The sequence below is a fragment of the Lactuca virosa genome, chromosome 2 (genome assembly GCF_052849685.1).
Source record: "Lactuca virosa cultivar CGN04683 chromosome 2, Lactuca_virosa_CGN04683_v6, whole genome shotgun sequence".
NCBI classification, from domain to species: domain Eukaryota; kingdom Viridiplantae; phylum Streptophyta; class Magnoliopsida; order Asterales; family Asteraceae; genus Lactuca; species Lactuca virosa.
Genome location: NC_136427.1, coordinates 25,545,998 through 25,618,086, shown reverse-complemented (window position 1 = coordinate 25,618,086; position 72,089 = coordinate 25,545,998). Strand labels below are relative to the sequence as shown.

At 37.7% G+C, this 72,089-nt stretch overlaps 2 protein-coding genes across 2 annotated transcripts; one reads left to right on the top strand and one right to left on the bottom strand.

Moving 5' to 3' along the window:
* Positions 1–14,565: 14,565 nt before the first annotated feature.
* On the bottom strand, positions 14,566–17,227 carry LOC145158978 (C2H2-like zinc finger protein). Its single transcript, XM_079077853.1, has 3 exons — positions 16,568–17,227; positions 16,224–16,324; positions 14,566–15,294 (listed from the first exon to the last, which is right to left on the bottom strand). Exons 1-3 carry the CDS (start codon positions 17,104–17,106, stop codon positions 14,651–14,653), a joined length of 1,284 nt encoding a protein of 427 aa, XP_078933979.1. The 5' UTR covers positions 17,107–17,227; the 3' UTR covers positions 14,566–14,650.
* A 1,208-nt stretch (positions 17,228–18,435) lies between these two features.
* LOC145157304 (uncharacterized) lies at positions 18,436–43,474 on the top strand. The gene is made up of 4 exons (XM_079076363.1): positions 18,436–18,535; positions 18,815–19,123; positions 42,813–42,931; positions 43,016–43,474. The coding sequence occupies exons 1-4, from the start codon at positions 18,436–18,438 to the stop codon at positions 43,472–43,474; spliced, it is 987 nt and encodes a 328-aa protein (XP_078932489.1).
* The last annotated feature ends 28,615 nt before the right edge of the window (positions 43,475–72,089 follow it).

Sequence of the window (72,089 nt, the reverse complement as noted above, 5' to 3'; positions counted from 1 at the left end):
GGAAATCACATACTTGAGGTATGTCCTTGATTTCTTTTGTCTTTCTCTTCTTATCTACAATGTGGGCTAAGAATGCGCTACATTTCTTATGTAGATATTTCTGGGTCTTGGTACAAGAGATGACTTTGAGGTTCTTCCCAGATTTATCACCATAGATAATCAGGGCTTCGCCGTTTGGTAAGGGTAGTCGTATAGCTTTCTCATAACATAAAATTTCGGCATGGTGTGAAGATAACCAATCCATGCCAATTATGACATCAAAACTACCGATAGGCATTGGCATGAGGTTGACATGAAAAAGGTAGTTATTAAGAGTTAACAGACAGTTTTCTAGGATTTCATGTGTTTTCTCGGTTTGACCGTTAGCGATTTCTACTTCATAGATTTCTTTTAATTTTCTAGACTCATGACTTAACAATTTTCTAAACGTCGGAGTTATAAAACTTCTATCTGCTCCAGAGTCGAAGAGTATGGTAGCATATAAATTATCTATGAGAAAAGTACCAGATACGACCGAAGGGTCCTGGATAGCCTCTCTGCTTCCGATCACGAATGCCCTGCCACGCCCTATACCTCCTTGATTCTTTAACTTTGGACATTCTCTCTTGATATGTCCAACCTCTCCACACTCATAACACTTTCATCATTCACCATGGCCTGCTCCAGTATTTGCTCCCTGATTCACTGTTGCAGGTGTTGGGCTCCTGCAGTGACTAGCAGTATGCCCCTTCTTCTTACACTTCGTGTAAACAAAACAATCACCTGGATGATGACGGTTGCATTGACTGCACCATGAAGATTTTGGTTGAGTGGTTACTGCCGCCGTGGCTGCATAATTGGTTGCCATTTATTGTCTTTTCTCAGATGATTGTCTGGGATTCTTTCCATTAAACTTCCGCTTGTTTGTTCCAGATTTGGGAGACTTAGCCTTTGAGACCACTATTGTTCATTGGATCTTTGTGAGGGATGTGGTCGAGATGATTGACCAGTCTCATACATCTTAGCAGCTCTTTCTTCTGCCACCCACCTATCAACGGTTTGCGCTATCCGTGCAGGTTCATCTTGAACTCTATGACTTCCTGAAGATGACGCCTTCTGATTCTTCTTAATCTTTTGCCATATCGGTATGGATTTACGAGCCGTGCGTTTCATCTTTGCTCCTCCTGGAACTTGACGGTAAAGAGTGTTCATTGGTGGTAAAGATGATGCCACCGATTCTGTCTTCTCCATTGATTCGCTCTCTTCCATTGGTTCACTTTCTTCCCATTCGTTGGAAGGTAAAGGTGCTCCATCGTCAGAAGGTATTGGATGAAAGGTGGTTGGATTTATAGGGTAGTAAGGATCGCCTACCATCATGGGGAATGAAACTTCCTCTTCTTCATCCGTATCCTCGATGATTATCCATTCTCGTGAATGTGTCATGTCGAATTCCTATACATTTCGGATCACCAAGAGTTTAGTCTATCAAATATTACTCCCAAATTAAATAGTTCATATGATCTGATCATAATAAAATGTAGTTGCGCACCTACACCTAGTTGTGATAGGATCTACGCACATATAAACTTTAGTTGGAATATTTGATCTAAATCCTTGAAATCAAAAACATTCCGGGTATTAAGGTGTACTCTCATCGCGGGCCTGAGTCTTTATATGACTCTATATTCTTATTTATTGTATTCACACTTTAACTATTGTTTGTTACTTCAAGTCTATCTGATAAGGCTCCGGCCAGTCAGGACAGTCGAAAGGGCAGGATCATTTTAGAATATAGTCGTTCTGGAATCCAACAACCCAAATCGACATGTCTATCCTGTCACCGCTCCCGTAATTAGTCCTTCAGTAGAATAATTAATAATATTTTTTATTCTAGGCTAAGGGATATACCTAAACCTAATAGAGTAAGCCCTAAACTATAGACGTGCTTTCCTAAGAAAGTACTATTTCACTATAGTTAATAGCTCTGATACCAATCTGTCACACCCCAGCCGTCGGCGAAAACACCGGGTGATGTAACATCATTCTTCGTATCACAGTTATATAACATTGAACAGTACTAAATAAAATACATACCTTTATTTGATAATTGAAAGTTACATTATTTTTTTCCTAGTACTTATTACATAATATCCGACTATGGCATACTTCTTAATGAACAGAAAGGTAATAGTAAAAATTCTCCTATTCGAATACATACCAGCTTTTCAAATTCCTAAAAACACATGCATTTTAAAATACATCAACATAAAGTTGGTGAGTCCACAGGTTTTGACTCCATATAAAAATAATACATTTTCCAAGTTCAAAAGTATAGTTTTGAAATTATCATTTTGACTCTCCAACATTTAGTAGATATATTAGGTATAATAGTTTACTTATCAATTAAGTGATATACCTAAACGTTCCATGTACCTAGGGTATAAGTATGGGGAAAATTATACTTAACATTTATACTTGTATGACGACAAAGTATAATGTTTCTAACAATATGCTACCATGAGCCTGTAACCGCTGCTATGACATAATACCTCTTATAAAACTCACTCATGATTTCCATGAGGACAACCCACTCATGATTTCCATAAGGACAACCCACTCATGATTTCCATGAGGAACACCGCATGCTTCATCGACGCCGGAACAAATAACAAATAAAATGATAGTTCGTCACTCGCTTATGGTTGACTGTAGCTAACAATCACAAGTGGGGTGATCAACCCGTATACTAATTATACACGACTTCCTCGCTCACACGGGATTAACGGTTACAGTTCAGAGGATTTCCGCTAAGATCCCCAATCTTAGTTGATGAATACAATTACTCATGTAGACTTCGACGGCCTCCTATAGCTCTAACAACAAAATCATTTTCATGTCTAAAACCCTAAGTTACTAGACTATGCTTTTAAACATTACTCCTAACTTCATAACATTTAGGCAGTATAACAGCTATAACTTGAAGTAAAACCAGGTTTTATCTTGACATAAAACCAATAACAACAACAACATATAATATACCAAGTTTTATCTTGTCCTAAAACTAACAATAACAACATATAGCATACAAAGTTTTATCTTGTGTGACAACCCGAAATTTTTATTTGTACGAACTCTACAGTCAAAAACTTCAATTAAAAGTCGAATTCATTTCTGCTAACTTTTAGCTCGGTTTAAAGTCCGTTTGGGTGTTTTTAATATTAATTCTTCGAGAGAACAAACGAAAGGAAGTATTTTCTAGGATTATTGGGGAACAAATAAAACAAATAACACCTTAATGAGGTGTTTACGGCCAAACATGAGGGGTTTGGGCCGAAAATCCCCTTTGACCGAGAACTCATGCTTAAGGCATGGGTTTACTCCTTCCTTCCTCATTTCTTACTTCCAAACTCAAGAACACCCACATTCTCTCTCAAGTATCATAAGAGCTTCTTCCAAATCTTCCAAAAATGTAAGTGTTTCTTCTCTTGATTTGTTGATACAACACTTCATCTAGTAGTTATACATGATTTCATCCATGAAATCTTCTCTTTTTCATAGATCTTCAAGTGTTCTTCATTTCACCAAGAACACACACTAGTGTTTTGGGCTGAAAACACCCTTCTTTGCTTCCATATTGTAAGTATCTATCTCCTATACTTGTTATCTAGTAAGGATACTTGATTTAGGGCCTTGAAAACATCCATTTCTCAAGAACAATAGGTGTTTTCGGTCAAGTGCCCTAAAGAAAGGTGCCTTTAAGACCTTAAACTCACGTAAGGCTTTGGATGAAACTTAGGACCCCTATACATACTTGAAAGCCCTTGAAATCACCTTATGCACCAAATATCATGAGTTTTCGGTCTTAAACTCATGGACCGAAAACCCTAAAAACCGAGAACCATTTGGACCGAGAACCATTTGGACCGAAAATACCATTAGGACCGAAAGCTCCTAGGAACATACCACTTGGACCGAAAGCTCCATTTGGTGACCATACACTCCTTTTATGCAATCATTTGTGATTGTAACACTTCCATATAAGTGTTTCCTAGACTATAAGGGTGTTATCCTTCTTAATTAGTTGAATATACACTAATTGTATACATATATATATGTCTTTATATGCTAAATAGGATCCGTGTGTGCTCAAGTCTTCACTTGACACTTAGCATCCTTTTTCCGATCTTACATTCGCATCACTCATTTCAGGTGAGTTCATACCCCTTAATCAACCTTTGAAATGATTTTAAATGCTTTTATGGGGGGGGGGAATACAAGTTGAATCATTCTAGTTATTGCTTTAATCTCATGTGATTAATGCCTAGAACAAACAAAAAGATTTTCTATTACTTTCAAATTACTATCAAACTTATGGATTTCAAGCACTTCAAAACCTTTCATTAAACTCTTTAAATGCTAAAACTGTTTCCAAACCCTTTTAAACTTACATTATTTTCAAACTCATATCTACACCAATATATTTATATAAGTTAGACTTGAAGGACTTAGGACTGATAGCTCACCTTATTTCTTGTTCCTTGTTTGGTTGTGGGCTTAGGGTATCCTGTTATTTGTCCAAATGTCGTTGAAATCTTAGTTATATATCATATATATGTGTGTTGGATATAAAGGCTTTCACTTCAGCTCAATACCTTTGTGTAACGAAGGCATACCAACAACATTACTATTTAACTATAATAGGTATAGTTAAGAGATTACTACTCACTATTACCATTACAACGATACATACAAGAGTCAGTACATTTACGAGTCATTACATAGGTACTACATTGAGAAACAATACTTACTATACACTATACAAGAGAACATACTATACACTATACAAGGGAATATACTATATACTACTATACAAGAAAACATCACTACATTATGACATACTATACAAAACTTTTGAATACTATAAACAGAATGTGACATACTACTTCTCGATACGACACTGCATTGTTGTATCACCTTGTAACCAGAGTCTCCTGGAGGGAGAGCGGGCATTGTGTGTATAGATCTATACGGGACAGACACTCCCACATCCCGACTGCTAGCTACAGTCCCAGCCGATAAGGCCAAGGGGTGACAAAATGTTACCTCACTACATATGACACCGGAGGGTCATCAGTTATTCAGCCGTCGATCAGCATGGTTACATACGAGTTCACATTCAAACCTTTAATTAACTAACTAAGAATTAAAGGCAAACGGATTCCCCGAGGTGTATTGTACCTTTAACACTACCTGGAGTCTGCATTTTCATCACATTTAGCCCGCGGTGATACTGCTGGGGTAAAACATTATTTTCCCCTATTACATCTATTTTGTATTCATCTCGCATCGGTGAGGTCCTAAAGTATATTTTTCATAATAATAGTTTTATTGGGAAAAACTCTTACATTTACAAAGGAACAAACATACAAACAGTCGGGTCTTGGTAGAAGACTACATTTCAGTAGAAAATATAGGATTTTCTAGAGAGTTCAACTATTTACAAACATTTACAAACAACTATGAACATTTACACTACGTTGTTACAAACATTTTCTTACAAGCAATGACACTAAATACTTATGAACTCACCAGCATTTTATGCTGATACTCTCTTTCAAAATAACTTGTATTCTCAGGGAACCAGTAAGACAGGTACACCCATGCAGCTTTTGATGGACGGAGTGGATCCAAGACTCGTCTTATTTTGATTATACATTTTTGGTGTCATTTGAACTTACAATAGAACACACATGTATGTAACTATTATATTAATGCAATGGATGTTGTTGCTTGTTTACTATTATGCATTGTTATGATACTATACATGACGTCCTCCGCCCCAGAACGTTTCCGCCGTTCCGGTTTTGGGGGGTGACATCTTGACATAAAACCAATAATAGCAACATACTTTATAAATTAACATATAGAACTTCCAAATATAACTTTGGAACTATATCGCGCACAACATATATATAGAATCCTAAGTATAAATCAAGATCTACATTAGTATAATAACATGCTAACAAGTTGATAATAGTTGTATATATTCAAAATATTATATTTAAAACAACTATATCCCGGTTAATATAATTATTTACATTGATACTACTATACCATCATATAGACATAATACTAACATATATACAATATTTAGCATGCGTTTTTCCCCAAAAATATTAGAAAGTGGGGCCGTGAAACTCACCCTATTAGCGTGATTTTATGTAATCTAAGCAGAAACGGTCAGCGGTACGAGGTCGTCGGGGCTCGGGATGCAAGAGGGCTTCAGCAAATGAGAGGTAGGAAAGAAGTTCAGGTGTAAGAATGGCTGAAGTCGGACCTGCTATTCATAGGAATATTTTTGGCCTCTCACGTCGTGAGCCATATAGTCTCACGTCGTGAGTCATGGCTGGTCACCCTGTAGACATGCCATTTGCGTCCCTAGCTTCGGAAGGTTGCCATGTGACTCATCACGTCGTGAGATATCCTTGCTCACGTCGTGATCTTAGAACTTATCCCTTCGTAGCCTCGTCACGCACCTTCTAGGTCCGAAATGTGGTAAAATGACTCCTCACGTCGTGAGTTTCTATGCTCACGTCGTGAGCTCAGTCGGATTAGGGTTTCTGACAGCTGTATCTTCAGAAGGTCGTAACTTTCACATACGAACTCCGTTTTTGATGTTCTTTATATGCACGCGTAGGTATTTACGAGTACTACAACTCTTTTTTAGACTCCATTAGCTAATTCTAAGTCTATTTTAAATTCCTCTTATTATAGAGATTTATAGTGTTCGGTTTATCATAACTTCTTCATGCGAAGTCAGAGTCAGACATTCTCTATATTTTTGGAATCGTATGGACGTATACTTTGAGTTGTATCATAAAGAAAGTTAATATTTGTATTAGAATTTATCATGAACCACATAGTAAGTTTATCACCTTACTAGTTTACAAAATCACATTAGATGATTGGTATAATCACATGTGATTGTTATTGACCTATTTTGACTAGTGTTACAGTTTTAAATATTGACATTATCATTCTTACCATGAATAGGCTCACCCATTATGATGCAGGGGTTTAAGGAGGTCTCTATGATTCCTAATGGGATCGGTTTTTAATATGCTTCGCGCTTACCACCCTCACCGCCCTAATGAATTTTGAGAATGGAGTTACCGAAAGGGTTTGAGAATGATAGTGATCAATCTAAAAGTATTCTAAATACATGTATAAAACAAAATCCCGTTTTATTAATAGAAGATGAGTCTCATATTATCCATGAAAATTGCACATTCTCATTATATTCTGTTGGTGGAGCTCGTGTGGTTAACCGGCACATCAATCTATAGTACAATTGAGAATGATATGGAACTCACGAATCTCAAGCTTAACTTGAGCCAGGGACCATGTGATTTTGCATGGCTAATTCACAATCTATTTAATGTGCATCTTATGTTATCCATAAAAGTTTCACATTCTCTTTATAACTTATTGATGGAGCTCGTGTGGTTAACCGACACATCAATTTGAGAGTATAGGTAGAGAATGATGTGGAACTCGCGAATCTCAAGCGTAACTTGAGTCGGGGACCATGTGATTTTGTATGGTCGATTCAACATTTGTTCAGTGATCTGCGGTGACCCTGTCATTGAATCTGAGATCAACATAATCTGTGACATCCCCAAATTTCACGACCAGAAAAGACCGATTTGTTTATGCTTTGTTTTAAAATCAGAGTAATCTTTTAAAGAAAACTGTTGCAGAATTTGTTCCCGGAAAACATGATAAATACTTTATCCAAGCATCTCCGAAGAGATGTATTTTATTCGTTTTAAAACATTTGGGATGTCCTGGTCAATACAGACACATAAACACAAACCGAACTTACATTCATCTACACTAATGATATACATCTCTTTAATCTCTCAATGTAATGTGTCTTTGTATCGATACTTGTGATACAAAAATATTGAGTGGGTCAGGTTTGGAAAACCTGGTGAGTACATAGGGATTTCAATCCCACAATGTTATAACATATATATAATTTAGAATTCACACAATATAAAATTTTCTATATATATATATATATATATATATATATATATATATATATATATATATATATATATATATATATAACCAACTCTTACCCCACCCCATCAATCCTCTCAACGAGACTATCCATACCCTTGGACCATAAATTTTAACTCTTACTCCCGGATCTAATCCATATTCTCGAGTCCATGATTGTGCCCATTTCATACTCCCGGATAAGGGAAAATTGGTCTATGTCTAAATCCATACTCCCGGACTAATGACAGATTCTATGTCCTGTCCATACTCCCGGACTAAGGACAAATGACTATGTCTTAATCCATACTCCCGGATTAATGACAACTGACTAAGTCTTAATCCATACTCCCGGATTAATAACAATTAACTAAGTCCAATCCATACTCTCGGACTAGGGACATATAACTATGTCTAATCCATGCTTCCGGATCAATGACATATTTTAAAGTTCTATTCTCTGTATATATCTCACTCGTACTCATAAATAGATACTACCCCATAACCATTATAACAAACCTTAGGTTTACTCTTTAACCTAAGTTATCATAAACAATCAGGTATGTTCTTTAACACTTAATTCAGACATCATCAAATAACTCACACAAAACATATATTTAATACATTCAAACAATACTTGTATTAAAATCATGTTCATGAAAGGGACTATGCACTCACCTGATAAGACGATGATCGGATAGCACTACGGCTCTATAAAGTAATATTCTTCGATGAAACCGGGATATCTTCAAAAACCGGGCTTCATGCGGGCAGAGTTTCGGCTTGAAAACTCTTTTTCTCGGGATCTTCGGGGCTTCGGGACTTGCTTCGGGTGCCGGATGTTACCGGGACTTCGGGGGGGATAAAAATAGTCTTAATGATGAGAAAAGTAGGAGAGATGTTGAGAAATTAGCAACCAAAACCGGCTGCCTTCGATTTCTATTTATAAGACTGAATTTCGCTATTCACGTCGTGAACCAGGCTTGTTCACATCGTGAGTTTGATCCTGGTCATCTCCTAGGCTTGCCGTGTGTCTTCTAGGCTCGAAAGGTGTCGTTCACTGAGTTCACGTCGTGAACACTGTGTTCACGTCGTGAACGCAGTTAGGTCTCGAAGTTTGTGCTCCGAACTTCATAAATTCATATCTTTCGCATACGAACTCCGTTTTTTACGTTCTTTATATCCACGCGTAGGTGAAATTATGCTCTACAACTTTCATTTATACTCCGTCGGCTAGTTTTGATTTCATTTTTAATAATATATTTTTAACGGGCCGGGACAGGAAAAGTCCGTTAAAAAATCATATCTTCTTCATCTGACGTCCGTTTTCATCTGTCTTTTTACCGTTGAACTACTATCAACAAGATCTTCGATTCTCGTTTAGGTTGTGTCGGCTAAAAATTGCTCGATCTAATATTCAAATTTCGGGCTGCATACTGCTATGCCAAATCTTAGAAAATTCATAACTTCCTCATACGAAGTCAGATTTGGACATTCTTTTTATGCACGCTCTCGGTTTAACGTATTCTACGACTTTCGTTTAGATCACAAAAGCCAAATATTGCTATATCGTAAATTCACTATTTACGTCGCGTTATGTCGTGTCGGTTCTGTCGCGAAACTTCGACAGGTCTTAACTTCTTCGTTATAACTCGGATTTCGGCATTCTTTACATATCCGGAATCCTTGTCACGACCACTACAACTTAGTTAAGATTTTTCATTCTAAATAATCTTCTATCAAAAAGTCATTTTTGACGCTTATCGTCTCTAAATTGACTAGCCCTAATCTGCAGGCGTTACATAATCCGAGATTAACATGCCATTGATAGTCAATAAATCTCAAAGATTTAGGAATTTCATGGTGATCGAAATTGGCAAAGGGCTTTGGCTACCTAAATAACTTTATGGTGTGTTTATGGCATCCCTTTACACATCATGGAGCCAAATATGGATCCTAGCCTTCTAAAATAATTTTATTTAGGGTGATTATTTTCTAAGGATAAGTAAAGAAAACTATAATGGAAATTGATATTGAATGATGTCTATAACCTTATCCACTAAAGTCTACTGCTTTAAAACTTCTTAAAGGATTAACTATTAGGATGATCAATCTTGTCCAAATTCGTAGTTTGGGAATAGTTCTCATAAACAGAAAGAAAAGATCATGCCTTTGACTAAGCTATTCCTGAGGTTCATCCAATTACTGCATTCAAATCAATCAGAAAGAGCATTTATCAATTTTACGTTGTAAACTGACATATTGAAGTAAAATGGAATTTCCTTGAGTTAGGAGTTGACTAGGATTAGTCACTAGTTTATATGTGCATATAATCAGTTTATTCTGATTTTGATATGAAGAACTTGGAATGCCCATGACAGAGTTATGTAGCATGTTGAGGTTTCTTTTTGGAACTAACATGGCCAATCATAGAAACTTAAACATCAAAACACTCAAAAAAATTTACTATCATGAATAGAAGTGTCAAGAAGAAGGAAACTAATTGCCCATGGGTTAAAAGGCGATTAGTTTTGGTATACCTAATCTAGGCACAAATGACAGGGACAAAGGAAGGCTTATTCCGAGACATGTTCTGATAGCTATTCGTTTCCATAACAAGAAAGGACTTAGAAAGCATACATGCCTAAAATATATATATGAGGTGAAAGGACTGAAACATGAAGAAGTTAAATTTGATCATGGATCACGAGCCCTTGCTACTTTCCATAGGATCAAAATATAACTACTTCTCCCATGTTTGGTGTTCAATCAAATATATGGATTCATAATTCCATTAGAGCATTACCTCTAAACGTTTAGCATTTTACTGAGGATTAAGTACTGACATTTGCAAGAATGTGCGGTGCCTAAAATGAAGTAAGAAGACTAAAACATGGAGAAGATAATTTGATCATGAATATCAAGCCCTTGCTACTATTTATGGGATCAAAAGATAAGTCTTTTCCCAAATGTTTAGTCTATGGTCTTATAACTGAAAATGTTTATACTATGATTCGTGAGATAGTTTTGACTTATTTAGATGTAGAGCATTCTAACATGTTAAAAGAAAGTCATGAAATCTATGAAGCAAGTATAGTAACAATAGTTCAAAGTTGATTCAAATATTTGAATAAGGTGTATTGTTGTGGTGCAAATATTTGTCGATATTAGTTTACCTAATGGATCATTCAGATTGACCACAATACGTACTGATTCAAATACATCCAAAAGGTTTGGTTGAAGTGTATTTGTGGAATCATAGTCTTGGATACATAAATGGGATATGCATTCCCTAAGTATCTAGTTGGATCAGATTTTTATAGTTCAGTGACATCATTCTCAGAGTGTGCTTTGATGATGTTTTCTATCATATTATCTCATTACTTGTCACCGAGATCGAAATGTATGACCTTAGAGATTTCCTTTTCCTTTGTATTGTCATGTCTTGCGCCAATGATGTACTAATTCTCTCCGAAAGAAAATATGAGTTTGATTTTCTCAAACGGGAAAACATTATGAATTTCACACCTTGTCAAAATCTAATATACACATAATTAAAGTTTGATCATCATGGCTTTCTGATCTTTGATGCAACTCTTTACCTTAGATTAGCCGGGGGGCTAAAGTATTTGACGTTCATTTGTCTGATCTCTTATACTATGTTCAACATATCTTCTTGTTCATGTCCCTAGAGAACCATATTTACCTGTGCTAAATCACATTCTTTGTTTTGTTTGATGTACATTGACTATGAATTATAGCTGCACTGCTCGACCACCATCAATCTTATACTATACGTTGATTCCAACTTGGGGAATGCCCTTTGACACACCGTTCGATAAGTGGCTACTGTGTTTTGTGTTTCCTTGGTGAAAATTTATTGTCCTTGTCATCAAAACGATAACCACTCGTTTCCAGATCGAACGTTGAAACTAAATACCAACAATGCAATCGCCGAAACCTGCTGGCTTTGCAACTTGCTACATCACCTTTACTATCCGATTGAAAAAATCTATCATCATCTATTATTATAACTTTAGTGATATCTACATTTCCAATAACCTCCTCAACACCAACAAACAAAGGATATTGAAATTAACATTCATTTTCTACGAAACAAAAATCCCCGCTAGACATATTTGTGTGATCCATATGCCATCGATCCTTCAATATGACGACATCTTCACAAAGTGTTTTTTCGGATGCTTCTTTCCACTTCTTTTAGATCCTGAGTGTATGCTCACGACTTCCCCTCAGAGGGTTCCAATATTAGTGTGCATATATGTATTACTATAGGCAGGGCCCGCCTGATACCTGGGCGAATTGGGCAGAGGCCCAGGGCAGCAAGGAGATGAGGGGCATAAGTTTAGTCCATAATCTTAATATTATAGGTATTTGGCCCAAATGAGTTCAGCATCTACGATCATCAACAGTGTCACGCGCTTCGACTATTGGAGTGTGGTTCCCATCTTCCCAATGGTCGCCTAGAAAGATGAAAGGTCAGGATGTAGAAGACGAGAAGTCAATTGGTTTTCCCAATCGTCCATTGGTTAAGAGACTCTTATTTGGATACAGAATGGATACATCTCCCGATTTCTGTCAAGAAGACAAGAACCTTAGTTTCTATAAAGGGTTTAGGTCATTTTTGGTCACTTAACTTTTGGTTTTGTGCTCATTTGGTCACTTAACTCTTTTTAAGTTTTAAAAGGTCATCAAACTTTTGCCTTTGTGCTCATTTAGTCACTTAACTTTTGGTTTGGTCACATTTAGTCACTTAACTTTTAGATTTGTGCTCATTTAGTCACCTAACTTTTAAAATTGTGCTCATTTAGTCACTAAACTTTTGAAAAAATTTAAAATTTTAGTGACTAAATGAGCACAATTTTAAAAGTTAGGTGACTAAATATGACCAAACCAAAAGTTAAGTGACTAAATGAGTACAAAACCAAAAGTTTGATGACCTTTTAAAACTTAAAAAGAGTTAAGTGACCAAATGAGTACAAAACCAAAAGTTAAGTGACCAAAAATGACCTAAACTCTTCTATAAACTCTCTCCTCTCTTGTCTCTGGAATTCTGTCAAGAACACGAAGAAATATTTTTTCGTTTTGTGGATACCTTTCATCTTTCGATGATCTTGCTCATTTTCCTAAGGAATTACTGTTGCTTAGTCTAATGCTTATCTTTTCTGGATATCATTTTTTTCTCATCTGGTCTAACCTTGTTTTTCTCTCGATTTTTTCCCAGCTGCAAGGTAATATTTGCCTTGTTCTGGTTGGTTTAGATTTTAAAGGTGTTTCCCCTTTATGGACAATTATGCCCTTGATGTTCTTGCCCCTATTCATAAAGGTGTATTTGGTTTGTATTGTCAATTTGAAGTGAAACGGAGTTTGGTTTCAAGGCATATTAAAGGGATAGCTTGGATGGACGATTATGCCCATGTAAGGCTGATTACCTTAAGTGGGTACTGCTGCAATTCTTAAAATGTTTGTGTTGATGACAAAATACTTTTTTCACAGTGGATTTAAGGAGTATTTGTTTCAGTTTTGATATTATATTACAAACGAAAGACCTTGACATTTTTGGTTTTAACTTTTGATATAATATTGACATTCAAGATATTGACATTAGGAGTAATGTGTTTGTAACAGTGTAATGTATCTAGTTTTTGTTATCACAGTTCACAATTTTGTTTGTGTCAAAGTTTTAAAAAAATTTTCTAAAAAAATTAAATACAATAGAGATACACTATACTTGTTGAACATGCTATTGTTAACCATATTATGATGTAGTAGTTGATTTTTATAATTCACACAAAACATCTGGTAACTGAATTTTTTAATTCAAAAAGCACAAAGACAATGTTTTAGTGATGTTTGTTAGTTTAAGTTTTAATGGATATGAATTTGTTTGAAAAAAGAAACTAGCTAATTTATGTTGTAGGTAGATTTAACAAAAGTCTTGGGGCATTTTTAAGTTTTTTCGCCCGGGGCATTAAAAAGCTATGGACCGACCCTGCCTATAGGCTTTAGCCAATATCATGGTTCGTCTCATAACTTTGTACTTTTATATATTTCATGCTTAATGAGATTATTTGGGAAATATGCACACGAATAGATAGATCCAGTTATAAATAAATGAGTCAAATTGTCACTGCTAAACACTATAACCATTCATGGAGCCCTGGAACGATTATATTTGTAATGTAAAGTACAAAATATATGGATTGTATCATTTCGACGGGGTGCTTTCAGGGGTTTGCACTTGCTAACATCTCCATTGCTTCATTATTTATGTGAGGGTCCTTTATGTTATCATTAAACAAACACATTTTTTTTTCAAAAATAAGATATTACTAATAAAGTTAGATTTTCATTATAACTACATTTTGTTGAGTTTGTGTTATATTTAAATATTAGTACAAATGATTCGATATTTATATAATAAAACCTCTACAATTCAACTCGTTAACAAGTTTTAGTTAACCATTAACTAATTGTAAAAAAACGAAAATAACAAACTTAAGCTTAAAGCCTTAAACCCACATTCTTAAAGGAAAAGTACAAAAGAAAAAAAGAAAATACATCCACAAAATTATTTATGACGTCAGCTTTGAAGGGCTTTGTATATAACGACAAAACATGGCAGAATGGCCCTAGGATTATAAACGTACAGCTCCTCAAGATTAGAGTACAACCCAGCATAGCCAGCCACCGAGTCATACGGCCCCTCCTCCTCCGGCGGCGCGTTTTCTGCCACGCGTCTCACTTTCCCAGCAATAACCCGACAAACAAGCATCGCCCTCAGCCCATGCGCATCAACTCCAAGACAGTCATGTGCTCTACCACTACTAGCGGTAGTTCGCACGCCGCCCTTTCCTCCACCATCACCACCACCGATTCCGCCGGACTTGGGGCCTTGGAACCCATGACGGATGATGGTACAAACGCCGCAGCCAGGGACGGAGCTGCAGAGGCTAGAGGAGTTCCGGGAGCCTAACGAGCAAGAAAGAGTGGTGCAGTGGAACCGGAGGAGCTCATTTCCGTCTGCGGCGCATCGGGAGGCGGTGGCATTGGCCCGAATCTTAACTGCGTCACGGCAGTCCTCGAAACGTTGAATGGTCCGACGTGTGTTGTGGACTTTTAAGATTCGTTCGATTGTAAAGATCGGATGGTCACGCTTGAGCCAGCTGGATTTGAATATTATCTCCACGATATTTCGACCCGAATCATCCGGACCCAGCTCCGACACTGTAAGCAAATCAAATAAATGAAAGTTACATAAATGACCCTGTCACAAAGGACAGAAGCAGTTAAGACCCCCTTAGATATTCTATTTTTTTCGTTTGACAATTTTACAATATTAGTGTCGGTGATGATTTTTTTTTCATGTAATATTTTAACAAAATCTTGGAAGTGTACATAACTACATGTTGTTCTTATATGTGCTTTAAAAATATATTAACATATTTATTTTTTCAAACAAGTAACTTCTAATTATTTTTGTGAAAGAGTTATATAATAAATAAAAATTTTATCTTTTATTTTTTAACTTCCAGCTATCAGCTATCAGTTGTTATTAGCTAGTTTTGTTAAATACGTTTAAATTTTAAATTTAACTTTGCATCAATATTTTAAGCAACTTCTATATGAGTCTCTTTATTTGTTCCCATAAATTTCGTAAACTAGCTAAGATGAAGTTATCAAATACTATGGTGGATAACTATATTATTTACAGATTTTATGTAAAATATATTTCACGTGAATAGAAATATCGCATTTACTAAGGAGTAATGCATGCTATGATCAGAACTTCAGAAGTATGGTGCAAATTGTTATAAATATCATCTATACGTATACGTAAGAACGTGTGGAAATTTGGAAATTCTATTTGTTTCACTAAAACATCGATTTTATTTTTTAAGTTTTTGTTAAAGTACTCATTTTATCTTATAAAACACATGTGATGTTATTAGAAGATATAATTAGTGTATTTAGTTACATAATTAATATACAATGAACGAATGATGAAATACATATATAGTTAGTAAGCCATATCTAATATAATATGTAGTTAGTAAAATAAATTAATTTTATATGCTATTTCTACATAAAGACAAATAAATTCTTAAATTTAAAATACTCAAATTAATAAACGATAATAAAAACAAGTAGATTACCAGCATGTCTAACAGCCTGATGATGTTCCAAGCTCTCCATTTTCGGAAACACCTCTCCACATTGTGAACAGACACAAATGGTACTTCTTGGTATTGTATATCTACATATATAATTACAATTAAGTACTCCACATTTTAATTCTTATTTAAAATTTTTTTTTAAAAAATTGGAAATGATTTCTTTGACACAATAATCCATTTAACTTGAGATTGAATCAAAGCTTGCTAAAAGTTAAGTACATAACCAACGAATAGTTCCATTAAGATTTTGTAATCTTGGTAATTTAACAAAATATGATTTAATTAAACGTGATATTTGTATTTTATCTTCAAAAAGATCAAACCTTGAAGGATCAACAATGGCATGACATTCATAACACCCAGAAAGCTTTCTGAATTGCATGCCTCTGGAACACGACGTGTAACTCCCATGAGCGTTTGATCTCACTGAACCAGAGATGGTCTTTGAAGAAGAAGATCCACCACCGGATAACTCTTTTTTCCGGTTTATATGGCCGGAATTAAGACCAACGCTGCTACTCTCCGGCGAGTTATCAGCTCTATGAACAACCCTTGTATTGCCATGCACAACATCTCTGAAACTGCATATAGAGCTGCAAGAGCTCAACTTCGAATGGTTATTCGGATTCTTAACCGGGTCTTGAACCTTATTTGAACCGACGACGTCCATTTGTTTACAGGTCAATAAGTTCTTGAACTGATCCCATGAAGAAGATGGTGGAGTTTGGTGTTTGGGTTTGGATTTAGGTTTCGGTTTCGGTTTTTGTTGGTGTTGGAGTTCGTATTGTTTTCTCCTGCTGCTGGTGTGCTTTGTGGGTTGTACCTTTTGCGTTTCAGACGAAGGAAAAGTGAGGAGTGCCATGAAAACAAAAGCTTGAAGATGAAAGAATAGTACAATCGGGAGAGAGAGAGAGAGAGAGAGAGAGAGAGATGCGTATTGAAGGTTTTTTGGTTCCTTTAATGGAGGATGGGATCTTAAGAAGATAAATCAAGAGGGTGGACTTGACTTTATATTTTTAAAGTTTATATTAGAAAATTCTATCATTTATAATATTTTTAACAGAAAATCCAAAAATAAAATAAAAATAAAATTAAAATTGTTCATATGATTTTAATGGTTCTACTATAATTTTTCTAGTGTTTATATTTTAAATTTATAAATTTTCTTTTTTTAATAGCAAATAGTAATTTTTAATTTTTTTACCACATACATGTCCATCCAGATGATGCTTACTGGGATTTTAGGTTGAAGGATCAGCACGTCAAAAGAAAAATACGAGAAAAAGGAGGTTGCGGATTCGAAATAAGACATTAAAGGAAACATGACCTACGTCTCATCAATCTATCCCAACATTCACCAAGATCCTCCTTTGTATTCACATGTGAAGGAGTTCATGATACATGATCCATGTGGTGCTCAAAATGTCAATTGCCCTTGCACAGCAGATAACAAACGCTCTAAAAACTTCCCAAAGAATTTCTCTGAACATACTTGAATTGATGAGAATGGTTTTCCTATATATAGGAGAAAAAAACGATGGATCGTTTGTCGAAAAATCTGGTGTCCAGTTAGATAACATAAATATTGTTCGATACAACAAATACATGTTGAAAAGATACCAAGCACACATAAATTTTGAATGGTGCAATTAGGGATTTTCCATCAAGTATTTATTCAAATATATTAATAAAGGTCCGGATAGAGCTATTGTTACTTTTGTACAAAACAACAATGGCTGTGATAAAGATGATACAGTCGATGAGATAAAAGAATACTATGATTGTAGATATCTTTCTGCATGTGAAGCATCTTGGCGAATTTATGGATATGATGTTCATTACAGGCATCCTTCAGTGATGAGACTTCCTTTTCATCTACCTAATCAACAAGTTGTCTACGGTGCAGATGATGATATTAACAATATTCTTAACAAGCCTTCAGTTGATTCTTTGATGTTCACATCTTGGATGGAGTGCAATAAAGTTTACAAAGAAGCAAAAAAAAAAAACTAACTTATGTTGAATTCCCAACAAAGTTTGTTTGGAAGCTTTATTCAAAACTTGGAAGCCAAAGGAGGTTGGATATTCGATTGGCAGAATTCATTCATAGTCACCTAATCTTGGCGAAGCATATTTCTTAAGAATTCTTTTAAACAAAGTTAAAGGACCAAAATCATTAGAAGAAATCCACATGGTTAATGGTGAAATATGTCCTTCATTTACAGATGCATGTTATGCTCTTGGCCTCTTAGATGGTGATAAAAAATACATCGAAGCTATTAAGGAAGCAAGTCAGTCTGGATCCGGTTATTACTCACGATTCTTATTCGCTACCTGTTATTATCTCATAGCTTGTCTACCCCGGATGTTGTGTGGGAAAATACATGGGAACACTTGTCGGATGGAATTCTTTACACTCAACAACAAAGATTAAAATCTCCAGGTACTATAATATTCTTTACTTATTTATTTTAAAATACATATTTAAATCAATATACAACATTAATTTATTTCAAGAACAAATTTGTTTATATTTTTTTTTTGTTATTACTATACCAATTGTCTTTTAGGTTTATCACTTAATGAAGATCAAATTAAGAACCTGAGGTTGTTTGAGATTGAGCAAATTTTACTTCATAACAATTCAAGTCTCAAAAAATTTACAAGGATGCCTTTGCCTGATGCTAATTCTGTATCCTCTTCAAATAATCGTCTCATCAGTGAGGAGCTAGATTATGACATACTAAATTTAAAGAATGAGTTTGATCGGCTTTCTATTGCATTAACATCTGAGCAACAAAACATTTTTGATGATATCATGACTGCAATAAACAATAATGAAGGTGGTGTTTTCTTTGTCTATGGTTATGGTGGAACAGGTAAAACCTATCTTTGGAAGACATTATCTACCGCAGTTAGATGTAATGCTCAAATTGTTTTAAATGTTGCTTCAAGTGGGATTGCTTCTTTATTATTAACCGGTGGCAGGACAACACATTCAGGGTGTAACATCCCAAAATTCAAGCCCAAAAATTTCATTTTTAATTAACTGACTCATAAAAGCATTCATTAGAAAATATTGTGAAAACACGTCATCTCATAAAACAATGTATCATGTCTGAAACCCAAGTCATAAACTAATAACATATCAGAGTACAATCCCAGAAAACTCCATGCGAAAAAAATCATGTGTGTGTGATGCGATGCTACGCCGTCGGCTCCTTCCCCTTAGACGAAGAGGTACTTGAAACCAAAACTGAAACCGTAAGCACAAAGCTTAGTGAGTTCCAGTTTTGGTTTCAGGTACCTCTTCATCTAAGGGGAAGGAGCCGACGGCGTAGCATCGCATCACACACACACATGATTTTTTTCGCATGGAGTTTTCTGGGATTGTACTCTGATATGTTATTAGTTTATGACTTCGGTTTCAGACATGATACATTGTTTTATGAGATGACGTGTTTTCACAATATTTTCTAATAAATGCTTTTATGAGTCAGTTAATTAAAAATGAAATTTTTGGGCTTGAATTTTGGGATGTTACAAGTTCGTATCAGAGCCCTGGTTTGAGGGATTCGGACACACCCTCGGGAGTGTCTGGACTCAAACCGAGGGACTAAAAGATTTTTACAAGGGAAAAAGGGTTTTCTGAAATCTAAATGAAAGGACTGTAAGAAAGACAAGGTGTGTGATGCATGCGACTGGCCGGGCTCGAGTAAGTTTTCCCCAAGATACCCATACCTGATATGTTATGCTATATGGTTTTGATTTAGAAAACTGCATGCTAGAATAGGACTAAGGATCTAGGAGGATGCCTTGTGTGCCTGATATATGATTCTGAGAATTGCATGCTAGTTAGGGCTAAGGATCTAGGAGGATGCCTTATATGCCTGTTGTATGAGCTATATGCTAGGACTGTTTAGTCAGCAGTAGGATGACCTGTGTAGGTTATACCTGATTTGGTTACTCGATGCACGAATGCTGCTTGCTTTGTGCTATGGGGGTCCTGGCCATTTCCAACTAACTAAGGAGCGGATATGTAACAATACCTGCAAGTTAGTTAGGGGGAAGTAGTAGGGACTCCTAGTGCAGCTGATGACGGAGGGTAGGTCGGAGAGTGCCCTAGGGAAGCCTAGGATGAGGTCAGTGGAAGGGTATCGGTAAAAGGGACTTGGTGAAGTCGAAGCAATCCTTGAGGAAAGTACAGGTAGATGTGGAAGGTAGTATGGGCCCGTACTACTGAAAGCAGAGGACCCGTACTCGAATCAAGGAGGGCCTAGATGGAACCGGGAACCTTGGAGAGTGTGTTAGACCTCTCGGGAGTATGTATGATCCTGACATTTATGCATGTATTTTCAGCATGGTGACCACGCGACATGGAGCAGGAGGTTCCGGATCAGGATCAGGATCAGGATCAGGCTCGGGAGCAGGATCCGAGCAGGTTGATGACGAGCTGGGCGAGTTCATCGCGTCTGAGATCACGAGAGGCATCCTTGAGTCGACCCCTATCATTTTCGGGTCGATCAAGGAAGGGATTGTTGAGCTGATGGAGGATCGCCTCCGAGCATTTAGGAGTGATATGGTGTCTAGCCAGGTGGGTACGCACACACTGTCCTTTAAGGACTTTCGAGGGAGTGGTGCGCCAGATTTCCATGGGGTGAAAGACCCCATTGCTGCCAGGAGATGGATCGCAGACATCGATTCTGTGCAGCTGACGAGCTTCGGCCCGGAGGGGTCGAAGGTGAGATATGCAGCAGGATGCTTGCGAGACAGGGCCAGAGATTGGTGGGAGTCGGTTGGCGACTCGTTGGGAGCCTCGGCTGTTGAGGCTATGACCTGGTCAGACTTCGTGACTAGATTCAGGGCGGAGTTTGCGCCAGCTGTTGAGCTTCAACAGCTGGCTAGGGAGTTTTTGGACATGAGGCAGACTACGGAGACCGTGGCGGAGATCACCGGCAAGTTCCGGGAGAGGGCATTGTTGGTGCCCCAGTATGCGGGAGATGAGGATATGAGGAGGACCCGCTACCATGACATGCTACGAGCTGACATTCGGGAGCATGTTAGTTTTTCAGCTTGCCCTACCTTGGATTCCATGATTGCCAGGGCTAGGGAGAGGGAGATCGATCTGGAGCACATCTAGAAGAGGAAGGCAGTGGAGGGGCTGACGACTGGGGCTTCGGGGAAGAAGCCCAAGGGATCCGATGGTAGGCCGAAAGGCCAGGCAGGACGGGACCGCTGTGGGAAATGCGGTCGGTCACACGAGGGAGCTTGTCGCACTGGGCCGGGTTCAGGCTGCTATAAGTGCGGCAAGGTTGGGCATTTTGGCAGGGATTGTACTGCCCCCGCCCCCATGGTACAGATGACAGACCTGATTTGCTTCCATTGCAATCAGAGGGGCCATAAAAGGGCCAATTGCCCGAGATTGACAGCAGCGTCAGCAGCAGCGCCGGTCTCAGCGACGGCGCGAGTTGCAGATGGCCGGAAGGCCAAGACAGAGGCTCCAGTGGTGCGGAGCCGAGCATTTCAGCTGACAGCCGAGGAGGCACGCGCTGCACCTGATGTAGTGACGGGTATGATTCCTTTCTTATGCTTATATGTTATGGCGCTGTGATCTTGATATGTTATGTATGTGCACGGTTTAGGATCGTTCCATGTGAACGGTATTCCAGTTCAGGTATTGTTTGATTCGGGTGCCACCCGATCATTCGTCTCTCTTGCGCTTAGCAAGAAGTTTCCGGAGTCTTCGGGCATGTTGGATTGCCCTCTAGAGGTCGAGATTGCGGACGACCGGTCGGTACGAGCGTCCGAGGTCTACCGGGATTGTGTTTTGAGGCTGTTCGAGGAACGTTACCTGGTGGACTTGGTTCCCATACCCTTGCGGGGGAACAAGGTTATTATTGGTATGGATTGGCTGAGCCCCAATGGGGAAGTGATTGACTGCGCGCAACAGTCAGTGCGGGTTAGGACCCCAAGTGGGGGAGAGCTGGTGATTCAGGGCGAGAGGCCACAGCAAGGACCAGCTTTATGTTCAGCAGCGAGAGCTAGGCGTTACCTTCAGCAGGGTTGCGCAGGTTATGTCGCCTATGTTATGGATACCCGGGAGGTAGGTAGGGCGACGGTGGGCGATGTGCCCGTGGTACGAGAGTTTGCGGACATATTCCCCGAGGAGTTGCTTGGGATACCTCCGGACGGACAGGTGGAGTTCAGGATCGACCTAGTCCCTGGTGCGGCTCCGATAGCCAAGGCACCGTATCGGTTGGCTCCTCCTGAGATGCAGGAGTTGTCTACACAGCTGCAGGAGCTATTGGACAAGGGTTTCATTAGACCGAGCAGTTCACCCTGGGGAGCCCCGATTCTGTTTGTGAAGAAAAAGGACGGGTCGCATCGGATGTGCATAGACTATAGGGAGCTGAATAAGGTAACGGTGAAGAACCGTTACCCACTCCCGAGGATTGATGACCTCTTTGACCAGCTACAAGGAGCATCTTGGTTCTCCAAGATTGATTTGCGTTCAGGGTATCATCAGATGAGGGTCAGAGAGGAGGATGTGCAGAAGACGGCGTTTCGGACGCGTTATGGCCACTATGAGTTCGTGGTGATGCCTTTCGGGCTCACCAATGCTCCTGCCGCGTTCATGGACCTCATGAACCGTGTGTGTAGACCGATGTTAGACCAGTCTGTGATAGTGTTTATCGATGATATCTTGGTTTACTCCAAGACGCGAGAGCAGCATGAGGAGCATCTGCGAGAGGTTCTGGAGACTTTGAGGAGGGAGAGCTTGTATGCTAAGTTCTCCAAGTGTGAGTTCTGGTTGTGCGAGGTGCAGTTTCTTGGGCACCTTGTCAACCAGAATGAGATTTCGGTAGATCCGGCCAAGGTGGAGGCCATGATGAGATGGGAGGTCCCGAGGTCTCCATCTGAGATTCGGAGTTTCCTAGGATTAGCCGGCTACTATCGGAGATTCATTCGGGATTTCTCCAAGATAGCCGTACCCCTGACCAGGCTAACGAGGAAGGTCGTGGCCTTTCGTTGGGGGCCTGAGCAGCAGGCCGCATTCGAGACATTGAGGCAGAGATTGTGCGAGGCGCCAATCTTAGCCCTGCCAGAGGGCATGGAGGATCTTGTTGTATACTGCGATGCGTCCATCTCGGGTTTGGGCGCAGTATTGATGCAGAGAGGGCATGTCATTGCTTACGCTTCGAGGCAGCTGAAGCCTCACGAGGCGAACTACCCGACGCATGATTTGGAGTTGGGGGCTGTTGTGTTCGCCCTCAAGATTTGGCGTCATTACCTCTATGGGGTTCGTTGTACGATTTACACGGACCACAAGAGCCTGAGGTATCTCATGAACCAGCCAAATCTGAATATGAGGCAACGTCGGTGGTTGGACGTGGTGAAGGACTACGATTGTGAGATCCTTTACCACCCGGGGAAGGCCAATGTCGTGGCCGATGCGCTTAGCCGCAAGGCAGCGCCGATCAGGGATATCTGTCTGAGGATGACAGTGGTGACTCTGCTTTTGGAGCGGATCCGGGAGGCTCAGCAGGAGGCTATGAAGGAAGAACATCGGAAGAGCGAGCGGATTGTGGGACAGGTTTCCTCCTTCGACTATGATAGCCGAGGGTTGTTGACTCTTCACCGTAGGGTGTGGGTCCCTTATCATGGAGGTGTGCGCCAGATCCTGATGGACGAGGCACACAAATCCAGATTTTCTATCCATCCCAGAGCGACGAAGATGTATAGGGATCTTCGTCCCGATTATTGGTGGCCCTGCATGAAGCGGGACGTAGCATGGTATGTGGAGCGGTGCTTGACCTGCAGGAAGGTCAAGGCCGAGCACCAGAGGGCGTACGGCAAGATGCAGCCGTTGGATATTCTGATGGGTTTTGAGCATTCTAACACTTCCTAAGTGTACATGCAACCCTAATAACCTTGGATCTATGTTTGTCTAATTATCATGCAAAGTTGAATTCCAAGGTTATATTCCTATCTAGCATACATGGGGAACAAATTTTAACTTGCATGAAAGATAGAATAACTTACCTTGTTGTTGCTTATGATCCTTGAAACCTTGTGAGCCTAGCACCCCAAGTGTGATGCCTCAAATGCTTCACACAACACCAAATGCTTTTGGAATGACTTTAGAGAGAATACACACTTCTAAAATCGGCCTAGCCCTCTTGTTTCTTATGTGTAGCCAATTTTGGTGGAGAATGGGTTTCTTATATAGTGTTGACACATCTAGGGTTACACCATGTAAACCCTAATGTGTTATGACTCTTCATTTCCATGACCCATGGGTTTGTAACTCCCATGGAGCATCCATGGAGCATCCTATGGGTGGAACCCAACTTGATAATCCATGGAACTATTGGATTAATGTCTAAGTCCATAACTATAATTGGTAAGACTTGATCCGACCCGGCATGGTCCATTTGGGTTGCATGGCATCATGCATTTGGATATACTATAATGAGAGAAATAACACTTAAGGTTGGTTAATATATTATAAGTTCTAATATATTAATAAGGTTATTTAATTAGTATTGATCAAGAATTAATTTGGAATTAATTAAGTGATCAAAAGGAGACTAATTAAATATATGGGTTGATTGTGTAAGTCATTCATTCTTATATATGTGGGCTTGTGATCCAAGATTTCTTATGTTGGACTAAGTCCATGGGGTGACCCATGGATACTCCATGGAGGTTAAAATCCATGGAGCATAAGGAATGAGTAAAGTTATGAGTTACATGGTGTAACCCTAATAGCCACCATATAAAAGAATCCCATGGCTCAAGAAATCATGCACTAATGTGTGAGTGTGAGGGCTAGACGATTTCAAGGAGTGTTCAAGTTTCTCTCAAGTTATTCCAAGTGTATTTGGTGTTGTGTGAACCATTTGAGGTATCACTCTTGGGGCACTAGGCACTCAAGCTTCATGAAGACATTCTACATCAAAGAGGTATGTATTCTATCTTGTTATATTTATTATTTTGTATGCTAGATTAGGATAATACCTTGGATGTTCATAATTGTATGTATAATAGAGAAAACATAGATCCAAGGTATTTAGGGTTGCATGTACACTTAGGAGTGTTAGAATGCTCATAACCCAACAGTGGTATCAGAGACTGGTTTTTTTCTTGTTATACTTGCAAAAGTAGCTGAAAAATCGAGTTGGATGCATATATTCGATTGTTTTGGCTGGAATTGGACTAGGAACATTACCCTAAGATGTTTTTGTAAACTTGTTTTTGATGTGGTAATGTTCATGCTAATCCAATTTCTAAGATAATTGTCATAATTTCAAGATTTGTATTAGTTTGTATGTTCATGCTAATTTCTTGAAGATTGATGATTTGAATTATCTTGTTCTTATGAGGTTCTTAGATTAATAGAAAAGTTGTGTGAAATAGTTGTTTTCAATCCATTTTAATCTAAGAGTTGATTCCAAAGTGTGTTTTTGTAACTTGTCCTCAAGTTATATGAAAAGTCACATTTAAGAATCATAAAACTCATAAAAGTTGGCAAAGGTTACAAAATGAAGAGTCTAGTTCTAATTAAATGGTTTTATGACTCCATAACTTGTCCTCAAGTTATGGAGGTTCAAGAGTCTCTTCATTAAATTAAAAAAAAAGTGTAACCTTAATTAGTTTCATAAGTTACAATAAAAAAAAGTTATTTTTTTTATTAATTAGTTTAAAGTCTTCCATAACTTGTCCTCAAGTTATGGAACTTGAAGAGTTTTTTTTTTTTTTTTTTTTTTTTTTTTTTTTTTTTAATTAAAACTACTTTAAACTCATAAGTTATGAAATTAATTAGTTTTGAATAGTTTCAAAACTTGCCCTCAAGTTTTGGAATTTGAAAAGTTTTCACTTATGAATACTTTAATTCCAAGTTAGCCCTTAGAATTTTAAAAGTTAAAATTCAACCCTTATACTTTATAATATTATAAGTTAATAATATTTATATATATGTATAAGAGTAAAGTCAGTCTTACCGTTAGTAGGCCTCATTCACGAAGCCGGTCTATAAGGGGGGTATAAGGTTACTGCCTATAAAATGGCAGTTTAATGGGTGTCCACTCTCACCCACCGCTTCCTTGACTGTGGAGGGTCGTTAGCCGAACGGGTAAGACAAGGACTATAATTCTCCTTTCATTAAAAGTATTAATGATAAATACTAAGTAACTAAACTCTTATTAATACCCAATCTTAGTTACTTAGGAAAATGTGAATTTGGTGCTAACCCATGAAATTACACTTTGCACTTTGCTTAAGTCGTTAGTGGAGAGTGTGTGGTTAACCGGCACACTAACCTGGACTTAACAAGGTAGGCAAAGGGTAACTTAATATTTATCATAGTATCGGTGGAGCGTGTGTGGTTAACCGGCACACTGATTAAGGGGTAAATATTAAGGTTACCAAGTATATTTGCATGGTTATTCACACCTTGTTTTGTGATCCTCGGCATCCCAGTCACAAAACCTGAAGGGCACACTCGAGATTGAAACATGCCTTTGAACAGTTCAATGAATCTCAAAGATCTAGGACTTTCAAATCCAATTAAAACCTAATAAATTATTTCGTTTTTCATGGTGGAAATTGGTGAATCATCATTCACCTACCTTCAAATATTTTATAGCTTGGATTACGGCATCCCTCTTCTAAGTTATAAAATAGTTTGTTGGGTCCTAGCCTTAATATTTCATATTAGGTGTCATATTAAGGACTTTAAATCAACTATCTTGAATATCTCCCAAAAAGATGTCTGGTCTAGACATTTATGATCTTCCCAAATCTCTTGAAACAAGCTTTCCTAAATGAAGATGATGTCCCATGAATATCATACTTCTTTCACCTCCTCCAATTATTCTCCCTAACCCACAAGTTCCTAAAAAGTTTAAGGTCACTCAAGCCCTATTAGCAAGGCAAGGTCTAGGTGTGATCACATCTTGGAGTTGTAGTCACATATTGACAAGTCGGGAGAGTTGGGTGTCAAAGTCTTGAGAAAGTTGGTGGCTCAACTACTTTCTAAGTCACATAGTGAGTTCTTTTGGGAATCCTATGAAATAGACTAAGACAAGACCCTTAATGATCTTATCTATTTGCTAAGATCAACTTCCTAAAACGCTATGGACATTGACAATGATGACATTGGATATCCAGTAAAGCTCTCTCTTCCCAATGGAAAGGGATCGGCCATAGTCAACTCGGTTGACCCAATGGTAAAGAGAGAGGCGAAGTCTGAGATAGTCCCATTATCAAGGGTCCATAGGTAACTATTGCCAAAGGAAGGGGCATTGGTTACGAAGCTGCCAAATTTACCTAAGGATGTTAAAGTCAATAAGTTTGGCTCTACTTAAGGTAAAGTCCATTGTCTAACTCTATTAAGTACATGCTGATTCTGATCGCGAAGATGGATTTCAATCGCATGGTTCGGTGATCAGAATTTTGGGCTATTACTTAAGAGTTATGATATTTATATTGCTTAGGAATAGATAACAACAAGGTTTTCATATGGATTGTAAGGATAAGTTTTTCCGCAAAGTTTTAAAATAAAAGAAAAAGGTTTTGATTTTATTTATTTTAAGTATCCTTACAGTGACATTTGTGAAAAGTTGTTGCTTATAAGATTCCATTGATAGCAATATTGGAAAAATGGATTTGATTCTTTCGGTTGTGGTAGTGTCTAATATTACCAAATAAGGAAAGATTCTCATCACCCAAGGTTCAATTGGACCGAAACTTGGAATCATGCAAGTTGTATAGTATGATGAATGAGAACTTTCAGCTTGGAAAATTAAGACTAATTCCTTATGTGAATAAGGAAAGGACTAAGGGATCGAGTATACATTCTTGTGCACTGGTCAAGTCCACCACAAAAGATCAAGAAGACTATTCGTCATGATTTACTTAAGTTCAGTAAATATGGTTATACTTATAAGTTTAAGTATAAGTCTGTAGCATTGGAGAAGTTTCAATGTGAGACAGAACGAATAAGAAGAATCAAAGTATGGCAGAAAGATAAAAGTTTCTCAAATCTGAAAAGATGGGAGAGTACTTTAGTATCATGTTTATGATCATCTTAATGATTAAGATACCATATCAAAATTGGTCCTCTAAAGTCATCTTAGTGCATTCTTATGACTAAGAAGAGGAGTCATGAATTGTTGAAATGGTTAAATAAAAAAGATGAGTCATACTTCGTTCCAAAACAATTCTTAGAGTCATACTCCAAGATTGTAACTTGAGTGACATATCTTAAAGAGGGGTGTACATTTGAAACTGGTAAGTTGTGATGTTTTGGATAAAACAGAGACCAACTTAGGCCAATTGTGTAAAGTGTTAGTCTTGATAAAGAATCCGCACCATCTCTTGACTATTTGACCAAGGGAGTCTTATATGTCAAGAGGACAGTGGGAGTCTTAAAGCTCTTGAAAGTTTCAAGACTTAATCAAGAATAAAACCTAAAGTCCTTCACTAGCACACGACTTGAGGTTTATAACCTATCGTGTTGAAATTTTTGTGCCTATTCAAGTTGGCTTTGCATAGGAGTTCTGAGAGTTCTCAATTGGTTGCACAACTACTTGGAAGCAATGGCAGGCACCTGAGCTGCCAAATGGCAAGAATTTAAGATTGCACAAGTTTAATCAATATGAGTTTGGATTTGTCACTAACCTTGTCTTGTGATTATGGTTTTGACAAATTCACATGGATAAGAACACATACACTATTAAATCTAAGTGTCATAAGGTTTCTCTCCGATTCATGAAAATGATGGTGAGGAAACACTTTCACTAAGTAGATTTTAGCTAGATAGCAATTGTGATATTTGCATTCTCAAAGTCGTTAGTGGAGCGTGTGTGGTTTACCGTCACACTAACATGGACTTGTGAGAAGTGACAAAGGTCTAAACAATTGAGACTATGATTACGACATCCCTTTTCATAGTTCTAAAATTGTTTAGACACACATGTGAGCTATCTAAGAGAGGTGTATGATTTTGATAAAGTTTTATCAAAACAATCTAGTATCAGAAATCTGAACTTTAGTAAGAAAGTCAGCTGATTTCTGAGTACATGTCAAAGCTAGTGGGAGCATAAGTGTTATGCTAATAATCATCATGTTAGTGGGAGCATGATAATTATGACAAAGGTTGCAAGTTAGCAATGTTAATTATAGAAAACAAAAGTTTCAATTCGTGAGGTTGCAGGGGTTGAAAAAGTTGTTTTGCTATAATTAAGGGAGAGGAAATTATACTTCATTTCAATTCTAAAAGCTTAGATTGAGATTTTAATCGTATTTAATCAAGGATATATATATGAATTTCATGTTGGAATGGCTTAACATAAGGAAATTCTATATATGGGTCCATTATTTGCGTTCTAAAATTCGATTATGATTACGGCATCCCTTTTCATAATCTGAATTTTGAGAACTTGGCAAATTGAAATGGAAATATTATAGCAAAAGACTGGTTTAGTCTTTATGTGAGACATCATGAATCGTGTCCCATATGCTTCGGATATAGGATCGATTACATGTGCTATATTCATCCTTACTAAAATTTTCCAAATGCCTGGGGCATTATGAAGGGAAAAGGTCTAGAATTGGATATGACTAAAATGATTAAGCAATTGTCGAGGACAATCTAAGGTTTACCAAAGATTGGTTGCTCAAGGACAGTTGGAAGTATAATGTTAATTCTGGAAGGACCATATTGACATAATCTGTAAGGAGGCAACTCTTGTTCAGAAGTGATAGTCAAAATGGAATATGGAAATGTTTCAAAGTTAGAAATTATTCAATCTGTGTAAGATTAGGAAACTTAATGAAAGAAGGATGTTTCCAAGGAGCTGATCTCCTTTGGAATGCTCTGTAATGATTGTTGTCAAGTCTTTCTGACTTTGTGCATAATCATTAAGAGGAACAATGCATATAAGTTTAGAATCTAACAGATTTCAGTAAATGGCATGAATTTGGAATTCTTGCATTTGCAGTAAGGATTTGGGACTGTGAAAAGAGGATCATTGGAGTGATGTTCAATTGATCTATTTTACAAAGTAAAGATCATAGACAAACATAGTATGCATACTTGGTGTATGGCATGACTAGTGTTTAGAAAACATAGTGTACATGCTTGGAGCATGGGACAACTATTGTTTTAAATTCAAGTATAAAGTTGATAAAACCGAAACAATGAATAATGAGTAATCAGTATGGTGATAAATAAAAGTCTTTATTTATATTCATAGGGTTTGATACCATATTTGATTCATTTATTCTTGTGTTTCACTTTGCATGTTTTGACTTCCAGAATAACTAAGTCGCTCTTCCCGAATGATTAAGTTATTCAAACCATCCACAGTCGGTCATATGTTGGAAGTAGATATGAATCAAGACTGTCATGGGTTGGTTTGTAGAGGTCCAAGTTGGTGGACAAAGTGGTGCTACAACACTCATGAGTGCTCATAAGTTCTGAGTATTGGATTCAACCCGCGCTCATTTGAATCACTTCATGGATTTTATCACGAGTGATCATGAGACGATAATATCTTATATTCTTCAAACCTAGAGATATGAGTTGTTACTATGAGTTGGTTATACATTGATTGCACGAAAACGCATTGGTAACTCGATGTTATAAAACGTGCCTTTGTGTATGATTCAACAAGTAGTAGAACAAGTCATATGAGTCGAAGTTTATCCATTCCTTTTACCTTCGGGATAAAAGCGATATATGTGGGCCCCTCGATGATTTAAAGATGATACATGTGAGTGCTTGGCCAAGCCAGGACTGATTTGATTTGTTCAATCAGTCAGTCATCATGAATCGGAAATCGGGAAACAACAAATGGACAGAGAGAATGATTGATAATCCATGTCTCAGTCCATATGATATCTAGAATGGAGGAATATATGATCCCTTATCTAATGGACAAGTCATTGACAAGATTAGAGTTCTGTTAACACGTCAGAGTTCGACAGAAGCTTTTGAGAGCTACGATTGCTGATCGGTTCCTGAAGTCATACACAATAATAGTTTTAGACTTATCCAAGTGGGAGACTGTTGGATTAATGTCTAAGTCCATAACTATAATTGGTAAGACTTGACCCGACCCGGCATGGTCCATTTGGGTTGCATGGCATCATGCATTTGGATAGACTATAATGAGAGAAATAACACTTAAGGTTGGTTAATATATTATAAGTTCTAATATATTAATAAGGTTATTTAATTAGTATTCATCAAGAATTAATTTGGAATTAATTAAGTGATCAAAAGGAGACTAATTAAATAAATGGGTTGATTGTGTAAATCATTCATTCTTATATATGTGGGCTTGTGATCCAAGATTTCTTATGTTGGACTAAGTCCATGGGGTGACCCATGGATACTCCATGGAGGTTAAAATCCATGGAGCATAAGGAATGGGTAAAGTTATGAGTTACATGGTGTAACCCTAATAGCCACCATATAAAAGAATCCCATGGCTCAAGAAATCGTGCACTAATGTGTGAGTGTGAGGGCTAGACGATTTCAAGGAGTGTTCAAGTTTCTCTCAAGTTATTCCAAGTGTATTTGGTGTTGTATGAACCATTTGAGGTGTCACACTTGGGGCACTAGGCACTCAAGCTTCATGAAGACATTCTACATCAAAGAGGTATGTATTCTATCTTGTTATATTTATTATTTTGTATGCTAGATTAGGATAATACCTTGGATGTTCATAATTGTATGTATAATAGAGAAAACATAGATCCAAGGTATTTAGGGTTGCATGTACACTTAGGAGTGTTAGAATGCTCATAACCCAACAGGAGCCTCTTAGCCCACTATATAAGATATGGAAGATTTACATAATCTACCCATATATTTAATTAGTTATCTTTTGATCACTTAATTAATTCTAAATTAATTCTTGATCAAACTAATAAATAATATTATTAATATATTAGAACTTATAATATATTAATAAACCATAAGTGTTATTTCTCTCATTTTAGTTTATCCAATTGCATGGTGCCATGCAACCCAAATGGACCATGCCGGGTCGGGTCAAGTACATACCAGAAATAGTTATGGACTTAGACACCTTATCCAACAGTCTCCCACTTGGATAAGTCTAATAACTATAACTGCAATACTTCAGGAACCGATCGACAATCGTAGCTCTTTCAAGGTCTCTCGGAACTGAGAAGATGATGATACGCCATTTAAGATAAGTGATCATATAATCCTCTGTTCTAGATATCAGCCGGACAAATACATGGAACAATGTCTTACTTATTGTCCAACAGTTTGTTTCCCGATTTCCGATTTGTTTGACAAAGAACTTAATTGAACACATCAACTTAGTTCTGACCGGGCCCGGTACATAGGTCAAACAAAATCATCGAGGGGCCCAGATATCAGCTTCTAATCCAAGAAGGAACAGATAAACTTCGACTCATATGTTTGTTCTACTACTCATTGAATTATACACAAGAGCACGTTTTATAACATCGAGTTACCAATGCGTTTTCGTACAATCAATGCATAACCAACTCATAAGTAACAAATCATATATCTAGGTTTGAAGACTTATATGATATTACCGTCTCACGATCACTCGAGATAAATTCCATGAAGTGCTTCCAGTGAGCGTGGGTTGAGTCCAATGCTCAGAACTTATGAGCACTCATGAGTGCTGTAGCCATGTCCAACAACTTAGACCTCTACAACCAATCATGACAGTCTTGATTCATACCTACTTCCGACATATGACCGACTGTGGAGGTTCGAATAATATGATATACCAAACATAATTATTCTGGAAGTCAAAACATGCAAAAGAAATATAGTAAACGATCGACAAGAGATAGCAACACTTTACTCATAAATAAAACACCTTTTATTCATCATCTAATGTCAATTACACTTTGCAAATTTCAAGGTTATCTAACTACTAAATCTAATATCATCCTTCAGCCCGAGTCAGTCCCTTCGTGAGGGGATCTGCTGGATTCTCATCCGATGATACCCTCTTTGCCACGAGGAGTCCTTCTTCTATTCGATGTCTGATGAAATGGTATTTTCTGTCGATGTGTCTGGATCTCCCGTGATCCCTTGGTTCCTTGGCTAAGGCAACTGCACTTTCACTATCATAGAAAATTTCCATTGGCTCTTTAATAGTTGGTACAACTCCAAGGTCTCCAATGAAGTTCTTCAGCCATATCGCCTCCTTTGCTGCCTCGCTAGCTGCTATATACTCTGATTCGCAAGTTGAATCAGCCACTGTCTCTTGCTTGGAACTCTTCCAAGAAATTGCTCCTCCGTTTAACGTAAAGACCCAGCCTGACTGAGAGCGGAAATTATCCCTATCAGTCTGAAAGCTAGCATCACTATACCCTACAACTCTCAAGTCTTCACTCCCACCGAGGGTAAGGACCCAGTCCTTAGTGCTCCGTAGGTACTTGAGGATATTCTTTACCGCAGTCCAGTGTGCCTTGCCAGGGTTCCCCTGATACCTGCTAACCATGCTCAAAGAAAAGGCTACATCAGGTCGAGTACACGTCATAACATACATGATAGATCCTACAGCCGAAGCATAAGGTATTCGACTCATTTCTGCTATCTCAGCCTCAGTACTAGGGCTTTGTGTCTTACTCAATCTGGCTTTACTCTGGATGGGTAACTCTCCTTTCTTGGAGTCCTGCATGCCGAATCTCTTCAGCACCTTATCCAAGTAGGTACTCTGACTAAGTCCAATTAGTCTTTTACTCCAGTCTCTCAAGATCCTTATCCCTAGAATATAGGCAGCTTCTCCTAGGTCCTTCATAGAGAAACACTTCCCAAGCCAGGACTTAACTTCCTGCAGAGTTGGGATGTCATTTCCTATGAGTAGTATGTCATCCACATACAATACCAAAAAGCTAACTATACTCCCACTAGCCTTGACATATACACAAGATTCATCTTCACTCCTAGAAAAGCCAAATTCTTTGACTTTCTCATCAAAGCAAAGATTCCATCTGCGAGGTGCTTGCTTTAACCCATAAATGGATTTCTCAAGCTTACACACTTTATTAGGGTACTCTGTATTGACAAAACCCTCTGGCTGACTCATGTAAACATCCTCAGCCAACTTTCCATTAAGGAAAGCGGTTTTGACATCCATTTGCCATATTTCATAGTCATGAAATGCAGCTATGGCTAACAGAACCCTAATAAACTTAATCTTGGCCACTGGAGAAAAGGTCTCATCATAATCAACTCCCGGAGTTTGTGAGAAACCCTTTGCAACCAGTCGTGCCTTATAAGTGTGTACATTACCATCCATGTCGGTCTTCTTCTTGAAGATCCATTTGCACCCTATAGTCTTACGACCTGGTACATTCTCAACCAAGTTCCAAACTTGATTGTCATACATGGACTATATCTCGCTGTCCATTGCCTCTTTCCACTTGGCTGACTCAGGGCCTGCCATGGCTTCCGCGTAACTGTTAGGTTCATCCAGACCTATCAGTGTCTCATCACTGATAAGTGTATCACCTTCCGCAGTAATATGGAATCCATAGTAATGCTCAGGTGCATTCCTAACCCTTGTGGTACGCCTCAGAGGTACAGACTTGTCAATTGGCTCAACAGGAGTTTCCTCCTCAAGTTGAGTGCTAGGGTTTGAAGTTCCTTCACCACTTGACTCTTGAATTTCTTCAAGGTCAACTTGCCTCCCACTGTCTCCTTGGCTTATGAACTCTCTCTCTCGAAAGAAAGCCCTCCTAGCTACAAAGACCACATTCTCACTAGGTCTGTAGAAGAGGTAACCAAAGGATTTCTGTGGGTAGCCGATGAAAATACACCTCTCACTTCGAGGTTCGAGCTTATCATGAGTCTCACGTCTCACGATAGCCTCGCAACCCCAAATCTTAATGTGGTCTAGTTTGGGTACTTTGCCAGTCCACATCTCATGAGGAGTTTTGGCAACTTTCTTTGTGGGAACTAGATTAAGGATATGGGCGGCAGTCTCTAAGGCGTACCCCCAAAATGAGATTGGTAGCGAAGCTCGACTCATCATGGAACGAACCATATCCAACAAGGTTCGATTACGCCTCTCAGCTACACCATTCAACTGCGGTGTCCTGTGAGGTGTCAATTGTGAGACAATCCCACATTCCCTAAGATAGTCGAGGAACTCTGAACTAAGATACTCACCACCTCGATCGGATCAAAGCATCTTAATGTTCCTGCCCAATTGATTCTCGACTTCCTGTTTAAACTCTTTAAACCTCTCAAAAGTCTCTGACTTATGCTTGATTAAGTAGACATATCCATATCTACTGTAATCATCAGTAAAAGTCAAATAATAACGATTAGCATCCCTTGTGGCATGTTTGAAGGGCCCACACACATCCGTGTGTATAAGATCCAACAAACCTTCACCCCTCTCACAAGAACCTATGAAGGGTGACTTTTTCATTTTTCCAAGTAAGCATGATTCGCAACTATCATCTGACTTTAGGTCAAATGACTCCAATACTCCATCCTTTTGGAGTTGGCCGATGCGTTTCTTGCTTATATGTCCAAGACGACAATGCCATAATGATGCTTTATCCAAGTTATTATCATTAACAGAATCAATACACAATACATTATTTCCTAAGTTATCAACCACATATACAGTTTCATACACACCATCACAAGGTAATGCTTTAAAATAAAGAACATTATTAAAGAAAGCATTAATCGAACCAACTTCATTATCAAATGAAAAGGTGAAACCTTGTTTATACAATGCATGAAAGGAAATAATATTTCTTGCCATTTCTGGCGAATAACAACATTTATTCAAATCTAAACTAAACCCACTACTTAGCGATAAAGTATAAACTCCAATCTTGGTGACAGGTAAAGCTTTCCTATTCCCCATGATTAAGTTTATTCTTCCATGCTCCACATTCTCACTTCTTCTTAGTCCCTGCAAATCAGAACAGATATGAATACCACAACCGGTATCAAGGACCCAAGAGTTAGAATGGGGTGAGTTATTAGATAAGATAGTGTAAATACCTGCATGGTTGGGTTTAACTTTCCCATCCTTCACATCTTGCTGGTATTTTGGGCAGTTCCGCTTCCAATGTGACTTTTCATGGCAATAGAAGCATTCAGCCTCTTTTGGGTCAGAAGAAGGAGTGACGAAACCTTTCTTGGTTCCACTTGAAGAAGAGACATCAAGGGTCCTAGCCTTGGTACCCTTCGAAGAGCTCTTCCTCTTCTTCCCTCTACCTTTCCCGATTGCCAAAACCGGGGCGGAGTTTGGAGTAGGAGTGTTAACAACCGACTTACCCTTAAGACCTGTTTCTGCGGTCTTGAGGAGTCCCTGAAGTTTGCTGAGTGTGACCTCTTCCTTATTCATGTGATATGTCATGTGGAATTGATCATAGCACGATGGTAAGGAGTGCAAAATGATATCTATTGCATGCTCCTCAGGGAAGTTCACATTAAGCTTCAGCAACCGATCCACATACCTTTGCATTTTCTGCATGTGGCTCGTGACGGATTCCCCGTCCTTCATCATGGTTGTTATGATAGAGCATATGATTTCATACCTCTCTTGTCATGCACTTTGATGGTATCTTTCCATCAGATCTTGGTGCATTTCAAAAGGGTAGAAGTCCTCATAGGACTTCTGGAGTTCCGCTGTCATGGTGGCCAACATGATGCATGCCACTTTTGTAGCATCCCTTTCATGTGCCCGGAAGTCAGCGATATCCTGGGGAGTTGCAGTGGTCTCATCAATCTCCTTAAGCTCCTTGTCAAGGACATATTCTTTGTCCTCGTAGCGAGTAATCATCCTGATGTTTCTGATCCATTCATTGAAGTTGGATCCATCAAAAGTGACTTTCCCACACAAGTTCATAAGGGTAAAGGAGCCATTAGGATTAGAGCCAGAAGCAGCATTGTTTGAAGACATCTGAAAGAAGAGAACAAGATTAGTTTAGATATTAAGAGAGTCCTTAATAAAACACCCAAATGTAATATTAAGGCTAGGATCCAATCACAATATATTATAACTTAGAAGAGGTATGCCGTAATCCAAGCTATAACATATTTGAAAGGTAGGTGAATGACGATTCACCAATTTCCACCATGAAAAACGAAATATAGATATTAGGTTTTTAATTGGTTCTTAGAAATTCCTAGATTCTTTTGAGATTCAATGAACTTTTCAAAGGCATGTTTCAATCTCGAGTGTGCCCTCCAAGTTTTGTGACTGGGATACCGAGGATCACAAAACGAGGTGTGAAGTAACCATGCAAATCACTTGGTACACTCAATGTTTATTACGCAATCGATGTGCCGGTTAACCACACGAGCTCCACCGACCTATAATAAACTTTAAGTCACCCTTTACCTACCTTGTTAAGTCCAAGTTAGTGTGCCGGTTAACCACACAAGCTCCACTAACGACTTAAACAAAGTGTAAAGTGTAATTTCATGGATTAGCACCTTATTCACATTTTCCTAAAGTAACTAAGATTGGGAATTTAATAAAAGCATTTAGTTACTTTATAATATTCATCATACTTTTAATGAGAATTTATAAGTCCTTGTCCTACCCGTTCGGCTAACGACCCTCCACCGATCAAGGAAGCGGTGGGTGAGAGTGGACACCCATTAAGTTGCCATTTTATAGGCAACAACCTTATACCCCCTTTATAGACCGGCTTCGTGAATGAGGCGTACTAGCGGTAAGACGACTTGACGTTATACATATATATATTAGTAACTTATAATATTATAAAGTATAAGGGTTGAATTTTAACTTTTTAAAATTCTAAGGGTTGGAACTAAAGTTTTAATCAAGACTTTACATGTTCCAAAACTTGAGGGCAAGTTTTGTAAACTTCCAAAACTTTTCATTTCTTATAACTTATGAATTAATTGAGTAATAAAAATGAAGACTCTTCATTTTTATAACTCTTGTGTTCTTTTAATGGCTTTAATAAAAGTGAGACATTTGGTTTTCCATAACTTGAGGACAAGTTATGGACTCCATTAAAACACATTATGATCATGAATTAAACTACCATGAAGGTTACAAACAATTCCTATGATCATCTAATCTTCATAAGTTCAAGAACATGAATATGAACACTTTCAAGAATCAAAAATTACACTTAAAAAAAACTTGTAATTTTAATAATTGCCATTGTAAATGGATTAGCATAAACATTACACCATCTAAAACAAGCTTTAAAACATCAAAACAGTTTAGGATAATGTTTCTAGTCCATTTCCAGCAACAAATGTGCAAACTTTCATACGAGCAGAAAACAGAAAAATGATTTTTTTTCAAGCTGTTTGCACAAAAAAAAAAAAACAACAAACAAACCTAGGCTCTGATACCACTGATGGGTTTTGAGCATTCTAACACTTCCTAAGTGTACATGCAACCCTAATAACCTTGGATCTATGTTTGTCTAATTATCATGCAAAGTTGAATTCCAAGGTTATATTCCTATCTAGCATACATGGGGAACAAATTTTAACTTGCATGAAAGATAGAATAACTTACCTTGTTGTTGCTTATGATCCTTGAAACCTTGTGAGCCTAGCACCCCAAGTGTGATGCCTCAAATGCTTCACACAACACCAAATGCTTTTGGAATGACTTTAGAGAGAATACACACTTCTAAAATCGGCCTAGCCCTCTTGTTTCTTATGTGTAGCCGATTTTGGTGGAGAATGGGTTTCTTATATGGTGTTGACACATCTAGGGTTACACCATGTAAACCCTAATGTGTCATGACTCTTCATTTCCATGACCCATGGGTTTGTAACTCCCATGGAGCATCCATGGAGCATCCTATGGGTGGAACCCAACTTGATAATCCATGGAGCCTCTTAGCCCACTATATAAGATATGGAAGATTTACATAATCTACCCATATATTTAATTAGTTATCTTTTGATCACTTAATTAATTCTAAATTAATTCTTGATCAAACTAATAAATAATATTATTAATATATTATAACTTATAATATATTAATAAACCATACGTGTTATTTCTCTCATTTTAGTTTATCCAATTGCATGGTGCCATGCAACCCAAATGGACCATGCCGGGTCGGGTCAAGTACATACCAGAAATAGTTATGGACTTAGACACCTTATCCAACATATTCTACTGTGGAAATGGGAGGATATTACGATGGATTTCATCACAAAGCTTCCCAGGACCGCGCGGGGAGTGGATTCGATTTGGGTCATCGTCGATCGATTGACCAAGAGCGCTCATTTTATTCCGATTCAGGAGAGCATCTTGGCGGAGAAGCTGACCGACATTTATATCAGAGAGGTGGTAGCACGGCACGGGGTGCCAGTGTCGGTGATTTCAGACAGAGATGTTCAGTTTACTTCCAGGTTTTGGAAGAAGTTTCATGACGAGCTGGGTACTCGTCTGCATTTTAGCACCGCCTTTCACCTGCAGACGGATGGTCAGAGCGAGCGGACCATCCAGACGCTAGAGGATATGCTGCGGGCATGTGCTTTAGACTTCGGAGGTAGTTGGGATACCTACCTTCCGTTGGCGGAGTTCTCATATAATAATAGCTATCATGCGAGTATTGACCGTCCTCCCTTCGAGATGTTATACGGGAGGAAGTGCAGGACCCCGATATGTTGGGGTGAGGTTGGCCAGAGGGTCATGGTGAGCACCGAAGTGGTGCTCAAGACGACAGAGAGAATTCAGCAGGTTCGGAGCAGACTTCAGACTGCTCAGAGTCGGCAGAAAAGTTATGCCGACAAGCGCCGATCGGACCTGGAGTTTTAGGTCGGGGATATGGTTCTCCTGAAGGTGTCGCCATGGAAGGGCGTCATCCGATTCAGGAAGCGAGGCAAGTTGGGTCCCAGGTATATTGGACCATTTAGGGTTATAGCCCGGGTGGGCAAGGTGGCGTATAGGCTGGATCTGCCAGCCGAACTCAGTCAGATCCACAGCACTTTCCACGTTTCCCAGCTGTAAAAGTGCCTGGTGGATGACTCAGTAGTGGTGCCCTTGGAGGACATTCAGGTCGACGGCAGCCTGAACTTCATTGAGCGACCTGTGGCGATCCTCGACCGGAAGTCGAAGGATCTGAGGAACAAGAGAGTGGAGCTCGTGAAGGTGCAATGGCAGCACCGGAAGGACTCGGAATGGACTTGGGAGCCGGTGGACGAGATGATGGAGCACTACCCAGAGCTGTTTCAGGATCAAGCAGCAGACTTCGAGGACGAAGTCTAAAATAAGTGGGGGAGATTTGTAGCACCTGGTTCTTGGTACGTATTTATTCCTAAGTATTTTGCATTTTTGGCCTTGGACTCGGCGAGTTGAAGGACCAAATCGCCGAGTAAAAGCGGGACGGGACGTGGGATTTAAGCGATGGACTCGACGAGTCGGGTCCCGGACTCGGCGAGTAGACGCTGTCTGGACAAAAACCCTAATCCAAGGGTTTGCACCCTATTTAAACAATGTTATGTCGGCCACAACGTCCCTTATGCTCCCAAAACACCTCTCATTGAAACCCTAGCCGTCAGTGAAGCAATCTAAGCCTTATTGGTGGATTTTGGTGCTTATGGTCTTAAGAAGGAAGGAGAAAAGCTTGAGGAAGCAAGTAGAGAGCAAGGGAACCCGATTTTGTGCACCTTCTATAGCTCATTGAAGGTAAAAAGCTGTAACCTTGCTCATTCATTTGTTAGATCCCTCTTTTGGGAGATTTAGGGCTTTTATAAGCCATTTTTGGTGGCCAACCATGTTTGCAAACATGGTTGGGGGTTTAAGCTTCTGAATCACATCATTAAAGGAGTCACTAGGCAGATTTGGGTTGCTTTTGCACCCATGAAAGGCCCCATGTACCATAGGAGCTTGTTTTATGTCTTTTGAGCTCAAAGTCCCATGCAAACACGTAAAGTTTGTAACTTTATGTGCTAGATCGATTATAGAAGCTTGGATCTATCTTTTGATCAAAGGTTGTACATCAGAAATCAAAGATTTAGAGTGTGGACGTGACCAACTCGGCGAGTCCGTTATTGGACTCGACGAGTCCGAGGCTTTGAGCCCCATATCTGTTGAGGGTCAAAGGAACCCAGTTGAGTGTTAGAAGGTTTGCAACCGGACAGAAAGAGTTACCCAATGCATTGGACGTGATTTTAGACCTGGAGTTCATGGGACTCGGCGAGTGCTAGAATAGACTCGGCGAGTCCAAGGCAATCTTCTTAAGGATGAAGATGAACTCGACGAGTTGTTCATCAACTCGGCGAGTCGAGGACAGAACTTGTTCATCAGATGAAGGTGGACTCGACGAGTTGTTCATTAACTCGGCGAGTCGGATGAGTTTTCATGTGATGTTCATCTGAGAGAAGAACTCTTCGAGTTGACGGCCCAACTCGACGAGTTGGGTCATGGATGAGGACGAGTAAAGGGTGAGGGACTCGGCGAGTTGACGACCCAACTTGGCGAGTCGGGTCAACTGGAAGTTGACTTTGTCTTGGACTTGGTTGGGGGTAAAATGGTCATTTTACCCTAAGAATAGATATCAGTTTCTAACTAAGTGTTGTGGGGATTATAGCCGGAGGATTTCCGGAGCAGCAGCGGACGGAGGTTTCCCGCACAGATTATCAGCAGCTACTTGTACGAGGTGGGTTACCTTCCAGTAGGGGTGGGTCTAAGGCCAGAATGCCGGCCCACCAAAGAGGAGTATTTAGAAGATGATTGTCTTTGTGATAATTATCTTGGTCTGGTTACGTGTTTTGGTTATGGGTTATATCTGTATGATATGTTACGTGCATGATAGGGATAGTTCCCTGACAGTGGTCCTTAGGACCGAAGGGTAGGTCAGTACCCGGATATGCCTGACTGTATGCTTATATCTTGCTATTGTATGCTAGTGGTAGGGGTGGAATAGTCCCCAGTTACCGGTTGAAAGATACCGATGATGATTACCGGTTGAAAGATACCGATGATGTTTACCGGTTGAAAGATACCGACGAAGATTACCGGTTGAAAGATACCGATGATATTGTATGGTATGTGGTATGTTGGGGGAACTCACTAAGCTTTGTGCTTACGGTTTCAGTTTTGGTTTCAGGTACCTCTTCGTCTAAGGGGAAGGAGCCGGCGGCGTAGCATCGCATCACACACACATGGTTTTTTTCGCATGGAGTTTTCTGGGATTGTACTCTGATATGTTATTAGTTTATGACTTGGGTTTCAGACATGATACATTGTTTTATGAAATGACGTGTTTTCACAATATTTTCTAATGAATGCTTTTATGAGTCAGTTAATTAAAAATGAAATTTTTGGGCTTGAATTTTGGGATGTTACACAGGGTTTATAATTCGTTTAGTTCTTACTGAGGTTTCTATTTGTTCCATATCACGAGATAGTGAACTCGCCTGTTTATTACAAAAAACCTCATTAATCATTTGGGATGAAGCACCCATGATTCACAAGCATGCATTTGAAGCTTGAGATCGAACTTTGAAAGATATATTCAAGTGTCATAATCCTAGAAACTCAAATTTGCCATTTGTAGGGAAAGTAATTGTTTTTGGAGGAGATTTTAGACAAATTCTGCCTGTTATCCCAAGTGGTAGTAAACAAGACATTGTCAATGCTTCATTAAGTTCATCATATTTTTGGCAAAAATGCAAAGTCTATCAACTAACCAAGAATATGAGGCTAACTGTCGGAAGTGATACATCTGCTTTTCAACAGAAACTGGATTTTGCAAAATAGCTTTTGGATATAGGAGAAGGGAAACTTGGTGGTTCTAACGATGGCGAAGAGATTATTGATATTCCAGAGGATCTTTTAATTAATGATCCTTATGATCCTATAGGTTCATTAATTAACTTTGTATATCCTTCAATTCTTGAAGCTTCTAGCATTCCAGAATATTTTCAAGAAAGAGCAATACTTGCTCCAAAAAATGAAGTTGTCGGAAAAATAAATGATCATTTGCTAGAATTATTTCCAGGAGATGAAGTCGAATATCTAAGTTCGGATAAACTATGTGAATCTGAGTTTGTCCATGATCACTTTGATGTCAATTTATACTCACCTGATGTTTTAAATGGTCTTAAAATCTCAGGTTTGCCTAATCATAAGTTAGTTTTGAAAGTCGGGGTTCCAATTATGTTACTGAGAAACATTGATAAAAAAATGGCTTATGTAATGACACTAGACTACATGTGATATCTTTGGGCAAACGTGTTATTGAGGCAGTTATCATAACTGGAAGTAATATTGGAAATCAGACCTTTATTCCAAGAATGACCTTAACGCCATCTGGAAAAAAATCCCATTCAAATTCCAAAGAAGACAATTTCGATTAGTTGTTTGTTTTGCAATGACAATTAACAAGAGCCAATGACAGTCCTTATCTAAGGTTGGTTTGTTTTTAAAAGATCCAATTTTTACACATGGTCAACTATATGTTGCCATATACAAAGTTCAAAGTAGAGAATGATTAAAATAGTTAATTTTAGATAAGGATTGTAGACTTACAAATAAAACTTCTAATGTTGTTTATAAAGAAGTTTTTAGAAATTTGTAAGTTGTTTGTAAAATGTTGTTCCTCACAACATGTTTTCTTATTATTAATAATAAGACTTTGTTAATTTTTCTTTTATAATTTCTTATTTTTTATAATATACGTTTATTTTAACAACTTAATTTTTTGATTTATTTACCAATTTTAATTTACTTCACTTATTGGTGTTGTTTTATTTTTACAATAAATTTAATACTTCATTATATTATTTCGTAACTTTTTTTTTATTCACAAATAAAAACTATATAATATATATTGAAAATTAATTTCACATATTTATTTGAATCAACGATTTTAATTTTACATAACTATATAAAATAGCTATTCATTAAAAATTTAATTATATTATTTGATTAATAATTACGACATTTTAGTATGAAAGTGTAATTAATTTCTCAACCGTGGTTCCCACTTCCCACGGGTTATAAGGCTTTGGGGAGTGGTCACACTCACCCCACTGAAAAAATGTTGCCACATGTGCGCCACGTCAGCTTTACAACCAACCCACCACCAACCCACTAAACATTGGAAATGGTTACCACTCCACAATTTTTTTTTTTTAATTTTTTAATTTTTTGAACATTATTTTAATTAAAAAGCATAATTTATAACATAAATTAATTTTTTAAAACATAAAAAAAATAAAACCACATTTCATTAATTAAAAACATAGAAATTTAAAACTTAAATTACTAAAATTAAACATTACATTGTCTAAATAAAATAAAATTTTAAAAACATGAAAAAACATAGAAAAATTCTAATCGTCGTCGTTGTCGTCACCGACATCATCCGCCTCGTTGTCACCATCGTCATCCTCCTCGTCGTCACCATCGTCATCCTCCTCGTCTTCACCGTTATTTTTCCCTTGAAATTGTCTTTCCCATATGTATTCGGTTAAATCATGTCGTAGATTGTGATGTGTTTCACGGTTTTGTATTTCCAAAACCCTTGAGAAGTATGTCGGGCTGCCAACTTGTATTACTGCAGGTGGATGAAGTATATTGTTTGTGGTATATGAGCATATATCCATACCCTCTTCTTCTATTATCATGTTATGTAAAATAACACAAGCAGTCAACACCGTCCTCAATTTTTCTCTGTCCCATGTTCGTGCCGGATGTTTGATTTTTGCAACTTTTGTTTGAGGACTCCAAACGCCCGTTCTATATCATTCCTTGCAGATTCTGATGCTAACTTGAACATTTTCCGTTTATCGTCGGCCGGAAATGTGCATGACTTGAAAAATGTAGCGTATTCTGGATATATCTCATCACCTAGGTAATACCCATATTTGTATTCATTTCCTTTGACAACATATGGCATTTCTGGTGCTTTACCCTGTAAAATATCGTTAAATATCGGAGACGCTTGGAGCACATTCAGGTCATTGTTTGACCTAGCCATACCAAAAACTGCATGTCAAAACCATAGGTCATTTGAAACAACCGCCTCCAAAATAACAGTCGGCACCCCATGATCACCTCGCGTGAACCGGCTACACCACGTGTTGGCACAATCTGCCCACTCCCAATGTGTTCAATCAATGCTACCAAACATCCCTGGAAAACCATGTTTTGCTTTATACGCGGCATACAACTGTTTGACATCGCTTTTAGTCGGATGTCGCAAGTATATTTCATGGTAAAGCTCTATGAGATACTCACAAAATAAATATGTATACTCTCGACCCGTCCTTTCAGACATTTTCAGATACTCATCTGATGCGTCTGCGGCGATGCCGTATGCCAATTGTTTAAGAGCGGCCGTACATTTTTGTATCGTAGTAAAACCGCATTTACCTCTAGCATCCCATCGTAATTGAAAATTTTCATAATTACGTGCCAAAACTCTAGCTATACGTAAAAATAAATTTCTACTAATACAAAAACGTTCTTCGAATTTTGATAGATCATATAAACTATCAACGACAAAATAATCACGTACCAAAAGTTCATGTGCCGCCTCTCGATCCCGATTGATCCATTTTCTATGCTTCTTCTCGACGTTTGAACTTTCGCCCCTCTCATGTACCACGTCTCGTGCCGCGGATAACAGCGTATAGAAAATCAAATCTTAATCAAAATCGTTATCATCGGAAGACGAAGAAATCGGAGGTGGAAAATTATCCATTTTTTGGTTTAATGTGTGTGTTTGTTTTGAAAAAATGTGGGTGTGGTTTAGTGGAAATTATGTATAAAGTGGATGTATATATAGAGAGAATTTGAAAAAATAATTTTTTTTTAATACTTAAACGGTCCGCATATAACGTTTGAAATTGAATGGCCAATCAACGATCTCGTCTTCACCCATCTTCCGCCTCACGCCACACGCAGCCCACCGGACTTGGGGGCGGTGTTCACGCGTGGGGGAGGCATGCCACCTCATCCCAAGACTCGTGACATTACCCCCATACCGGATAGCCTAAACTAGTAAGATATTAAAGAAAACACGACCTACGCCTCATCAATCTATAATATTTGTATTTAAATTTATTCAATCCAAACTGTATTTTTGTATTTAATCTGCTATAACTCTAAAAAAAAAAAAAAAAAAAACAAAAGGTTGCCAAGACTCAAACTTACATCCTCAGGAACACATACATATGCCTTAACCACTTAATAAAGCCAAGGTTTTAGTAATTTTGCTATTGTTAACTAAATATATTCTGTATTAATTTGGCAATTTTTAAATTTAAAATATTTTTGTTCGTATATATATGTTTTTTATAAGTCTCTTTGACATTCCGAAAAAAATATAGATTTTGACATATAACCTCAATCACATATTTCTCATCTATCATTCTAGCACTCCTGCGTACCGGCACGGCAGAAGAGTTAAATTAATAAATGATTATGCAGTACCTGTAACATCGTGATTTTCACCATAATTTTTTTTTCTTTTTAAAACATTTATTTAGCAGAATACGTTAGCGGAAGACTTAGTATTTAAAACATTTTCAAATCACAACGTTACCTCCAAAATCAAAATCATGATACTAACTCATTTAAAAGTAAACAAAGTACTTTAAAGTAAAGAATCAAAACGTGTCCAAGATTGGTATCGTTAATATAAATCTACTACCCATAAGAACCCCTCTCACCAAGGCCAATCTTCTAAACTGTCTGCACCAATCATAAGGCACAAAAGAGAAAAGATACAAGTGTCAGCCTCTGCTGAGTGAGTTCATAAAGTTGCATATAAAGCATACAAACCCCAAATGGGTCAATCATTCATTTTATGATAAAGCATAAAAATGATAGACAAATACCACATAAGCAACCGCATAGCATATAAATAATCACATTTCATATATAAGCAACCTTTAATTGTTCAACATTTTATTAATAACCAACCTTTTGTTACATATTCAACCTTTTAATATACAACCAACATTTGTTATATATTCGACCTTTTAATATGCAACCCACATTTTGTTATTTATTCAACCTCTTATTATATCTATCCAACCGATTGATAGAAAATTGTCCCTTAGTGCTACCTAACCCAAGAGAAACACCTCGTTCACTACTTGTGTGCACGGCCAGCCAAATGCTCTAAGTGGCTCATGACTTCCACCCGAAACACCAACCCCGTGACTCCACTTTCGCTACTCCGACTTTGCAAAGTACAAGTACCCCGCGGTGTAGTTCAGGATCGGTACAAACGGTGTCAATTCTACCGATACACCTCCCGATTCCCACGTGATGTTTGATCCGGACACACCATAAAGCCAACACCACTCCAGTTCCCGTACACCGGGGTGCACGCGAACCATGTGTCACATGGCCGTCTAGAAAGACCGTGTAACTAATCACCGTTATGGCTTAAGCTCTTTCAACCGATTAAACTTGCAAGGTTCTACCCGTGACACCTTTATACCCCACAAAGACAATCATACATCAATGTAGACATGTTACTCATACAACCTTAACGAGCATTGAAGCATGTAATAAAATTCATCATGTTATCACCACATTATAACATATGTCTACCAATTCATTACAACCTTAATTCAAAATGAGTATGCTAGATGATCAACCAATTCACGCAATATAGCACGTAAAAAAATGACATACCATCAATCAAGCATAACATATGACTATTGATTTCATTAGGCATAATCACCGCAAGCAAATTCAAATAGCACATATCAGTCATATCATCATATCAAAATATACCAAGGCATAACTATACACAATGTGCAAACAATAGGATTTACCAAACAAGCATTAGCAATTTTAGCATGATCCTAATTAGCATCAATAATCCACTTATACGATGTAGTTTTCGGTTATGCACTAAAGTTAAGAAAATTATTGAATCATACCAAAAACTAGCTTGTCATATACATCAAGTACATCAAAGTGTAAGCAACATAGCAATTAGGTCATAACATGGCAATAGCACAAAGCATATATTAGCATCACAAATATCATATCATCATCAAGCACAAGTAATGACATGGTTATCCTAAAGTGAATCAAATCACTATCTACGGATTGCACGTTTCAATCATGCAACCTTAGTGAGTTAAAACTATGAACTCACATCTTTGTATGATAATAAAATATTACTCTTATGCGTCATTTCGTAAGCTCCTTAATCCTCAAGGTACCCCCATTGACGAATGACTAGAATTGTAGAAAACCTCGATCTCACCGCCTTGAGAGGCACTGTTGGAAACCTAGATCGTCGGGGCCATCACCACATCTTTGCCGAAAACCCTAGTTGTCGCCGGAAAAGCACCACGACTTCCTCTCGCTCCCACTCGTCTCACACCTCCTTGGACATATAGTTATCCCTATAGATTCACACGGACTAGACAACAGAGGAGAAGGGGATGAAGTTGTGGGAAGTCCCTAGAAAACGTAACCATCATCGGAGGTCCACCGCCCATCTGAAAACACACCAACCCCTCGTCTATCTCTTTCTGCTTCCTTCGACCTATCTTAAACTACTCACCAATTGAGACGACCGCATCTTAATTTCGTTTGGGAAGAAAATATGTAACCGTCGGTATAGAAGAAGAAAGGAAGCAAACGTGAGAAGGAAAAGAGAACGACACATGTGTTTTCATTTGCAAATTAATAAATTTGGTCCCTGAAGTTCCAGACTTATACGTTTTCTGCCCCAAGGCTCAATTTCCTTTTCAAGACAAGTTTCCAACCTTACACTTAAGCCCCCCTCAAGTTTACTTATACCTTCATTTGTTTTATTTAGATACATTATCTTTTCGTTCTAGTCCCTTAATTAACAAACGACAAACTATACATTTTAATTATTGGTTAGAATCTTTTCTTTATTTAATTTATTTCATTATATAACCTTAAATCCAAAATAATCCTACGAAAATAAATATTTGCCTAACGGAAAGTAATATCGGAGACGGAAATAAATTCGGGTCGTTACAGTACCATCTATTCCTTTTCCCCCGCCACCTTCCCCATCACCACAACCGCCAACGTCACTGTAACACCCCAATATTTTCAAATTTTAAAATGTTATGGTCATAAAATAATTTTGGGGGTTAACCCACATTTACAAAAACTCGGTCCCAGAAAAATATTTACAATTAAAACATTAGGTGATATAATTAAGCATCATACAAACCATAACAAGCAAATACGAATTACATAAATACCATTAACAAGGAGCTTGGCAAGCCCTACTCCATTCACTATCTCTTAACTTCTAACTTCCATCTATCATCATTTCTCTTTAAGTGTAACCTGAGATACATGACATTAAAAAGATATACATAAGACAATAATGTCTCATGAGATAGGCGAGTTTGTGACCCAAAACATTTATCACATTTTTATCAAAAACATTCAAAGCATTTTCATGAAAATCATTTCATACATAAGATTGATGTGTTTTCTATGTTACAAACAATGTACTTGCGGAATTTCACATAACACTTATGGGTACATGCAACCTAAAAGGATCTATGACGTTTTCACTATTATAAAAACATACTTTATGAACCAAAACTTCTAAGCTAATGAAATCGAAAATATTAGATTAGATACATACCTTTAACATAATTGAATATATCAAACTCCTTTGATCCTCAAAGTCAATGGAAAGCAAGCGCCAATAATGTGGACGCCTCTAATGCCTCACACCCAAAACCCTAGAGCACTTGAAATCGACAAGGAGAGATGACACATGATGAAATTCGAATTTCATCATTCCATGAAGTTTATGAATAAAATTTGCAAGACCAAGGGGTCCTATTTATAATTTAGACAACCTGCAGCTGAATCCATATTTCAATAATTAAATATTAGATTTAATCCTTGATTCAAATAATCTCCTTATCCACAACCAGGAGCCTTCCAGAAACCCTAGAAAGCCTCCTCAAAACTGTCCATGCTTTGATGGTTGTAGAATTGCTTCTTTTATTCAATTATTAAGAAATTACAATTCACCCCTTGAATTTTTAATTAATTCCAATTAATCTCGAATTAATTTTAGATTAATTCTGATCAATAATTATATAATTCTAACTATTTCTAATAATTCATAATTAATTATTCTAATTAATATATTAATCATATAACAAATCATTTTATCTCTCTCTCAAAGTCATTTCTAGTTATCTAGCTTTTGAGGGCAATCCAAAAAGGACTTTACTTTTATTCCATAAAGTTATAACAATTTAGTTAAGACCCTAGACACCTTAATCCAACAGTTTCCGCTTGGATAAGTCGTCAACTATAATTGCAAGTATATACTTTGAATAACCAGTAAAGAGTGTTTTCCACAGCCACTGCTGAACTCTGATTAACAAACATTGGTTATAAGATAAGTGATCAACTATTCCTTCATTCTACAAGATACCGTATGGACACGGGATATTGATGAAATCAATCTCATAGTACAAGATTGTGTTGGTCGATTTCCGATTTATGATGACTAGATACAGACTACTAATTAAACACATCAATTTAGTCTGGGCTAGGCCAAGCACATGAATGTCAACATCAAATCACCGAGGGACCCAAAAATATAATTTTCTCTATTAAGGAAAAAGGAACGAATAAACATTGACTATATAATCATACATTTTACTTATCCTGTCATACATGAAATTACACTTTATGACATCTAGTTACATATATGTTGATGCAAAATAATGTACAATAGACTTGCAAACTATGACTTATATATCTTTGTTTGAAGAATAGAATATATTATCGTCTTAGAATTACTCGTGATTGACTTCATGAAGTAATCTCTAATCGCAGATTTAACTAATACTTAAAATCCTTATTTTCCAAGTACTCGTGAATATTACAACAATCTCTATGCAATGTCTAATCACTATCAACAATCTACAAATATTCCATGATAGTCTTAAATCAATACCTACTCCTAGAAGTATGACCGACTATGGTATTTCGAATAAATTAATATTCATGAAGTAACACGCAAAATGAAACACAATAATGAACTAATTGTTCTATAGCATCATACTCTTTGAATACAAATAACTCCCTATTATTTAATCACCATAACAAGTACAGATTTATCTGCTGTATAAATGTTTCGGGGTAATCGACTTAACAACTAAACTTGTTAACATTTCTTATGCCAATACTCTTAGCATGCACATCATGTTTTCCTTTGGTCATCACTACTGTGAACAAATCATCAAAAAGATATTCACTTCACAAGCGTATCTCCATTTTCAACCCTTTTCTTAGATGTAGTGGAATTTCCTCCTTCTATGCATTGACCTTCTGTGATCTCAAGAATCCTTACTAAATATGACTGCACTTACATAGAATATTTCTCATGTCGATTTGTTAGTTAAAACAAATCCAATGTCAACTATGAAGTTTTCTAGTCTATCTACACTCCTTGGATACTTCACTTGCACTAATGTGGTCATACGCACATTATCGAATCTACCACCATCTCGTATATGGAAACTTTCATGTTACAACTCAAAATGAACACTTATTCAGACTATGACTCAAATTCATCTCTAAAACTCATGTCAGTATAACTCTTCTCAATCATGTTCTCTACTGTCTACAAGCATTCATTCCTTTGTATCTTTCAATACCTCAGATTGTTCCTAATTGTTGTCTAGCGATTCATTCGAGCCAATTTCTGATACAATCTCATGATGCTCAAAACATCTGATACATCAGAATAAGAACAATTCATTTCATTCATGATCGATCCACAATCCAAAGCATGTCGGACTTGACTCATCTTGTCATTTTCATGACTAGTACAAAGGAGTTTTGAGATTCACTTAACTCCTTGCTATGAAGCATATGAACAATCCCTTTGGAATTTTCCATGGTGAAACCTTTCAACATATTGTGCTTTGACTGAATCCTTTTAAACATTTCGATCTATACTGTTAGATCCAAAGACCAAGTATTAATGTCGCTTTCCCATGTCAATCATAACGAAACAATTCTCAAGCTTTTGTACTTTGCAACTTAGAGTGTAACACCCGGTTCCAAGTTATTTTTCTCTTTGACCCTTGATATTAATTTAGTCACAAATTTTGTCCCAAAGGGGGTTAAAAAGTGAATTTTAGCGGAGGGGTGCGGACGCTAGGCGTATGTGTAGTACGCAAGGCGTACGTAGTCAGGGGATAAACCCTAATTTTTAGGGTTTGGAACCTATTTAAGCAAAATTATGGGGCTTGAGGTTGCCCCCACATCAGTCTCCTTCCCTCTAAATATTCCTCACCAAAACCTAGCTTGTTCTTGAGTGTTCTTGAGCTTTGGTGGTTAACTTTTGGTTTTTTGCTCACTTTGAAGTAGAAGGAGCTTGGTGTTCAAGCATTTGTTTGAATGGAACTCATAGATCCAAAGTCTTCATCCATTTTGCTAGCATATGAAGGTATAAAGATTCTATATTAATGACTCCATGTGTTAGATGAAGTATAGGGCTTGGTTTAGGCATATAATTGTCCCTTGAGTCATCCTTGTGAGTATGAGCTACTGCAGGCGCTTAGAATGTTATATCTTAGCATTTCTACTGTTGTTAGTGCATAAAAATGTCATATTGATGGGTTTTGATGAAGCATGCTAGATTTGGTGTTCATATTATGGACTTACATGGATAAAAACGGGCTTTGGGTCCCATTAAGACTTGGAAAGGATTAGAGTTGCCAACTTTATTGATTAAGAAATTATTTAGACATAGATCTGAGGTTTGGATGTTAAGGTCTTAAGGGATTAAGACTTTTGGTTAAGGAATTGTTGGGTTTGTTATGTGTTGTGTCAAATATGTGCTTATACAGTTTTGTTTATACCGAAATGGGCTTGTCCATTCTCAGTTCTGCTATCTAGTCTAGTCTATATATAGTGCATGCATGTAACATATTAGGGTTATGCTTTTGAACCCTAGTGACGTTTGTACACTCTCTCAGAGAAGTTCCATCTTTGAGAACTCTGCTAGAGCTATTTTAATCCAAGCATTAGGCACACTTTTGATCTTCATTGTTCTTGTCTTTAATTCACGTTATTAATATAGAATCTATCGATCTTCATTTTTTACAATTGGTATCAGAGCGGGAGATAGTGTAATTAATTCGCTATTCTTTTTTCGAGTATAGGGTTTTACGTTTATCTCATATATGTGCTTGTTGTCTCAATCGATTGTAGATTCCAGATCTAGATCTCTGGTTTTTCCCTTGAACTCGATTCAAGTTTTACATATTTGGTTCTATATTTGTTTTAGTGATTTTTTGACAATATGCCTAACGAAGATCCTCATTCTCTTTCGTTCAATCTCTCAAGAAGCATTGGATCCACGAAAAGGATTCCAATTCTTTTTCCAGAGGACTATGAGGTCTGGGATCTGCATTTTGAAGATTATGTTCTTGGAATCGAAGAACATGGTTGCACGATATGGAAAGCAATGACACAGAAAAATTTCATGCATACAGGCAATAGAAAAGTAATCAAAACTCTGAATGATTACAATGAACTAATTGTAGAACATACTAACATTCCACAAGATGAGAAGAATATGTTGATGAGCAATATAAAGGAAATGATAATCATTAGATTCGCTCTTCCTGCAGAAATTTTTTGTCTTGTTAGTGCATATGATACTGCTAAAGGTATTTGGGATAGGTTGAAGGAGTTGTATTCCGGAGATGCTGATTTAGGACAATTTTTGCAAACGACTCTCTTATCGGAGTTTGGATCTTTTGTTCAAAATCCTGATGAGAAGTTGGATAAGACGTTCAATCGCTTCAACCATTTGCTAAGCAGAATGCTCAAATACAATCTTGAGCGACGAGTCATTGAACAGAAGGTTACATTCGTGAATGGACTCAGATCCGAATGGAAGGCTATTGTTTCCACAGTCAAGGCACACGAACAATTAAAAGCTATACGTTGGCCAAACTCGTGGGTATTATGAGATCTCACGAAGAGGAAGTTACTAAGGAAGTGAAGCTTATTTCCAGTGTTGGATCTTTGGCATTGGTTACCAAAGGAAAGAAGTCAGCGGAAGAAGATTCTGAATCTGACTTTTCAGATAGTGAAATCTCAAAAGAGGATAAGTCTCTAATGGTGTCCAATCCCAAGAAGTTATTTAAGAAGAATTTCTCCTGTTATAGAAATAAGTTAAAATAGGGCAATTCCAGTTCGGAAAATCCAAGAGAAGAAAGTTTCAAGAACTCTGTGAATGATGAAGAGAAAAAGGAAAAGAAGTTGTTTGGTGATTCGGGTTATAACTGTAATTATTTTCATGGCAAGAATCACTTTATGAAGGAATGCTTGCTGAGGAAGCTGAATGAGAAGAAGGAAGAAGGAAAGGAAGAGGCTTATTATGTTTAGAAAATAGAGGAACTTAGAAAGAACATATCAAATGTGAAACCAGCATTGATTGTGCAGGAATAAAGTGATGATGGATAAGTCGAGGTGTGGTCTACTTACTCAGAGGATGATGAGATTAGGAAACCTACCCATGGCGGGTGCTTTGTGGTGAATTCAGAGAAGCGAGGATATGAAGGCAAGTGCTTGATGGTTCAGAATGGTATTTGGGAACCAAGGGGATATTCTACTGATGGAGGAAAGGCTTCCGAGATCCACTTTGTTGCGAAGACAGTCTCGGAGAAGGTGAAAGAGTGCGAGAAGGTGGTTGACAAGGTACATTATATTCTCAAATTTCTTAATATTTCTATGTCCCGTTATGATTCAGAATTAGATGACTTATGATATACTATTTTTAATTTTAGTGATAGTTTAAAAAGAACTCGTCTCAGTAATTCTAATTTGAATGATCAACTTAATAGAGTAACATTTAAAAGTGAAGAGAGAAGATTAAGAATAAAGGCATTCCAATTAGAGCTTACCAAATCAAGAGATGATGTTATTTACCTGAAAAGAGATAGTATTGAACTTTTAAAACAGAGGAATATCTTGGTTTAATTGCTAAGCGTTTATATTTTAATATTACTCATTTACATTTGGATTGTGAAATAGGTAAAGGTTTGCACAAATTGATTTGACCCTTTCTTGAACTGAAAGAGGATGAAATCAATGTAGAATTCTATAAATGCGAATTTATTGTTTCTTCAAATGATGTTTCGGATTCTTACAGGGTTAGACTTGAGAAAATAAAAGAATACATTCAGTCCAAAGAACACAAAATATGTTGAAAGAAATGTTAAATGAAAATGATAAAGAAGAAATCAAATTAACTTCTATGCAGAAGTATGACTTATTGTGCAAGAACTTGAATTCGGAAAATACTCTTGACTCTGAGAATATTTCTGAATTCGATGAAAGAAAAATAAGTGAAATTTCTGTAGATGACGAAATTGATTGTTCTGCTTTTGTACAAAATTGTGATTAACGAAAGAAAATTTTGATTTCAGAAAACTCAATCGAATTTGTTCAAATTGTAGAAAATAAAGGTTCAAATGTTTTGAAAGAAAAAGCAACAGTTTTTCCGAAAGTTCAAACTGTCCCAAATCAAGTTTTTGTAAAGAAAGGATTGAACAAAAATTGTTGAAAAATGTTTTTGTATGTGACCTTGTATGTGACCATCACTGAAATAAGACGAGCTGTTTTTGTATTATCTAACAAATATTATCAATTATTTCAGGTTGCATAAATTCGTGATCAAACGGAAAATACAAAAACACGCGAATGACGAAAACGCATAGACGAGAAAATTAGCTGTGCGAACAAACGGATATATGTATGTATTATATATGTGTATATGTATTATATATATATATATATATATATATATATATATATATATATATATCAATGTGTGAAAAGTCAACAATGTTGAATAGTCAAACCAAGAAAAGTCAACAAAGCAAAGGATATGAGAAGCAAAACCCCATCACACGTTTTTTAGCTCCTAGACCTCTACCACAACTTGCATCACCAGCCATTACTCTTTCACTAACAAATCAAGTGCTGGAAGATATTTGTTTCTCATATATATACATGTGTATGTAGTGTGTGTTAGTGTTGGTGAGAATAGAAGAGAGTAAGAGAGATTCATATGTTATAGTGAGTTTTCCTTTGTAAAACCACACCATCTCAATCTTTATCCCTGGAGAAAGTGAAGAACACAAAGATCAAACAACAATGAAGTGAAGAACACCAAGATCATCAACAAGCTAAATGAAGAACACCATCAACCATCTTCATCTTCTTCATTGAAACTCAAGGTTCTTCATCTTCACCACCTTTGTTCATCACACCATTCACCACAAAAATACTTCTCTTACATCAAAACTACCAAAAACACAACCATGAAACACCCCAAAACCTTCTGCATCAAGATCAACAACAAAACCCATCACTATTCATCATCATCTTCATAGAAATTTCATCACCATCACCACCTTATATGAACCTCCTTCCAACCTCTAAAAAACCTAGAAAACATCCTCAAAACACCATAACACCATTACCTTAGCCAAAACATCACAAACAAAACTTACCTTCAAATCACAAAAATCCCGAAATTGACTCCTAGGTGAACACGGCCCGTGTTCAGCATGCCTTATATCAGACACGGCCCGTGTACTCATCTGTTTGCCTCTGGTACTTCAACACGGCCCGTGTTAATCCAAGCCTAAATCCAACACGGCCCGTGTTCAGGATCATCATCAAGAAAACCCTCCAAAACCCTCCTAAAGCTTCCTACACGACCCGTGTTACTTGCGCCTTATCTTACACGACCCGTGTGCATGTTTTTACCCAAAAATACCTCAAATACAAATACATAAACTCATGTATTTTGTACTTTTATGTAAACACCTGTTTTACATAAAAACCGAGCTTTGAATGAAATTTTTGTTACTTATCAAATACCAGATTGATCTTTGAACAAATATCGACCAGTCGTTCCAAGAGTCCCAATATCGACCAGTCGTTCCAAGAGTCCCAATATCGACCAGTCATTCAAAGAGTCCCAATATCGACCAGTCGTTCCAAGAGTCCCAATATCGACCAGTCATTCCAAGAGTCCAAATATCGACCAGTCGTTCCATCAGTCCAGTTCAGTCAATTTTTTGACGAACCTACTTGATATATATTTATATACTTATATACTTTATTATAGCTTTATGTCATTTAAATACAGTCATTTATATTACTTATAACTTTACGTCATTTAAATACAGTCATTTATATTATTTATATCTTTACGTCATTTAAATACAGTCATTTATATTATTATAGCTTTCAGTTATTTATAGCTTTCATATTTATACTTATTCCGCAATTATTATTGTTTATATATATCTACATCTTATATCTTAAACTTATATATCTGTCACACAGTAACTGGTAACCGAGCCTTTTGTTGTGGTGATCAGATTTTTATATTTCCAACAATCGGTATCCGAGCTGATATAAAAGGAATAATATCCAACAATTGGTATCAGAGCTTGTGTGATTTACCTTGAAATTTTTGTCGAAAAACTTTTGGTTAGCGTTTATTAACCTTCCATAAGCTTTTCTTTAAATATTTCATTTTAATATCACTTGTTCAAAATCCTTTGAAAAATTTCAAAAAAAAAATGTCTTTGGCAAATTACTCCAACATTAACTCTGTTTCCATTGCAAATAGCCTAGGATCTGGTTAACGGGCACCCATACTTATTCCTGAAGAGTATAATTCGTGGGTTGGCCGTATGAATCTTCATCTTAACGCTATAAATGAAAATGTCTGGAAATGCGTAGAAGGAACATATATGTCACACCCCCAAACCAAGGATGGCGGAAACGTCCGGGGGTGGAGGACTTCATGTAAAGTATCACAACAACGAGTATAATAGTGCTCAAAGTAAATACAACCATCATAAATATAATTGAAAAGGTTACACCATAGTATATGTTTACATGTTTCAAAATCAATTACATTATGATGAAAAAATAACTATTTGACGATTTAACGTCCCATCCTCAAAGTGCTGATGTTTTCCTGTTTCACTGATTTCCTGAGAATACAAGTAGTTTTGAAAAAGAGTCAACAATTAAGTTGGTGAGTTCATAAGAGTTTTGTTTGAGGAAGAAACTGTTTTCCTTGTAAAAGCGACAAAGTATGTTTCCAGAAAATCCAATATTTTCTTTATTAAGTGAAATGAATGCTTCTAAGTTATGCGATAATGAACCCTAGAGGGACTCATAGATTCCTTCTACAATCGCCCAGTGTATATAAGTTATATAAAATTTTAGTTAAATAAACCGTTGAATATAATGGGTCTGCCCTAGCTCCACAACCAAACAAGGAACAGGAGATGAGGCGGGCCCACCAATTCTAAGTCGATTGTGACTAGATTCTTATATAACTCTAGTATATACACTTAGCAATTTTAGCTGGAGCCTAACAATTCTAGACGTAATGTAGTTTTAATATAGATATATTTCCAAAGAAAATCCGATATTTTCCTTAAAGAGTGAGTCGTAGGTTTCTATATTAATAACTAGTGCATCCTAGAATTTCCTATAGTTTCCTTCTATAATCTCTAAGTGTATATAAGTTATATAAAATTTAAGTTAAATAGACCGTCGAATGTAATGAGTCTGCCCTAGGCCCACAACCAAACAAGGAACAGGAAATAAAGTGGACCCACCAATTCTAAGTCGATCATGATTAAATTCTTTATAACTCTAGCATATACACTTAGTAATTATGGCTGAAAACTAACGATGCTAAATAGAATGTAGTCTTAAAACCAAAGACCGAGACTATTCTTATCATAATTCATCAAATAGTGGTAGTGATAGTGCTCATGAATTATACATATTATAGTTTATCAAATAGTGATAGTGGACATAAACTATACATACCATAATTCACCAAATAGTGGTAGTGATAGTGCTCGTGAATTATGCATATTATAGTTTATCAAATAGTGGTAGTGGTAGTGAACCTAAACTATACCTATTATAGTTCTAGCATGTTTGTTTGTGATGTATAAGGACCCTTTTCTATGTAAGTCGAATGTATAGCAAAAGATAACTATGTGTTATCATGCCTTATTTTGGTACTAATGGTAATGATGGAAGATTCTTACAATTTAGTGAGTATTTTCTGTTATATAAATATACCACAACAAGAAACACATGTAAAATATGAAATCCTCAAAGATTAACACTTTGCTCAACAAGTTACAAAGTGTGATGAAAGTTATAAATTGTTCTCTAGATTTTTACATTCCTACACCGTTTTAGAAAAATCATAGAAAAATCATACGAAGTCGAAAACTGAATCCGTAAATTCTGAGAGTTCACAAAATGTGTCTAGTTTATTCATAATTGTTATTATGATTTTTAGAAGTCTTTAACTTGTGTTAAAATGTTCACATTCACAGACTGGTCCGAATTCGTTTCTGAAATGATAGGCCGTTTTGTAAAAATCACCATAAATCGTAGAAAAATCGTATGGAGATGTGCAAATAGTCATTTTAAAGGTATGAACCTGGACTATTTGCACCTAATACAGTTTTGAAAACTAAAATGTTTAAGTTGACTAAAACAGTCCGTGAATGGAGTTAAACTTTTCTGATGAAGGCTGTTAAATGAGTTTAGTTATGTTCTTAGTGTTTTAACTTGTATTCCTCCCCTTAAAACTTAAGAAAAACATGAAAAGATAGGGGTATGAACTCACCTTGAGTGATTTCAGAAGATGGATGATGATGAAGAGAAGTGTTCAACTCAAGAACACTTAGAAGATGCTTGGTGATTCGAAGATCTAACAACAAATATGACGATATTTGTGTAAGGAACTCATGATTTGAGTGGAGAAGTGTAAGGAAATAAAGTGTGGGAAGAGATTTACTTACCAAGAGTGGAAGAAAGCTTGATGATCAGCCTTGAAAGTCTCGAAATTGAGAGAGAAGAGTTGAGAGAAAAGTGTTTGATCTTTTGGTGGAAATGAGAGAAAATGAGTGAAGTGAGGAGAGAGGATGTGTTTTCCAGCACTTAGGACGTGGGGAAAGTTGGAAAATGATGGAAAAGTACATTGACATGACTTAGGTATGGTGGAAGGAGTGTGGCTGGTCATGGAGTGGGTGTGGGTGGTTGCTTGTGTCATAAACTAAAGAAAAGTCAACACTCCACCTCTTGTACTTCACCCACTCTTCTTGGATAAGATTTATCCCCAAAGACGTGATTAATTAATAAATATGGGGCCTTATATGTTAAAATATGATTTTGGGTGAAAACCCCACGCTAAAATAATTAAAATCGGGCTTAGAACGCAAAACTAGTCGAAAACCGGGAAGAAAATGGAAATCTGCGAGACCTCTCGGTACTGGGCCTAGGTTCGGTCCCTACTGTTGCTGGGCCCGGAGGGGAGATAGACCGAAGGTGATATGGGCCGAAGGCGAAGGTCAGAAGCGAAGGCGAGAGGGTTCGGTCCTTAGAGGTTTCGGGTTCGGTCCTCAGCAGGCTTCGGGTTCGGTTCTCAGCAGGCTTCGGGTTTGGTTCTCAGCAGGCTTCGGTCCGAGAAGGTTCGGTTCCAAGAGGTTTCGGGTTCGAGAGGCTTCGGTTCTAAGAAGAAGGTTTCGGTTCTTTGAGAGGGGTTTCGGTTCCTAAGAGGAGTTTCAGCTCCTTAAGTCCGTTTTTCGCGTAGACTTCCGTTTTTGGGCTGTTTTCGCCAAATTCGAGGGTCGGGATGCCCTGAGTGATTATAAAAAGTTGAGAGAGATTTGGGAGAGATTTGTCATACTTGGAGAGATTTGGCATACTTAGAGAGATTTGGGAGAGATTTGACATACTTGGAGAGATTTGGCATTTAGAGAGATATTTGGGAGAGATTTCACATACTTGGAGAGATTTCTCATTCAGAGAGATATTTGGGAGAGATTTCACATACTTGGAGAGATTTGGGAGAGTTAGAGTGAAAGAGATTGGGAGAGACTTCTTTTGTGACCTTTTTGAATGTTTGGCTTCGCAACGCAAGGTTCTTACACTCTGTTAAGCCTTGTTATGAATGTTATACGCTCTCGAGGGGTATGGAATAATGTTTTATCGAGTAGATTCATCACTTACCCTAATTAGGGTTTAGAATTTCCGAACACGTGAAAACACTAAGTGATACTTTATTTTAAGATTGCGAGTATTACAATAAGGATCATGATGGAAACCCTAATATACAAGGGTTAGATGAGTTGACCGGTTTGACTTGTTGACTTTGGTTGACTTTGACTTGGTCAAAAATTGACGGTTGTCACAATATATTACTCCAGAAAATATGGTACTCTTGCTACAAATCAAGCCACTCAAACCGAAATCATAAGAAAGTTGGAACTCCAAGCCAAAAAGGAACTTGTGTCTGGAATACCTCACAGTATTCTAAGTCAAATGGATGACATTATACTGTTAACCGCAAATCAAATTTGGGAAAATTTGAAAAATCGTTTTTGTGGAAATAAAAGAATTATCGGACACAAAAGAACATCTGTTTTGAATGAATTCGATAATTTGAAAATGCTTTCATCAGAAACCATCCATGATGCTCACGATAGGCTCAATCTTATTATGGTCAAAATGAACAATTTGGGTATAAAAAGACACAACACGAGATAAATCTCAAGTTTTTAAACAATCTTTTCGAAAGCTGGAAAATGGTTAAACTCATTATTCAGGGAAATCGAACTATTCATACTGAAACTTTGTACAATTTGTATGGAGAACTTCAATCGTATGAATCCTCGATTGACCCACCAACCACTACAGCTTTTGGATGACCACTTGCTCTTGTGTCCATAACTTCACAAAACCAAACACCTTTCAATGATCAAAACTTTAATCATTTTAATCAGGATACATCTTTTCAAAACCAAGCCTTCCAGTCTGATTTGAATGATGAAGCAGACTATCAACAATTGTGTGCGCTGGTTGCAAACACAAATCTCCAGAGATTTCTCCCAAATCATGGTCAATCAAATTTTAGACCAAACTTTCAAAACAGACCATCTTTTGGACAAATTAACACAGGTTTTCAACCTAGACCTTACTTTGGACAAAATTCTCAAAGACCTTCCTTCCATAACAACTCAAACCATGGTTTTCAAAACCAGGGATTTCAAAACAATCCCAACTCAGGTCATAATAATAATCCAAACAACAGTTTTCAGAATCAAAACAGAGGTTTCCAAAATCAAGGTTACAACAATCAAAACAATGGCTTTCAAAAGAACCAAAATTTTGGATTCCAACAAAACCATTCTCATCCTTCCCAACAAACCCAAACTCAAGCACTTGAAAGACTTCCAGTTAAGAGTCAAAAGGATGAAAGTGATGAAGAAGTGATCATTTGTCACATCTGCAAAGGAACAAATCACTATGCCAGAGAATATCGAGCCAAAACCAAAACCAACATCAAAGACTCAGCATAGCTCAAAGAACCGATGAATTGAAGAAACTGGAAAACCAAGAAAAACAAAGAGCATTGATGGCAATCCATGGACCAAGTGTGGAATACTGGCTAACTTTTGATGATGAAGCTGACAATGAACCAGCACAATCAAACTTCTGCTTCGTAGCTGGTGTTGACATACATTCAAGAGCTCCCAACGTCATAGAACATGTATGGTCTATGATCTCTGAACTTGGTTTTTCCAAAACAATTTTCGAGTCCCACATAACCAAGATTGAGAAAAGTCTGGAAGCTGATCTCAAAACATATCATGACACAATGGTCAATTATGATATCTGTAAATCTGAGTTACAAACCTTGCAACTCAAATTTTGAGAATCAACAAGAACAAAAAGCAAACTGGAAGTAGATGTTGAAAGAAAATCGGAAGATTATAATCACGTCTTGGAACAATTAAATCAGACCCTAATTCAGAAAAGGGATTTGGAACAAAAAAAATCAGTCAGTCATTTCTTCTGAAATAAAAGATGTTTTAGAAATGGAAATCCTTCAGTTGAAACAAGACTTTCAAGAATCAACTGACAAATACAATATTTTAAATGAAAAACTGACTGATTCTATAAAACAAATCAATTCTCTTGAAACTGAGAATAAAAGACTGATATGGAATATGGATTCTATCAAAGTTGATAGAAAACTAAGTGATGATATTTTCACCAAGGCAAACACCTTAGGAACTGGCAAAATTGATACAAATTACATACCAGGAATTGGAAGAGAATCCTTTGAAATTGAACAAGAAAAACAGGAAAACATAACGAATTGTGAAAACTCTGAATCCACTCTACCAGATCTTTTCACATCTGTTAATGAGGAAGATTCAGATGACGAAACAGTTATCAACTGTAGCCCAGATGATACTGCTTTCACTGTTTCCAAAAAGTCTTTCAAAAGAGTTGTAAATTCTGAAACAGACTCTGCTAGTTCTTTAACTCACCGAATCAAACATACCGACGGAACCACTAAACATAAAAACCTTTTGAATGGAGAAAATTCCTCTTATGAGGATGGTAGTACTTCTGTACCAACTGATTTTCCTACAATGAGTTCATCAATTGTTGGGAAGGCTAGTCTGGGACAAAAATACTCCAAGAAACAACAAACAAGCAAAAAATCCATTCAAGTCACCAAAACCCCACTTATCAAGCCAAACATTTTTGAAAACCAACCAAAGAAACTAGTTCAACCCTATGTCATACCTCATAAACAGGTTTCCAAACAAAAACCGAAACCTTTTCGAAAACCTTTTGAAAACCGCTTTCAAGATATCACTTTTCATCATTCAAGGAACTTTCAAAAACCATCACATCAGAAAGTTTCAAACCATCATCATCAAAAAGCTTTTCAAAACCGCCCATCACATCCCAGATATGAAGAAAACTTTTCAAACAAACCTTCACATCTAGGATATCTTTCACAAAATCACAGATCTTATCAACCCATAGGTTTTCAAAAACAAATCACATTTTGGGTAAACTTGATAAATCAAATCAAACCTCAACCATTCCATCATCATAAACCAAACTCTTACAACAACGCGAAGTTAAATGCTAATAGAAATTCATTAAGCAAAGCACACAAAATAACAACTGAAAAACCAGGACCCATTCAGATTTGGGTACCTAAACTTTCTGTCTGATTATAGGTACTTAATGTTGGAGAACCCAATGATGATACATGGTATATTGATAGTGGCTGCTCCAAGCATATGACAGGAAACCGGAACTACTTACGTGACTTCAAACCTACACAAACCAATCAAGATGTTACCTTCGGCAACAACATGACAACAAAAATCAAGGGTTATGGAAACATAACAAATGGTAATTTCACCATAAAGAAAGTTGCCTTCGTCGATGACCTGAAACACAACCTCATCAGTGTTTCTCAACTGTGTGATAACAATCTTGAAGTTCTGTTCACCAAACAACGAAGCTTGATCATGGACGCCAAAACCAAAGATGTTATAGTTGATTTTGACCGTGCCGGAAATATGTATCCACTTGACATGGATCTTATCTATGGTAAACCCGATATATGTCTGCTATCTAAAGCCCCGACAGATATTAGTTGGTTATGGCACCGCCGCCTTTCCCATCTAAACTTTGGGTACATCAACAAATTGATCAGCGATGATCTTGTTCGAGGGCTACCACTTCTGAAGCTTGATAACGAAACTCTTTGTGCCGCATGTGAAAAAGGAAAACTTTCCAAATCCACTCACAAAAGCATCTCAGAATCTAGTGTATCCGAGCCACTAGAATTGTTGCATATAGACCTTAGTGGCCCTGCCAAAACCCAAACCATACAAGGGAAGAAGTACATTCTTGTTGTCGTTGATGGTTTCTCGCGCTTTACTTGGGTCTTTTTCTTAAGACTAAAATCAGAAGCACCTGAAGTGATGATCAACTTCATCAAACAAATCGAGCTCAAACTCAAATGACCTGTTCGAAGAATCCGAAGTGATAATGGTTTAGTGTTCAAAAACAAGACTCTAGATTCATTTCTCAAAGACAAAGGAATTGAACATAACTTCTTAGCCCCATACACTCCACAACAGAACGATATTGTTGAAAGAAGGAACCGAACTCTATGTGAAACTCCAAGATCAATGCTTATCTTCGCTGATCTGCCATAATACTTTTGGGAAGAAGCAATAGGCACAGCTTGCTACACTCAAAATCGTTCCTTAATCCATAAACATCTTCATAAAACACCATATGAAGTCATTAACAACCGAAAACCAAATATCAAATTTTTCCATATTTTTGGTTGTCGATGCTTCGTAAAGAACAATAAAGATCACCTTTCAAAATTTGAATCAAAGTCGGACGAATGAATTTTCCTTGGTTACTCGTTTTCCTCAGCTGCTTATCGAGTACTGAACAAACGTACCAGAGTAATTGAAGAAAGTACCGATGTTCATTTCGATGAATTTTATGTCAGGAAATTGGATCATGAACATTTTGGTTCTAAAATGATTGATAATATTTTTCAAAATCCAATTCAACAAACACCTTCTCCTGACATAGACATTGAAATCGATATTGATTTAGTTTTTGAACAACCCAAAACCGCTTACAAATCTGAACTTCTAACTACTTCAATTAATCCTACAGGAACACCCACTGAAGGAACTCCTCAAACAAACCAAAATGATGCAGATCAATTTGAGGGGGAACCACCAACACATACTTCCTCTTTGGAACAAACACCAAATCCTCCTTTGAACACCCCATCCCCAAATAGCCAAAACAATCCCGATGCATCATTTATGGGGGAACCTTCAATCCTATTCCAAGATGAAACGCCCGGAGAAGAACAATGGGATACTGAAACTCCAATTATTATAGCGGAAGAGAATCGCTTAATAAAGTGAAGTAGAAATCATCCAACAGACCAAATCATCGGAGATCCCAACTCAGGCATTCAGACTAGAGCCGCATCCACAAATGAATGTTTATTAGCCTTCTTATCCATGACTGAACCCAAAACCATACATTCTGCTATAAAAGATCCAGACTGGGTGAGAGCTATGCAAGAAGAGCTAGCAGAATTTGAAAGAAACGACGTATGGAATCTTGTTCCTACTCCACCCGATGTTACTGTTATAGGTTCAAGATGGGTATACAGAAACAAGACTGACGATCAAGGAATCATTTGTCGAAAAAAGGCACGTCTTGTAGTCAAAGGATATTCACAACAAGAAGGAATCGACTACGATGAAACATATGCTCCAGTTGCTAGAATTGAAGCAATTCGCATCTTTCTTGCATATGCTGCACATAAGAACTTTAAAGTATTCCAAATGGACGTTAAATGTGCATTCCTACACAGAGAGATAGATTGCGAAGTATACATCCAACAACCACCAGGTTTCAAAGATCCTAAATTTCCAGATCACAGCTTTAAATTGCAGAAAGCTGTTTATGGCTTGAAACAAGCACCCCGAGCCTGGTATGCCACGTTGTCAACCTTTCTCGAAGAATCAGGTTTTAAAAGAGGTTCAATCGATCAAACCCTCTTTCGTAAAATATTTAATAAACATCTGTTAATCGTACAAATATATGTTGATGACATTATTTTCGGTTCTACTGATGAATCTTTAAGTGTTAAGTTTGTAGATCTAATGAAGAGCAAATTTGAAATAAGCATGATTGGGGAGATGACTACTTTTCTCGGACTTCAAATCAAACAGTCAACTAATGGCATTTTCATCAACCAAGAGAATTATGTCAAAAACCTACTCACTCGCTTTTCAATGGACAAATCCAATACCGCAAAGACCCCAATGGCTTTTGGATACAAAATTGATGCAGACTTAAATGGCAAACCCGATGACCAGAAAAGTGATGGGTTTTGAGCATTCTAACACTTCCTAAGTGTACATGCAACCCTAATAACCTTGGATCTATGTTTGTCTAATTATCATGCAAAGTTGAATTCCAAGGTTATATTCCTATCTAGCATACATGGGGAACAAATTTTAACTTGCATGAAAGATAGAATAACTTACCTTGTTGTTGCTTATGATCCTTGAAACCTTGTGAGCCTAGCACCCCAAGTGTGATGCCTCAAATGCTTCACACAACACCAAATGCTTTTGGAATGACTTTAGAGAGAATACACACTTCTAAAATCGGCCTAGCCCTCTTGTTTCTTATGTGTAGCCAATTTTGGTGGAGAATGGGTTTCTTATATAGTGTTGACACATCTAGGGTTACACCATGTAAACCCTAATGTGTCATGACTCTTCATTTCAATGACCCATGGGTTTGTAAATCCCATGGAGCATCCATGGAGCATCCTATGGGTGGAACCCAACTTGATAATCCATGGAGCCTCTTAGCCCACTATATAAGATATGGAAGATTTACATAATCTACCCATATATTTAATTAGTTATCTTTTGATCACTTAATTAATCCTAAATTAATTCTTGATCAAACTAATTAAATAATATTATTAATATATTAGAACTTATAATATATTAATAAACTATAAGTGTTATTTCTCTCATTTTAGTTTATCCAATTGCATGGTGCCATGCAACCCAAATGGACCATGCCGGGTCGGGTCAAGTACATACCAGAAATAGTTATGGACTTAGACACCTTATCCAACAGTCTCCCACTTGGATAAGTCTAATAACTATAACTGCAATACTTCAGGAACCGATCGGCAATCGTAGCTCTTTCAAGGTCTCTCGGAACTGAGAAGATGATGATACGCCATTCTAGATATCAGCCGGACAAATACATGGAACAATGTCTTACTTATTGTCCAGCAGTTTGTTTCCCGATTTCCGATTTGTTTGACAAAGAACTTAATTGAACACATCAACTTAGTTCTGACCGGGCCCGGTACATAGGTCAAAACAAAATCATCGAGGGGCCCAGATATCAGCTTCTAATCCAATAAGGAACAGATAAACTTCGACTCATATGTTTGTTCTACCACTCATTGAATTATACACAAAAGCACGTTTTATAACATCGAGTTACCAATGCGTTAACGTACAATCAATGCATAACCAACTCAGAAGTAACAAATCATATCTCTAGGTTTGAAGACTTATATGATATTACCGTCTCACGATCACTCGAGATAAATTCCATGAAGTGATTCTAGTGAGCGGGGGTTGAGTCCAATGCTCAGAACTTATGAGCACTCATGAGTGTTGTAGCCATGTCCAACAACTTAGACCTCTGCAACCAATCATGACAGTCTTGATTCATACCTACTTCCGACATATGACCGACTGTGGAGGTTCGAATAATATGATATACCAAACATAATTATTCTGGAAGTCAAAACATGCAAAAGAAATATAGTAAACGATCGACAAGAGATAGCAACACTTTACTCATAAATAAAACACCTTTTATTCATCATCTAATGTCAATTACACTTTACAAATTTCAAGGTTATCTAACTACTAAATCTAATATCATCCATCAGCCCTATGCTCTGAGCATGCTGGAGATGCTTAACCCGAGTCAGTCCCTTCGTGAGGGGATCTGCTGGATTCTCATCCGATGATACCCTCTTTTCCACGAGGAGTTCTTCTTCTATTCGATGTCTGATGAAATGGTATTTTCTGTCGATGTGTCTGGATCTCCCGTGATCCCTTGGTTCCTTGGCTAAGGCAACTGCACTTTCACTATCACAGAAAATTTCCATTGGCTCTTTAATAGCTGGTACAACACCAAGGTCTCCAATGAAGTTCTTCAGCCATATCGCCTCCTTTGCTGCCTCGCTAGCTGCTATATACTCTGATTCGCAAGTTGAATCAGCCACTGTCTCTTGCTTGGAACTCTTCCAAGAAATTGCTCCTCCATTTAAGGTAAAGACCCAGCCTGACTGAGAGCGGAAATTATCCCTATCAGTCTGAAAGCTAGCATCACTATACCCTACAACTCTCAAGTCTTCACTCCCACCGAGGGTAAGGACCCAGTCCTTAGTCCTCCGTAGGTACTTGAGGATATTCTTTACCGCAATCCAGTGTGCCTTGCCAGGGTTCCCCTGATACCTGCTAACCATGATCAAAGAAAAGGCTACATCAGGTCGAGTACACGTCATAGCATACATGATCGATCCTACAGCCGAAGCATAAGGTATTCGACTCATTTCTGCTATCTCAGCCTCAGTACTAGGGCTTTGTGTCTTACTCAATCTGGCGTTACTCTGGATGGGTAACTCTCCTTTCTTGGAGTCCTGCATGCCGAATCTCTTCAGCACCTTATCCAAGTAGGTACTCTGACTAAGTCCAATTAGTCTTTTACTCCGGTCTCTCAAGATCCTTATCCCTAGAATATAGGCAGCTTCTCCTAGGTCCTTCATAGAGAAACACTTCCCAAGCTAGGACTTAACTTCCTGCAAAGTTGGGATGTCATTTCCTATGAGTAGTATGTCATCCACATACAATACCAAAAAGCTAACTATACTCCCACTAGCCTTGACATATACACAAGATTCATCTTCACTCCTAGAAAAGCCAAATTCCTTGACTTTCTCATCAAAGCAAAGATTCCATCTGCGAGGTGCTTGCTTTAACCCATAAATGGATTTCTCAAGCTTACACACTCTATTAGGGTACTTTGTGTTGACAAAACCCTCTGGCTGACTCATGTAAACATCCTCAGCCAACTTTCCATTAAGGAAAGCGGTTTTGACATCAATTTTCCATATTTCATAGTCATGAAATGCGGCTATGGCTAACAGAACCCTAATAGACTTAATCTTGGCCACTGGAGAAAAGGTCTCATCATAATCAACTCCCGGAGTTTGTGAGAAACCCTTTGCAACCAGTCGTGGCTTATAAGTGTGTACATTACCATCCATGTCGGTCTTCTTCTTGAAGATCCATTTGCACCCTACAGTCTTACGACCTGATACATTCTCAACCAAGTTCCAAACTTGATTGTCATACATGGACTGTATCTCGCTGTCCATTGCCTCTTTCCACTTGGCTGACTCAGGGCCTGCCATGGCTTCCGCGTAACTGTTAGGTTCATCCAGACCTATCAGCGTCTCATCACTGATAAGTGTATCACCTTCCGCAGTAATATGGAATCCATAGTAATGCTCAGGTGCATTCCTAACCCTTGTGGAACGCCTCAGAGGTACAGACTTGTCAATTGGCTCAACAGAAGTTTCCTCCTCAAGTTGAGTGCTAGGGTTTGAAGTTCCTTCACCACTTGACTCTTGAATTTCTTCAAGGTCAACTTGCCTCCCACTGTCTCCTTGGCTTATGAACTCTCTCTCTCGAAAGAAAGCCCTCCTAGCTACAAAGACCACATTCTCACTAGGTCTGTAGAAGAGGTAACCAAAGGATTTCTGTGGGTAGCCGATGAAAATACACCTCTCACTTCGAGGTTCGAGCTTATCATGAGTCTCGCGTCTCACGAAAGCCTCGCAACCCCAAATATTAATGTGGTCTAGTTTGGGTACTTTACCAGTCCACATCTCATGAGGAGTTTTGGCAACTTTCTTTGTGGGAACTAGATTAAGGATATGGGCGGCAGTCTCTAAGGCATACCCCCAAAATGAGATTGGTAGCGAAGCTCGACTCATCATGGAACGAACCATATCCAACAAGGTTCGATTACGCCTCTCAGCTACACCATTCAACTGCGGTGTCCTGGGAGGTGTCAATTGTGAGACAATCCCACATTCCCTAAGATAGTCGAGGAACTCTGAACTAAGATACTCACCACCTCGATCGGATCGAAGCATCTTAATGTTCCTGCCCAATTGATTCTCGACTTCCTGTTTAAACTCTTTAAACCTCTCAAAAGTCTCTGACTTATACTTGATTAAGTAGACATATCCATATCTACTGTAATCATCAGTAAAAGTCAAATAATAACGATTAGCATCCCTTGTGGCATGTTTGAAGGGCCCACACACATCTGTGTGTATAAGATCCAACAAACCTTCACCCCTCTCACAAGAATCTGTGAAGGGTGACTTTGTCATTTTTCCAAGTAAGCATGATTCGCAACTATCATCTGACTTTAAGTCAAATGACTCCAATACTCCATCCTTTTGGAGTTGGCCTATGCGTTTCTTGCTTATATGTCCAAGACGACAATGCCATAATGATGCTTTATCCAAGTTATTATTGTTAACAGAATCAATACACAATACATTATTTCCTAAGTTATCAACCACATATACAGTTTCATACACGCCATCACAAGGTAATGCTTTTAAAATAAAGAACATTATTAAAGAAAGCATTAATCGAACCAACTTCATTATCAAATGAAAAGGTGAAACCTTGTTTATACAATGCATGAAAGGAAATAATGTTTCTTGCCATTTCTGGCGAATAACAACACTTATTCAAATCTAAACTAAACCTACTACTTAGCAATAAAGTATAAACTCCAATCTTGGTGACAGGTAAAGCTTTCCTATTCCCCATGATTAAGTTTATTCTTCCATGCTCCACATTCTCACTTCTTCTTAGTCCCTACAAATCAGAACAGATATGAATACCACAACCGGTATCAAGGACCCAAGAGTTAGAATGGGGTGAGTTATTAGATAAGATAGTGTAAATACCTGCATGGTTGGGTTTAACTTTCCCATCCTTCACATCTTGCTGGTATTTTGGGCAGTTCCGCTTCCAATGTGACTTTTCATGGCAATAGAAGCATTCAGCCTCTTTTGGGTCAGAAGAAGGAGTGACGAAACCTTTCTTGGTTCCACTTGAAGAAGAGCCATCAAGGGTCCTAGCCTTGGTACCCTTCGAAGAGCTCTTCCTCTTCTTCCCTCTATCTTTCCCGATTGCCAAAACCGGGGCGGAGTTTGGAGTAGGAGTGTTAACAACCGACT

Excerpts from the sequence above, each read along its gene's own strand:
- LOC145158978 (XM_079077853.1), bottom strand. The coding sequence starts at position 17,106 with ATGGCACTCCTCACTTTTCCTTCGTCTGAAACGCAAAAGGTACAACCC. Across the intron at positions 16,325-16,567 it reads GCCATTGTTGATCCTTCAAG|ATATACAATACCAAGAAGTA; the intron begins GTTTGATCTTTT and ends TTATATATGTAG. Across the intron at positions 15,295-16,223 it reads TCAGGCTGTTAGACATGCTG|TGTCGGAGCTGGGTCCGGAT; the intron begins GTAATCTACTTG and ends ATTTGCTTACAG.
- LOC145157304 (XM_079076363.1), top strand. The coding sequence starts at position 18,436 with ATGGTTAATGGTGAAATATGTCCTTCATTTACAGATGCATGTTATGCT. Across the intron at positions 18,536-18,814 it reads CGAAGCTATTAAGGAAGCAA|GTTTATCACTTAATGAAGAT; the intron begins GTCAGTCTGGAT and ends ATTGTCTTTTAG. Across the intron at positions 42,932-43,015 it reads ATTTTTGGCAAAAATGCAAA|CTTTTGGATATAGGAGAAGG; the intron begins GTCTATCAACTA and ends TTTGCAAAATAG.